This window comes from Taudactylus pleione, unplaced genomic scaffold, assembly GCF_031769625.1.
Source record: "Taudactylus pleione unplaced genomic scaffold, aTauple2 ptg000007l, whole genome shotgun sequence".
NCBI classification, from domain to species: Eukaryota; Metazoa; Chordata; class Amphibia; order Anura; family Myobatrachidae; genus Taudactylus; species Taudactylus pleione.
The window spans coordinates 14,968,653-15,040,741 of NW_028284410.1; the positions used below are offsets into that span (position 1 = coordinate 14,968,653).

At 42.3% G+C, this 72,089-nt stretch overlaps 2 pseudogenes; one reads left to right on the plus strand and one right to left on the minus strand.

Annotated features, from left to right (window-relative positions):
- Positions 1–22,420: 22,420 nt before the first annotated feature.
- Positions 22,421–22,538, minus strand: LOC148542904 (5S ribosomal RNA; annotated as a pseudogene).
- Positions 22,539–23,781: 1,243 nt separating this feature from the next.
- Positions 23,782–23,899, plus strand: LOC148542905 (5S ribosomal RNA; annotated as a pseudogene).
- Positions 23,900–72,089: the final 48,190 nt, after the last annotated feature.

Genomic DNA, 72,089 nt, shown 5'->3' on the forward strand with positions numbered 1-72,089 from the left:
CAATCAACATCGACAGCACGCCCCCTTTGATCAGACACAACGAGCGAAGGAAAGTCCTTCGCTCGTCGCGTCTGGCGCATGCGCACGATGGAGCTCCCTCCGTCGTGCGCATGCTCAGTGCAGAACATCGACCCACTTGCGAGCGGACAGCCGCTCGCGAGTGGGTCTGAATCAGGCCCTATATTTCCAAGAAAGAAATGTAAGTAAAATATTTATACCCATACTAAATTTTTTAAGCAATTTTCTATCTGAAACATTAATAAGCTTGAATTGATTCACCCAAAAAATAGCTATTGGTCCAATTTTGTAAACCAAGCTGTGATTATGATAATCTCAGCACATTTTAAAGTGAGTTTCACCACCTTATTAACCCTATCAGACAATTTAGGGCTTTAGTAAGACTCATATTGTATGCAATGCAATTTTGACTGCAACTTTTTTTTTAGTGTCCATAGGGCCTTATTTAGTAATGATCGCTATTGCAAACGCAATAGCGATTACGCACGCAGTCTGACTGTGAAGATATGCTAATGTTTGCAATCGCAATGCCATATGCAACTTAACATAAGGACACTCATCTCACCTTAAACACATCTGTAATACTTAGCAAAACTGCAAAACCATCGGTAACATCGAGTAACATCGCAGCCTCACGCACACTTGCACAAGGTTTGACCTTACTCAGAAATTGCTAACCTCATCGCATGTTGTGGAGGCCCAAGCTGTGTATGGCATCACAGTGGCTTATTTATGCACGCCCCTGCAACGGCGTTCAAACATACTGGAACACCTTATCGATTCCTGCCTGTCTATACCTTCTAAAATTGTCACTATTTTAGCGTTATGAGTTGCACAAGAAATAAATGCTTTCAGACTTTGAGTGTGGTTCCAAAGCACAAAAAGTTAATATTCAATATAAAAACAGATGGTTACACACTGTGATCTAAATACAATTAACGCAAATAAATTATACAGACCCAAGGTACAGTTGTTACATACGCACGCGCTCTGGACCCAGATACAGGCATCAAAATAGAAGCCTCCGTCAACAGTAAAGCAAGCAGACTGGCATCCAGGTTTAGAGAGCCCACATATAGGGTCTGATTCAGACCTGGTCGCAAGCACCAACAGCCTGGGGTTCACCATGGTTTAGCGCAGTTGATGAATATAGGGTGACCGCTTAGCACCAGTAGAAGAAGTCAGTAAAGGCAGGAAACTCAGGAATAATTTCTATAAACCAACTCAATGTTGTAGAAAATGGCTGTCCTGTCACATAGACATGTCACATCTGTAAACTCCATGTTTCGTGGAGCTGTGACATTCATGTGGTGTTAATTCATCTGCTCCCTGGTGTGGTTGGGGTATTATAAGAAAGAGATCTGACTGAAAAACAAAAAATGAAAAGGCATGATGTGCCACATATACAGTAATACACTGGGCATTTGATAACAAAGATATGTGCTTATTGAAGTGAGAGATGTATCATTTCTACATGTGACCTCTGACTATATTATATCTCCAAATGTGTATCATAAAATAGCTTTATTAGAACTAAAATCAAAATATTGTTCCTGCAACAATGTGCCTTCATAGTACTTAATAACAGATTTGCAATATCTAATTCACTGTTGTTATTATAGAATGATAAGTGTGTCAATTATCTATGCTTCATGTTAATGGGTTAAATCTCCGCACTAATATAACTCTCTGATTTTTGCCATTCTGCACCAATCTAAAGTATGAGTTTCTGCCAAAATCCAAGCTGTTTAAATATCCCTTCTTTTACATTAATGGAACAGAGACATTTTTGTTCTTGAAAGAAAAGACACAACTTAATGGAGTCAATAAATGCTTAAATAGCTTCTTAATTTCACATCACTTGTGGTAATTGTTGGCTCTAAGTGTTGTACAAGCGCCTCTTTTATGCTTCACTGTCAGTGCATTCTGCAATGGATTCTCTTGCTATGCTTTGCCCAGCCACTGACGAACGGGTCTGTATTATTTTTTATACTTGTAATTTCGGATAAAACTATGGCCCTCATTCAGAGCCGTACGCTCTGAGCAGAGCGCACGCTCTGAATGAGGGCCGTCCTCCATAACTATGGAGCGTCCTCCTGGACGCTCGTATAGCTGTGGGTCACCACCCACAGCCTATACAAGCGTGCAGTTTGATGGCCGCGATGGCCGCGATCGAAACTGCGAGCCGGAGCCTGCGGTTGAGGTTTTCAACCGCAAGGCCCGGAGTGATTTTGGCTCTATCAGAGCCAAAATCACTCCCACTGACATCACTAGTGATGTCAGTGGGCCGGCTTCTGACGGGAGGCGTTCCCTTAGGAACGCCCCCGTCAGGGAAGCACGCCCACCAAAGGGGGTGTGCTGTCAATCAACATCGACAGCACGCCCCCTTTGATCAGACACAACGAGCGAAGGAAAGTCCTTCGCTCGTCGCGTCTGGCGCATGCGCACGATGGAGCTCCCTCCGTCGTGCGCATGCTCAGTGCAGAACATCGACCCACTTGCGAGCGGACAGCCGCTCGCGAGTGGGTCTGAATCAGGCCCTATATTTCCAAGAAAGAAATGTAAGTAAAATATTTATACCCATACTACATTTTTTAAGCAATTTTCTATCTGAAACATTAATAAGCTTGAATTGATTCACCCAAAAAATAGCTATTGGTCCAATTTTGTAAACCAAGCTGTGATTATGATAATCTCAGCACATTTTAAAGTGAGTTTCACCACCTTATTAACCCTATCAGACAATTTAGGGCTTTAGTAAGACTCATATTGTATGCAATGCAATTTTGACTGCAACTTTTTTTTTAGTGTCCATAGGGCCTTATTTAGTAATGATCGCTATTGCAAACGCAATAGCGATTACGCACGCAGTCTGACTGTGAAGATATGCTAATGTTTGCAATCGCAATGCCATATGCAACTTAACATAAGGACACTCATCTCACCTTAAACACATCTGTAATACTTAGCAAAACTGCAAAACCATCGGTAACATCGAGTAACATCGCAGCCTCACGCAAACTTGCACAAGGTTTGACCTTACTCAGAAATTGCTAACCTCATCGCATGTTGTGGAGGCCCAAGCTGTGTATGGCATCACAGTGGCTTATTTATGCACGCCCCTGCAACGGCGTTCAAACATACTGGAACACCTTATCGATTCCTGCCTGTCTATACCTTCTAAAATTGTCACTATTTTAGCGTTATGAGTTGCACAAGAAATAAATGCTTTCAGACTTTGAGTGTGGTTCCAAAGCACAAAAAGTTAAAATTCAATATAAAAACAGATGGTTACACACTGTGATCTAAATACAATTAACGCAAATAAATTATACAGACCCAAGGTACAGTTGTTACATACGCACACGCTCTGGACCCAGATACAGGCATCAAAATAGAAGCCTCCGTCAACAGTAAAGCAAGCAGACTGGCATCCAGGTTTAGAGAGCCCACATATAGGGTCTGATTCAGACCTGGTCGCAAGCACCTATGCGCTCGCAACCGGGTCGATGGTTAGCCTTGCGCATGCGCAGCGGCCGCAGTGCACATGTGCAAGCCCCGGAGCGAGAAAGAAACTTTCTCGCTCCAGAGCTCTCTACAAAATGGGCGGCTGTCGATGTTGATCAACAGCTCGCCCCGTTTTGTAGGCAGGCCACAGGGGTGGTTTCAAAAACGGAGGCATTCCTTAAGGTCTCGTCGCAAGCCCCGATGGTCGCAATGGTGTTCACCATCGCGACCATCAACCTGGTTGGTCGCTAAGCTGTGGGTGGTAACCCACAGCTTAGCTAGCGACCAAGAGGCCGCACTAAAAAAAGGAAGCAGCCGCCCTCATTCAGAGAGAGTGATCCCTTCTTGCGACCGCCTCTCAATGAGGGCCATATACGCTTACAGAAATAGGCAATACAATAGAACAGTTTGGCATGATTCCATTGGTTCTTCTTCCTGGTTCTTCTGTTACAGTATAGTTCATAGGTCAATTCGAATGGACACAATCCAGCCTCCAACAGCTCTTTGTTACCTGTTTCCCGCTGCATAATAAATCTAAGCTGGCTACATTACAGAGTACATTTTAATGTTTAACTCTCTATAGTCCATAGTTTGCAGACACATGTTGCGATCTTCTCACCGATGGTACCGGAAATCTGCAAAGACACAGTGGATCAATACAACACCAAACACGGTCTGCTGACTTGCAAATGTAGGATACCCTTGGTTCCACATAAACAAATGGATGTTGCAGTGCAGGAGCCTGCCACTAGATGGAGCTGCAATGCACCAAAAAGAAACAAGCCAGCAAGGGAACAGGGAGTTTAGTTACTTGTTGCACATGTGAGTTGGTGAGATGCTGACGAACAGAGTAGCAGAGCAGTATGAGGTACAATAGGTCTGAAGAGAGAGATTTGGCAAGTGGTACAGAATAACTGTGTAAAAGTATCACTGAATAACTGCTGATGGTGCGCAGGGAGGTTGTGTAGAGCACCAGCAGAGCGAGTCTAAAATCCAGAGACAGTGTGTCTGCACTGGAAGCCGCAGCTAAGATCCATGGAGGCTGTGTGTGAGTAAAAGCTGTAAAAGGGAGACGTCACTACTGAGATAATGAGAACTGGTAAGTGCTGTTGAAAAATACTAAACATTATTTATAGATAATAAGAACCATTGAGAGATGGTTAGAGCCCTACTAAGAGATGCTGAGATTCATTGAGAAATACTGAGAACCATTGGAAACTCTTCCACTGTTCAGCCCCAACATACCCATAGATAGTAGTCAGGTAATCAAGACTGTGGGATTGCCCAAACTCAACTCCACAAGAAATTTCATATAGTGGACAGTGGACTTGATTCAGTGGGCCTGCATGCAGCTGTGCAATTGTGATCTTTGCTGAATCACCCCAAGTGACTTCAAGTAACTCATAGGTCTATCAGATGGTATAACTTTAAGTGCTGAAGCGCATTTTGTCCAAAAGGAGGTTCCAAAAATAAGGAATCTTCAGATTTGTTTGACTAAAATATCATTGGGAAATTAGCAGTGACATGCGTTTAGACAAATCTGCGTCCCTGATGTGTACTTCTTGCCATGAAGGACAAAGTGATAGTAGAATTCAACTGCATGATGGCATTAGTGGTCATTGCATCTGCGATGTAAGCCATTCAATGGGTATTGCCCATTATAGCTGCAGAGAAGAGGGACAGCTCTGTGCATACGGTATCTGCATAGTCCTAGAACATCTAAACAAGGCTCTCATGAAAACATATCACCCTTCCAGTACAGCAAGTAATTGCTGACATGCCCAATGATAAAAAAATTCACAACTTTGAATGCCAAGTGTAGACTCTGAGGAATACATATACTAAGCTGAGAGTTTGGGAGAGTTTACAAACTCTGGAGAGTTTGGTCATATTTTCCCACTCTCAAATTTACTAATGTCAAACTCGGGAGAGAGATCTCTTTTGCTACGGGAAAATACTGGAGAGTTAGCAAACTCTCTTCAATTCACCATCGGCAAAACTCGAGAACCTTTTCACTAGTGATGATAGGATTCTGTAAATTACCAAGCAGAGAGTTTCTAAACTCTCATGAGATGGGAAAACTCTCCTGTAAAAACTTGTGAAAAAAATACACCTGCCTGTGAACTGAGAGTTTGGCAGAAATATACACAGATCGCTGTGATCCATGTATGTTTCTGCCTGTAAATATAGCCCCCCCAAAAAAATCCTAGCCAGCCCCAGGCTTGCCAGCCTGTCCTGGTTCTTAAAATTATGGGGAACAAAACCAGCACCAGATTTTAAATACAGGGTTAAAAAATTTGGCGTGAGGTACTCCCTATATTTTAAATATTGCGAACGGGTCTGAATCAGGTCCTTAATCCCATGGAAGAAGCATAATGTGTCTTTAATATCTATGTGATACCTGGAGCCAAATGATGCAGAGCAATGTTCATATTTTTGAGAGTCAGTGTAGGGACGGACCAGAATGGGAAGACCATGAGGTGGTTGGTCAGCTTGACAAATTATTGCAATACTTTGGAACTAACATTACCTGGATATAAAAGTACAGTTTGGAATATAATGGTGAGTGCTGAGTTTGTATGATTTTTTTTAATTAAATGGCGTGGTCACATACCACTGGCACCGCAGATGTTTGAGTGCCATGGATCAAAGCCAATTGTTTATACAATATATATATATATACATCATTGAGTTATCTGCTCATCTTCCCCAAAGAGTGAGAGAGGTTGTGGACGAAATGTGCCACAATCAACAACACCACCTGCATCTGCACCCTTCACCTCTAGCCACCTGGTAGCAATGGCCAGGCTACCAGGTGTTCTAGGTGGCAGTCAGTCCTTCAACCTCCTCAGCCTGCCCCTTATCGTGGGAGGAGAAAATTACTTCAGTAATAATCTTTTCCCAGATCCTGGGTTTTGCTAAAATCTACAGTTTCCTGTTCTTATTGTGTAGTTTTTAAACTACAATTATAACAAGTATGAACACCTACTTGATGGTGAATTTCTGCTTTTTCTTTTTTCATTGGGCTCTTCTTGGCCCTGTAGTTGCCAAGCGGATTTGTTCTGGAGTCTCCTGGTTCTTTGTGTACACCATACTGTAGTGCCTGGTTTTTATGCATTTTGGTGGTAGTGCTTGATGAGTATTGTGGGCCCCTTTTGTGTTAATCTTTTGAGAAAAAAATATATTGAGAAGAATAAATATTTTTATTGTAATAATTACTCTTTTTGTTGCTTAGAAAAAGTTTACAGTAGGTAAATGAAGCATAGTTAACAACAAATTATATAATTAGTAGTGTCTGTGGTATAAATATCCTAAAGATTGAGAATATATATTTGTAAAATATATACATAAAAAAATTAGTTGTGTATATGTTATATTTATTATGTCCATAAAACTTTTTACAATGTGAACAAAATATTACACAAAATGACATTAAAAAATAATTGTCTTAATAAAATGCAAATAAAAAAACAACATAACAATCACAGCTGAACACCTGAACATGTGAATTTGAAACACAAGTAACAGATGTTTAAAGGGTAACCAACAAAACATTTTCATATTCAAAAGTGTATTCAAGTGGATGGATTGTCACAGAGAGACACCAGACTTCTACAAAAGTCACCCCTTATGTTGTATAAATGGCCTTGCCACTCTATAAAAGGCTTTTTAAGCTTCAAGGGGCCCCACCAGTGTTGGAAGGGCATGTGATGTGTATGATTTATATGAATTAAGTTAAAAAGTCTCCAGGTATTATTGGCAACTTGTCTATTGGAGATAAATCCCAGTTGATCAGGGTGTACAAGAGAAGGTATAACTACCAAAAGTTTGTTTGCCAGAATTTTACCCAAAAGCTTCAGATCTACATTGAGAAGGGATATTGGCCTATAACTACCCATTACTAAGGCCTAATTGAACTTATAACCTTGAAAAAGTGAGTAAAACAGACAAAGTAACATAGGGACCAGGGACCCCATAAATTTCTTATAGTGGAGGGCTGTATAGCCACCAGACAACGAGCATCACAGCTATATGATCACATCATCAAGCTCTTCTATTTGTAATGTATTTATTGAGTAATGCTGCTTGAGCACCTTGCACCCTTCTATGTGGAAGGGTGCCTGGAGAAGAACCCTACAAGATGCAAAAGGTTGGCAGGCTGCATCTCCAGGTTGCAGAAACTGTGCCACCCCTTGGCCCTGTGCCCTGGGCAGCAGAATGAATTGCACACTGTAATTTTTAGCAAACAAGGCTGCATTACTCCAGGAAATCCGCTCAAACTGGTGCGTGTTTCAGTTATTTATCAGAAAGATTGGCATCCAATAATTGTGTCAACTGTAAATGTATTGTGCAACCTGTTTTAGCTCCTCACCTAACTTTCTTGTTAGTAAACCTGCACATGTCCCTGTAATTACCAACTCTATCCTCAGATGTAGGGAAAATGCACCTATATCCCTCAATAGATGAACGAGAATCTAAATTTGGATACACAATTCTTAGGCTAGCAAATGTGCTGGGAATCTTCTGCTACCACAAAATAACATAGAGAAGGTCACAGTAAAGTCTTAAGATGGCCATTTACTGCAACTATCATTCAGTGTATGGTACTAAATTATAATCGTTCACAACCTGAAAACAGCTGAAAGTGATCTGTTTTTTTTGTTTGTTTGTTTTTTTTTTAGATCCATCCAATGGAGATTGCCTCCATCTTGCATCGTATGGAGGCACTCCAACTATCGGAGTGTTTCTCCACCCATTGTTTGTGACGGCTGATCTATGGCCAGTTTAACTTGATCCCTGAGTATATTTACATCACCGAGTCTGTATGTAGCCAACTATGGGGTCTATTTACTAAGCATTGGATGGAGATAAAGTGAACAGAGATAAAGTACATGCCAATCAGCTCCTGACTGCCACATCACAGGCTGTTTGAAAAATAACAGTTAGGAGCTGATTGGCTGGCACTTTATCTACGTCCACTTTATCTCCATCCAAGGCTTAGTAAATAGACCCCTATGTTTGCTCTGATTCTTATAATTCATCACTGAAAACCTTCAGTCTCATTTTCAGTTGACCAGTGTCTCCATTGCAATTTCTCAGGTCTCAGTAGTGAGAAAGAGTCAACATGTTATTATTGAAATCAACTGATTTGTGCTCAAGTAAAAACATTTTAAATATATCCTGTTGAAATGGTGTTACAAGCCCTCTCTTGATCAATATATAAGCTTACCTATCTGCATTCTGTATAATTATTTATGTCTCAATAATCATTCCAATTATACTCCTGATTAAAGGTGTGAATTTATGTAAGAGATGTAATAATGCTAACATTGTCTAGGAATGAACCATACAAGAGTAAGATATCCAAACATTTTTTTTTCTTTTAATATAAAAAGCAGATTTTCACACAGGCATAATTGAAAAGCTGCTGAAAAAATGATGCTATCAATCTTTTTGACAAGTAAGGATTTTAAATTGGTGTTGCTCTCCCATTTATGTACTCATACTTGCTATTGCAAGTATTTTTTTCAGGGTTTTTCTAGTAATATCTACAATAAAAGCTGAAGCCATCACCAAATATTAAATTACTATTTATAATACACTATTTTCTGCAGAAAATACTTAATCATACACATGAAATAGAAAGGAATTTGCCCTTCACAACAACCTCTTTGGGTTGCCAGCCTGATTTCTGTGGTTTTAACATCTAACAGCATTGCTTTAATGTTACATGACTTCTAAAAATGGAAATACTTGCAATTTTCACACAATTTTTATATTACTATTTTGTCAACATTTTGTTCTGGGTAATGGTGTGTAAGCAAGTGTTTTTAAGGATTGTAATTGTGATACTTCACCATTGATATAAGGGCCTCCACCCAAACCTTGACACATGTCTCTCTTGGGATAATGTCCATGACAACAAACACCATGGGTAGGTTTGTGGAACCCCCTAGCCTGCCACTTGCTAAGACCACTAGTGTAACAGGAATAGATTACACGTATATATGTTGAAAAAGTTCCCCTGGCACATTTATTAATGAGGTTTGGATAGGGAAGTACGAATGGTGTTAGGTCACGGGATTGATTCCCACCACGGCCCTAACTGTGTGGAGTTTGTAGATTCTCCTCGTACTTGCGTAAGTTTCCCCCGGGTACTCCGGTTTCCTACCACAAGCCAAAAATATACTGGTAGGTTAATTGGCTCCCAACAACAATTAACCCTAGTGTGTAAGTGTGTGAATGTACATGAGTTTAGGGTAGACGGGATCTGCCAAGTGGTTCTTATTTGCCATCAAATTCTATGTTTCTATGTGTCAAACCATGACAAACCATCCTGGTTTCAATAAACTGAAGAGTACCAACATTTAAAACATCTTCTTTCAAATGATGTGATTACTGTATTTGTGATCACCAGACAATAACACCCTGCACTGCAATAAATATTAGACCACCGTACTATTATTAAACATTGTAAGCATTTAAGTAGGAATAGTGTAAATTAGCTTAACAAAATAAATACATTATAATATTTGTATACATATTTTTATATGAAAACCTATGTGTATAATGTTGCTATTTTGGAAAAGTGGATTAATGCCAAAGCGAGAAACATAGGGCCTGATTCAGAGTTGTATGCTATTCCAATGTTCACGCAATTTAGCAATTATCGGTGGTCTGCGGATACGTCACAGCCACAATGCAAATGCGTAGCAATTGAAATGTAATTACGATTGCAGTGAGTATTCATTTGCATGTGATTGACAGAAGATAAACGTTTTGTGGGAGGTAACGGGAAGTAACGGCTAAGATGGAGGCGTGTTCTAGACGCGGTTTCGGGGCATCTCTGCTATCCAGTACACAGATAACATTACTCCAGTGTCTCATCCATTCTGAGTTAGCATACACTCACTCTGCAAGTTATTGTTTGCATGATCTGAGTCCAATGAGGCATATGTGTACGCAGGTATGGACAGCTGTGATAGCTCCAATGGGTATCTCTGTGCAAGTCTTGGCGACTGTCCCATTAGCATATTTTCGCGAATCGCAGCAGCAGCATTAATGTACATCTATGAATCAGGCCCATAGTTTTTCTTGATGGTCTTTATAAAAAAAATATATATACACATTTGCCTTTAGTTTACTTCTTTGCAAATTCAATTAAAAAAAGAGTATTCAAATTATTCATTTTTGTGGCTACTGCATAACATGTATTACTGATATTGATGTTAGAATGTGACTAGCTCCAAAAAGCTTAGATGTGTAGCCTCGGCACAGGAGCAAGAAACCCATCAGCGGCAAAGGTTTTGGCTTAGATAACACTAATTGTGCGCTGTGGGCTGGATTCTGAGTCAGATACAGCTGGTTCTATGGCCAGCAATAGCGAGTTTTAGCAAACTGTGCAGAAGCAAACTGTCGCATTTTTGCATGTCCAGCCGATTCTGAGTCGGACAGATCTTGGTCAGATGTCCTTTTGTGTGAAATGGCAATTTCCGGGTTGCAATGCTATGGTAGCACACCATAGATCTTTGTCATGGGAGTGTTGTGAGAGCGTAGCTATACTTCAATGTTATTTGGAGTCAAATGTACAGTGAATGGAGACCTGTTCTGATGGATTCTAGCATACCCAGCATAGGGAAGATGCAAGTGCCGATACTAATCATGATGGTTGCGACTGAGAGCACAAAAACAGTGGGTGGTGCAGCTTCCCCACTTGACGCCATACAGAACCTTGCATTAGCCCTGCGGATACTTGAATTAGCATTACGGTAGTAAATTTGGCTTTTAGCAAGTTCAGCCACTTTGTATTTGGCTCAGAATCAGGCCTTATATGATTATAGTGGGGTATGTGTTGGCCGTTACTTGTGTGTGGAGCTCTACCTTAGACTCTGAGGTAGAGGTAATTTTCCAAAGGACATACTCATTCCCTCCTTTCATAAGGGGTTTAACAAATATAAAAATAGAGACAAATAAAGTTTTATCAACCCTCACCAGTTTTTTTTATCAATTCTCACTTTCATCACCTTCCCTAGCTTTGTCCATCATTTGTAGCCTTCTAGTTCATGCAACAGATAAACCAGTCCTACCTATTGCTGCCATATTTTTTTGCCAACAGCTATCAAAACAAAGAGACCCACAGTCAGTTTAAAGATTCACAGCCACAAGGCTTTACCTCACAGAAAGAATGAACATCATGGTCCTCTATGGTTGAATGAGAGTGTCATGCCTGAGGTGAGATTTGGTCAGAAAAGGCGTGGGAGACTGAAGAGAAGACTTGGAAGGCATGGATGAAACTGGGTGGCTTGAGCCATGACTTCCTCTTGTCTGATGTGAAGAGTTATATGAAATGTAGAGGATGATGGGCCCAAAGGCGAGGACAGTAAAGTAAATGTCTTTATTCAACAGCAGGTTGGAATGGGAAATGGATATATGATACTGAAGAGATGGGCAGAATCAGATTGGGACCGATGATGCTGGATTGAGAGCTGGATCAGTTTGAGACCGATATTGATAAATTTGAAGAACTTAATTGATTTGAGACTGATGTTGATTAATTAAAGTACTTGATCAGTTTGAGCCCAATGCTGATGAACTGAAGAACTTGATCAGTTTGAGACCAGTTTATGAATTGAAGAACTTGATCAGTTTTAGACCGATGTTGATGAGTCTGAAGGCTAATTGTACCCCCTAGGATGCAGCTTCCATCAACCGCTGTGGGGTAGATAGGATGAAGCAGACTCTCAGTTGGTAATGCCCACCTCTGGACTAATTTGAATGTGACAAAGTTGCCAGCTGTGCCTGTATCTAACAGTGCAGAGATTTGCTTGAAGTGGTTGCCCACTTGAAGAGAAACTGAAAGAATGCAATCGGTTTGCTTTGGAGAGGAATGAACTACTCCTAACTTAGCCTCTCCTTGCCGAGATAGGAGTGGGAGTTTCCCGGACGCTTGGGACAATTGTTGAGCTGATAGGCAAGAATGGTTGATTTGCATTGGTTCCTCTTTGAGTGGAGAAACTAACTGAGGCAAAACTGTCGACCAAGTCTTGGGATGGATGAATATCCCTCGCTCAATAGCTCATTCTTGAAAATGTAAGTCCACCTTGGTGCACAGGGAGATCAAGTCCTCTAACTTGTCCGGGAGATCACAAGTAACAAGAACATCTTTAATTTTGTCAGATAAGCCATTCCAGAAGGCTGTAAAGAATGATCCATCATTCCATGAGAGTTCTGATGTCAGTATTTTAAACTGCAACAGATACTGGCCTACAGAATTTGAACACTAGTGCAGACGTAGAAGGTCTGAAGATGCAGATAGCACTATCCCAGGCTTGTCAATGATTTGGCAGAATGTCGTGACAAATTCCTTGTAATATGTTAGTATGGGATCTGATTTTTCCAAATGGGTGAAGCCTAGTCTAAGGCAGATCCAGATAATAGGGAGATGATATATGCCACACAGGTATGGTCTGCTGGAAATTTGCTGGGTTGGAGCTCAAACTGTATTTCACATTGATTTAGGAAACCCCTGCAATTTTTGGAGTTTCCATCAAATTGTGCAGGAGTAGGAATGTGTATACAAGGTGCTGCTGAAGAAACTGAAACCAGAGAAATCAAAATGGATGAAGTGGCAGCTTCTGAGCCACCAAAAGTGGATTGGATGTTATCCAGCCAGTTAGTCAGTTCTTGAAGGACCTGGACCACCTGACCTGGTGCCGCCCCTTGGTGTTCTAGGTGAGTAACAAGATCAGATGTAAACCCAGCAGCTTTTACCTGATTCTCAGCTGAATCCAAGTGGCTAGTACAAACTATCATGCTTCAGGTTAGGATTTGGTTGGAAAAGGCGTGGGAGACTGAAGAGGAGACTTGGAAGGCATGGATGAAACTGGGAGGTTTGAGCCAGGACTTTCTCTTGTATGATGTGAGGAGTTTTATGAACTGTAGAGGATGATGGGCCCGGAAGTGAGGACAGTAAAGTAAATGTCTTTATTGAACAGCAGGTTGGAATGGGAACTGGATATATGATACTGAAGAGATGGGTAGAATCAGATTGGGACCGATGATGCTGGATTGAGAGCTGGATCAGTTTGAGACCAATATTGATAAATTTTAAGAACTTAATTGATTTGAGACTGATGTTGAGTAATTAATGTACTTGATCAGTTTGAGACCGATGTTGATGAACTGAAGAACTTGATCAGTTTGAGACCAGTTTATGAATTGAAGAACTTGATCAGTTTTAGACCAAAGTTGATGAATTGAAGAGCTTGATTAGTTTGAGTCAGATGTTGATGAATTGAAGAACTTGATTAGTTTGAGTCAGATGTTGATAAATTGATTACTGGATCAGTTTGAGACTGATGTTAATAAATTGAATACTGGATCAGTTTGAGACTGATAATGATGAATTGCAGTACTGGATAGGGTTGAGACCGATGATGATAAATTGAGTAATGGATCGGTTTGAAACCGATGGTGATGAATTGCAGCACTGAATCGGTTTGAGACTGATGATGATGATGAATTTCAGTATTGGATCAGTTTGAGAATGATGATTATGAACTGCAGTACTGGGTCAGTTTGGGACCAATGTTGAATATATCAGAGCCGATGATTCGAGTATCTGATGGGAACGATGGTTGGAGGTATCAGCTGGGACTGATGTTTGGAGATTTCGGATGAAACTGATGTTTGGCAATATCAGCTAGGACCGATGGAGGCAGATAGAAACAAGTCTCTGTGGTAAAACCAGACTGTAGTGTTAGATGGAATAGAGACTTGTAACCAGACTTGGAACTGGAATCACATGGACTGGAACCATTCAGATATAGAGTACCTGGGAGCTCAGCACAAAGCCTTAACTTCAGCAGAAGTGACGTTGTACTGGCAACAGAGGCCAGTCAGAAAATGGAATTTATAGAGGAGAATTCCCAGGGATTGGATGCTGCGATCAGCTGGTCTGGGAGCAGTGCTCTGAGTAGATGACAGAGTCCAACATGGCTGCGCCCATACTGTTGTTTAGGAAGTAACTCTGGTTTGTAACTTGTGTGCCATCATGCCGGGAATACTCTTTGTGAGCAAGGGACTGCGGAGAGCTATCTCCTTGCTCAGTGACAGAACTCTGGCCCTCATTCAGAGCCACTCGTAAGCGGCAGCTCGTTCGCTCCGAGCGATGTTTGCCAAACTGCGCATGCGTACGGATCGTTATACACATGCGCAAACCAGTCAGTGCGGCCGAAATTCATGTGCTCGCAAAATAGCGAATGCCTGCTAATTTGAGTGACAGGATGAGGCGTATGTGGGTGGTAACAGGAGAAGGTGCTTGAAAACGGGGAGTGGAAATCAGAACGCAGGCATGCTTAAAGGTCAAAACGGGCGTTTTAAGGGTGTGCATATTTAAAACAGCAGCGTCATTGACCACGTCACTGGGTTTTTTTTTAGCCAGAACTGCTCGCAAAATTGTGGTAGCAAAAACCAACCACAAGAATAGCGAGCAGTTCATACCCTGTTCGATGTACTCGATTAATCTAATAAATAGCGGACATGACGTCGGATGCGAGCGGCCAGGGGGTGTAGTTTCCCAAAAAACGACCGCAAGTTTTGTTCGCTCATTCAGACCTAGAGGCGTGAACAGACCGCAAACAGCGAACGGTCCATTTGAATAGCCACCCCTATTTTCTGGACAAGCGAGCGCAAATAGCGACCGGCTCTGAATCAGGGCCTCTGAGCGGACGGGGAAGGAGCAGCACAGACAGACCTCAACACCAGCCAAGAGCAATGTGCAGCATGAGCGGACCACTGTGCTATCCAGAAGTGATGCACAGCATGAGCAGACCTCAGTGCTAGCCTGGACAGACACCGGAGAGGTAAGAAAATGGTTTTTAGGGTCCGGAGTGTGACAGAGAGTAAGTAACCAGGCACTTCATCTTACCTAAACAAGGTGAATATAGCAAAATTCATATGGATAGGTTTGCATTAGCGGAAAAGATACCCAGATAAAATGATATGGCATACATTGGGGTCTAAAGGATAACTCTAAAGCTGGTTACACATTTGTCCTATTCTCATCCAATCTCACCTCTGATCTACCAGTTTGTGCGACATTGGTAGAGCATGCACGCTCATACAACCTTTGGTTTCATCCAATCCTGGTCGTCTGGTCTTGTCAAAAGATTTAAAACCTGCCTAAATATCACTTTGCCAATCACCCCACCAATTCTTTGTGTGTGAGTAGCAGCCAGTTTGCCAAAATTTGGAAGAGTGTGTACACAATCCTTTAAGCAGATGTTTTTAGCAGATGCAGAACGGAGATCTGCAGCAAAATTAGATAGGTATACACGTAGATTGGGTGTTGTATCTGCGACCTAGGGACCTGATTCAGACCTGCTCGCTAAGCTGTGGCCACTCACACTGACCGATAGTCGCCCATCTGTGCATGCGTATAATTTGCAGTGCGTGTGCGCAAGCCAGTCTTAGCGATGGGTACTTATGGGTACATAGTACTTATGCATTCATAGTACACAGACTGCCCACTACTTTGAGTGATAGAATGTGCTGTTTGAGGGTGGGAACAGGGGAAGGTGCATGTGAACGGGGGAGTGGATGTGCGAATGCAGGCGTGTCTGGCCATCAGAACGGAGTTTAATGGGTGTGCATAATTAGCAAAGTAGCGTCATTGAACACGTCACTTGGTTGTTTCTTAGCCTGAACTGCTCGAAGTGCTTGCGGGGGGGTAGAGTCAACCTAAAGCACTGCGATTGTATCCGATGATCTTCGATGTACCAATTTTTAAGATACTTCCTGGAGATGACGTGCGCTAGTGGGTGTGTAAAGACACGCTAATGGGCATCTACATTGACAAAGTCATCGCTCAGCAAGACTTAGTGGGAGTGCTTATGCCTTGCCTAGCGAGTGGCTGCCTTGATGTCACTTTGCCAAATTTAAATACGCTGGGAGTGAGTGGCCGCAATTAGCGAACGAGTCTGAATGAGCTCCTAGGTCTCTAGTAAGATAGTGCCAACACTCTGGTCAGGAGATGGATCCCTGGAGGATTGGACTAGTGTGTATCCAGCTTAAGGTGCAAAAATCACATCTGGCTTTCTATGCCACACTTATTAGTGAGGATGAGTGGGTATTATCTAACTACACAGGGCTTCCAGATGTGTTAGCTCTTTTTGCCCCAGATATTTATCCAGCCTTAGTGTCCTCAGGGCCATCTCTTCCATTGGGCTTGTTGGGCAGTTGCCCAAGGGCCCGAAGCTTGTAGGGGCCCGCCAACCCGCCCCCCTGCAGCCGCGGCCAGTTGGTAAATTTGTGTGGTATTTTTATAAGCCTAAGTATTCGAGTGTTAAAGGCCATCATCCACTCATCTCCAGATCAGATTCTGATTAAATTGTAGGCCCCGCGAAGATCTAGCTTAGTGAAAATCTTAGCTTCTTTAATTCGATCAAAGAGTTCTGAAATCAGAGGTACAGGGAACCGATCCTTGATGGTAATTGCATTCAGGCCCCGGTAATCGATGCAAGGTCTCAAACCCCCATTCTTCTTTTTAACAAAAAAAAGACCAACTCCAGCAGGTGGTTTATACTCTCTGATAAATCCACGTTCCAGGTTCTCTCTAATGTATTCAGTAACTGCCTGGGATTCGGGAAGTGAGAGGGGAAAAATTCTTCCATGAGGTGGGACCTATCCAGGCAATAAATCAATAGCACAATCCCACTCCCGATGGGCGGGAAGCATCTCTGCGGCCTTTTTGCTGGACACATCTCTGATGGACTGGTATGGTGCTGGAATCTGATCTTCTGAAGAGACAACGGAGGTCCGAATGATGCGATGAGGTGGTTTGACAGATAATAAACAAGACCCTTGGCATTGAGAACCCCATGACAGGATTCGAGGCTCTCTCCAGTCCAGAACAGGGGCATGCTTGCGAAGCCAAGGAAGACCTAAGATAACAGGACTTTCGGCTGATGGGAGGATGTAGAATGTTATTGATTCCCTATTTGCTTGGTGATTTCCATCATCCATGAGTGAATGTAACGATACTGCCTTTGAACCTCTATACACCCCTGCCTATACCTTCTGATATCCTGCCTATAAACCTCTAAGGATGACGCTGTTTTGCGTATGCAGTTATACAGTAAATAAAGACTCCAGACCTAGAACCTGTGGTTCCAAAGCACAAAGTATTATTCAAGTAAAAGTACAGTCAGGTACACGCTAGTTATAAGTACAATTTGGTGCAAAGGAATTATACAGACCCAAGTACAGTTATACATACGCAGCACTCTGGACCAGATGTAGGCATCAGCAAAAAACCCCTCGTCAATCAGCATTCAGCACGAAGACCAGGCACCCAGGGTCAGAGCACACATATTTATACCCCCCAGAAATAAACAACACAATAGAGAAGTTTGTTGCTAATACCATTGGTACTAAAGGAGAGGGCATATGTTACAAGGCATTTAACAGGTTGGTTCAAATAGACACAGTCCAGCCTCTAACAACTGGTGGTCTCTGGTTTCCCGCCTCATGCAAATCCTAACAGTTGGTCATATAATGTACATTTTGTTGCTTGAAGTCTCTGCGGTCCATAAGTTGAGAATGCATGTTGCGTTCTCTCCATCGATATTACCGGAATACTGTTGCGAGAGTACGCATCAGTACAATACCAAACATGGCTTACTTATCACGTATAAAACCTTAGTTACGAAATAATCTTATACCTTAAAGCTTATGGAACCTTGTATGTAAATATGTAATGTGTGAGTATGTGGGGTTTGATGTAAAGACGCTAGTTAACTTGGGGCAGATGCGTGTGCATGAAGCTAATATTCAGCTTTTTCATACAGAATCTTATGCATTCGCTAATATGCGAATAGTTAACAGCGCAATTGTGTGTATTAATGTGTGTATGAGAAATGGTGAAAGATGCAATCGCATGATGCTAATAGTAATATCGCCACATGTACTAAAGTGCAAGTTTATCTAAAATGGCGCTTGGGTGGCCATTCACAAAATGGCGTCTTGCGATCTCATTTCAAAGATGGCGTCTTGTGGCCAGTCACAAGATGGCGTCGCTGCGATCCAATTTTAAACTGATCTTGTCTCAGCCAATTATCCAGCTTCGACCAATGATAGCCATGGGAAGTTTATTTCCATCCACGCCAATGATGCCAAGGGGTTTTGCAGCGGAATGCTAGTAATACCTAACTCTTGGACTTTTTTAGCTGTGATGAAATTGCCATCGGCACCTAAATCTAAGAAGGCTTTGACTTCTTCAAAGGAATTTCCCACGACTAGGGTTACATCGATGGAAAACTGGGAAGTAACTTGGTTTTTTGGGGTGTATTTCAATGCACCTAAACTGACCACCCCTCGATCAGGGGTGGTCAGTAACCTTCTCATTTCCCAGATGCTTTGGACAGCCAGAGAGAGTGCTCTCTCTCTCTGTGGCAAAGATCTACTCGGATACACAAAGAGATTAAGTCGTCCAAGGAAGTTGGCAATTCCCTGGATGCGAGGACATCTTTATTTTGATCCAACAGTCCCTGCATAAATGCGGCAACCAAGGCTTCATTGTTCCACCACACCTCTGAAGCAAGGGTTCGGAACTGCACGGCATACTGTCCCGCGGATTGGTTCCCCTGTTTCAGCTGAGATGGCCGACCCTGCGGAGGATACTCGCCCAGGCTCATCAAAGACCTTCCGAAAGGCTATCAGAAACTTGGCACTGTTGTTGGCAAGTGGATCATTCCTTTCCCACAATGGAGAGGCCCAAGCCAACGCCTGACCTGACAATAGCGAGATTATATAAGCCACTTTCATCCTGTCTGAAGGGAAACTTGTTGCCTGGACTTTGAACTGGATCAAGCACTGGTTCAGGAACCCATGACAGCCTGTCAGATCCCCATCATACTTTGTTGGATTCAGAATCCGCATTGGTGCAGAAGCCCCTGCGGCTGGTGCTGTAGTAGTTGGACCTGGTTGTACCGGAGGTGCTTGAGCGACACCGACTTGCTGCATCAGTGTCTGCAAACACTGCATAATCTGAGCCTGGTCTTGCTCTTGATTCTCGACTCTAGCAAGTAAGTTCTCGAGCAGGTCTCATGGTGATGGATTACCAGTGTAGCATCCATGTTTTGGGCCCTGTTATTCTGTCGCAACTCTCGAACAGATTGTGGATGCGGCCCGTATTTAGGGAATTGGCTAGACCTATTCCTGAGGCACGGAGTCTAATGCGCCGGCAGTATTCACCAGGGACCCTTGCAAGAAGGTATGGACTTGCCTGCGTCCGACACACAGGTCGCGGCCCTCAGGTTAGGATCTCCTATACAGGTACTGGTGAACACTGGATGAGGTACAGAAGAATAAATGTAGTCAACAGGCCGGGTCAAAACCAACAGACGAGACGGTACCAGGGAGCAGACATAAATGGGTCACAGGGAGTAGCCGGGGTCAAAACCAGATATCAGGAGCAGTACAAGGGGTCAGACGAATTCGGAGTCACAAACAAGCCAAGATCAAGATCAGGATAACAGGTAAGTACTTTGGAACACTGAAGTATGGTATGGAGCCTATACTCTGGCACCTGTCTGGTGCCAGAGACTTCCCAAATAAAGTAAGTTCAAATTCTTGCGCCAAAAGTGACTTTACATTTTGCGCTCCTGTCACTTTAAATCTCCCTGCAGGTCGGTGCACGCACTCCTAGGAGAGCCGCGGCCGCCCGCACTTCCAGCCAGCATGAGGGGGACCCGGAGCGGACGTCACAGCAGCAGGCACCGGGAACTCCCTGCCCGCTGCCTTCCGCCGACGGAAATTCCAGTGCTGCCGGACCTGGTAAGTGATAGCCAGTGTCTGGCGCACTGTGACACTTTGTGGCAACAAATCACCACAAACAAGAGGTCGCTAAAGGTAATTCAATCCAGGTTAAACCTCCAATTATTTCCGAAGACAGAAATTTTCTTGCTGAAAGGACTGCAGTCAATTGCTAGATGATGTCCTTACACAAGCTCTAGATCAAGGGAAAATAGAATTGTCAAAGTTTTGACTTCTCAGCTTTACCCTATCATATAGCAAGACAGCCCTTTCAGACCAAATAATGTAAAATCCTTGAGTTATTTTTTAAAGCAAAAGAGATATTGAATGGAACATCTTGAAGATACCCCTTACCTACTAATCAGGGACTGATACTTCATAAAAATAGCTAAAACTAGAATCAGTTCTCCTGGACTCTATCTTTTACAAAGGACCCATTTCCACTTGCCGATACTATGGCTGTCTGGACCTTTCAATTACATTATCTGGTTTGCCTAAATCCATCTACCAGTTACAACTCTGGTTCCATCTCTATCTTTCCACTGCCGATCCTGGATGGGACTGCATGGGCTGCAGGTTTCGGTGCATATACCTCTCACAGTTATTTCTTGGACCTATTGCCAATCTACAAAGCACTGCTATATTAATATGACCGGTTACATTATTCTAACATAACATACGCTTTCCCTCAAGAGACTATACAATTTTTTCTATTTGGAGAATTACTTGTGACTCTATATATTTCTAAAAATCCATTCTCATTACATTGCAGCATATTACTATGTTCCTGTATATGATGATCTCTATGTATATTTTGACATTCTAATATATATAATTTATATTTTTATTATGTATTTACCTATAATGTATCACAACATCTATTTTTTATTTTATAGTTTTTAATAAATTATGTTCTAATTTTTTAACTCTGAACCTCTGCTTTCACTTTTAGCAATACCACTGTACATATATACAATATTGATATAATTGTTATTTGTAGAAGATCATCTTTTGTGTTTAGTATTATTTTTCAATAGCATAAATTAGCATTCACATAATTCGTGCTGTCCTTTTTTTCACTTGGTTCAGCCTCTTTGTGGTTGAGATTATATTGATTTTGTGTTTGGATCTCGATTTCTTTAAATACTGATTAAAACAGCTAAAATCATGTAATTTAGATGTGTTTTAGCTCCTATAGTATTATTAACATATTTAACATTTCCAGTCATTTCTGACCACTTCATAGCTAGCAATATTGTTTTCACCAATATTGGCCAAAGGCTGCAGCGAGCTGGTTGGCTAAACTAAGCAACAGAGCAGCGGCACAAACACATGGCAGTTTAAAAGTATATAGCAAATATTTGAAGCAATGGCAGACAGAATGGCAGTTTAATGCACTATTTGACCCTATAGAATGTTTTCATTAATCAAAAACTCATAGCCTAAAAGTAAATGCCTAGTAGAAAATATAATACATTACCAACATACTTCTCAAAACAGCAAATTGCAGGCCTCTGGTCAATACAAGTGATTGCAGGTGGAGTAATAAAATTATTAGAGTTGAGAAGCAGAAGCTGATACTTCAACATTTACTGAAGGGGGAAAAGCTTAAATGATATAGATCATCAAACCCGAGTAATTACAGTAATTTGACAAAAAAACAAACGATTCCGCACAGATCAATTTCTTCTTCATAAATATACCAACACATATATCATTACTGTATAAATTTACATCATTGAGGTTTGTTGGTGGTGCTCCCAAAGCTCAAAAGTACATACATAAAGACAAAAGGAAAAGAAGTAGAGCTAGTCGCTGGGGCACTCTTGTGAATAATTAGATGTTTAATAAAACATAACTTTTAATGTTCATCAATAAAATAGTGGGGCACCATACATTTTATCCACAAAGTATAGATGATACTAAATTGATCATCTATTGTTGTGTAAAGCGGCGAAATATTAATTAAATCTATACATCACATTGGGTACCAAGGTATTGATTATTAAACAATTTAATCAAAACATAAAATAGGTTTTGCTGCTCTGCCTGTGTATAGAAATCCCAATCACCTTCTTTTAACCTACAGCACCTGGTATTCCCAGGAGGTCTCCCATCCAAGTACTAGCCAGGCCTATCACCGGTTAGCTGCCAAGATCAGACGAGATTGGGGAATCATGTGATGTAAGGCTGTAGGTATATTAATAATGGGTTATAACAGCACTAGGTCAGAACAGCAAACCATGAATGTAGGGCTATCTCAGTGCATAGTCCATTTATTGTTTAAATATAGTGTTCAAAGAAAGTGTTGCATAAGCACACCTAATTTGTTACACATATATATATCAATTGAATTATCAGTGTAGGTTATATAATGTGTAACGCAAGATAGAAACAAGTGAATAGTAAACAAAAATTATTTATAACACCTTAATAGTCAATGCATTTGATGTAACAAATATTACTTAAATTGCTAGAAGCTCACAATAAGTTTTTTTAAAAATGTTTCTATGGTGTAGTATAGTGATATAATGTCACATAAGTATAGCATAAACAAGTAGTGCTATGGGACAACACTTTTCATATTTTCAAATGTATCAGTCCTACAAAGACTGATCTAAATAGAAGCATATACACTAGGGTCCCAGACCACACGTATAGCATAAACAAGTAGTGCTATGGGACAACACTTTTCATCATTTCAAGTGTATCTGTCCTACAAAGACTCACCTCATGCATGAGGTGAAAAAGCCCTCATTTGGGCGAAATGCGCGTCCTGTACTACATTATTTCACCAGGAGAATCAATCTATGAACGGAGTAGACTCCTGGCAATCTTAACCTTGGGATTGGTATTGTATGAATATTCCTGTGTGGTCTGGGACCCTAGTGTATATGCTTCTATTTAGATCAGTCTTTGTAGGACTGATACACTTGAAATGATGAAAAGTGTTGTCCCATAGCACTACTTGTTTATGCTATACGTGTGGTCTGGGACCCTAGTGTATATGCTTCTATTTAGATCAGTCTTTGTAGGACTGATACATTTGAAAATATGAAAAGTGTTGTCCCATAGCACTACTTGTTTATGCTATACTTATGTGACATTATATCACTATACTACACCATAGAAACATTTTTAAAAAAAACTTATTGTGAGCTTCTAGCAATTTAAGTAATATTTGTTACATCAAATGCATTGACTATTAAGGTGTTATAAATAATTTTTGTTTACTATTCACTTGTTTCTATCTTGCGTTACACATTATATAACCTACACGGATAATTCAATTGATATATGTATGTGTAACAAATTAGGTGTGCTTATGCAACACTTTCTTTGAACACTATATTTAAACAATAAATGGACTATGCACTGAGATAGCCCTACATTCATGGTTTGCTGTTCTGACCTAGTGCTGTTATAACCCATTATTAATATACCTACAGCCTTACATCACATGATTGCCCAATCTCGTCTGATCTTGGCAGCTAACCGGTGATAGGCCTGGCTAGTACTTGGATGGGAGACCTCCTGGGAATACCAGGTGCTGTAGGGTAAAAGAAGGTGATTGGGATTTCTATACACAGGCAGAGCAGCAAAACCTATTATATGTTTTGATTAAATTGTTTAATAATCAATACCTTTGTACCCAATGTGATGTATAGATTTAATTAATATTTCGCCGCTTTACACAACAATAGATGATCAATTTAGTATCATCTATACTTTGTGGATAAAATGTATGGTGCCCCACTATTTTATTGATGAACATTAAAAGTTATGTTTTATTAAACATCTAATTATTCACAAGAGTGCCCCAGCGACTAGCTCTACTTCTTTTCCTTTTGTCTTTATGTAATTACAGTAATTTACTATGTCTGTCAAACACACACAAAAAAAGTATAATAAGGAGGATGAAAGTACTCTGAATCTGTGGAGAAGATGTCAGAATTGTTGCCTATATGCCTGGAAGAGAAGCTGTTTCGAAATGTCTTGCAAGTTACAGAACATCAATGCCCCAGTATAGTACAGTAATATACAGAGCCGGACCTAGCCAATTTGGTGCCCTAGGCAAAATTTTGACTGGTGAACCCTAACAGATAATCCCACCACCAATCTTAAGGCTGGTAGACACCAGACGATGTCTAGTGTGCCCAACCTCATCAGCGACTGGACAAGGTGGGGGTAGCCGGCATCGGCAAATGCAATACACACATGCAGATACCGGCAGCGACAGAGCGATGGCAGGGGCCATGCTGCATTTGCCACCATGGCCCCCGCTAACGTATCCCCCGTCGGCCCTTCATGATAATGCTGACGGTGCACAGGAGCACACATTGTCAGCGACATAGCGGGTACACACTAGAAGATGTGCCCAATATGTCACCCTGAACCGCCGGATCGGACAACATATCGTTTAGTGTGTACCCAGCATTAGTGTTTATGCATGGATGCCAAAAGTACCACACTTGTTTATAACTTATTTTTTATTGTTAAAGAAATGTGCTAAAGTACAAATTTTATATATATATATATATATATATATATATATATGTATATATAGATATATGTGAATATATATATATACACACATATATACAGTGGCGGGCTGGGCCAGGGGGCAGGGTGCCATGTGCCCCCAGGGCCGCAGACTCATGTGGGCCGCGGGCCGCGGGCAGTCTGTGTCACTGTGACACAGACTGCACCGCATGTGTAGCGCTGACCGGACGGAGTTCGGTCAGCGCTACACAGCATAAACACACAGCCGCCGGAGCCGGCAGCTGTGTGTTTGCTGTAATCAGCAGCCGCTGAGAGTCTGTCAGACTCTCATCGGAAGCTGCTGCTCCCACTGCGGAAGCCATCTTCCGGCTCCCGCAGTGGGTAATGGGAGAGACGTCATGAGTAATGACGTCTCTCCCATGCAAAGCGGCCGGAGGAGCTGTTAGCAGCGGGACCAGGAGCGGGAGTTTCAGGTAAGTGATTTTTTTATTTTTTTATTAAGTCTCTCTCTACTGGGGGGGGTACTGGGGGCACTACCAGGGGGGGATTACTATGGGGGAACTACCAGGGGGGTGGACTACTACTACTGGGGGAACTACAAGGGGGGACTACTACTACTGGGGGAACTACAAGGGGGGGACTACTACTACTGGGGGCACTACAAAGGGGGGACTACTACTACTGGGGGCACTACAAGGTGGGGACTACTACTAATGGGGGCACTACAAGGGGGGGACTACTACTACTGGGGGCACTACAAGGGGGGGACTACTACTACTGGGGGCACTACAAGGGGGGCTACTACTGGGGGCACTACAAGGGGGTACTACTACTACTGGGGGCACTACAAGGGGAGGGGACCACTACTAGGGGCACTGCATAGGGGGGAGGGGACTACTACTAGGGGCACTGTATAGGGGGGGAGGGGACTACTACTAGGGGCACTACATAGGGGGAGGGGACTACCACTGGGGGCAATACTGGGGGTAAAGCGCAATACTGGGGGTACTGCATAGGGGGTTGACTGCAACTGGGGCCACTATTTAAGAGGCATTGCATAAGGGTTACCACTATTGGAGGCACTGCATGGGGGGTGGACTGCTACTGGGGGCACTATATAAGGGGCACTGCATAGGGGGTACCACTATTGGGGGCACTATATAAGGGGCTTACTACTGGGGGCACAAGGGGCACTGCACAGGGGGGACCACTACTGGGGGCACTATATAAGGGGTTAACTACTGGGGGCACAAGGGGCACTGCATAGGGGGGGATCACTACTGGGGGCACTACTGGAGGCCTGCATAAGGGTGTTCTCTCCTGTGGCACACGGGGGCACTGCATATGGGCACTACGACAGGGGGCTGCCCCTAATCTTTATTTTTACCTTACATTAATCCCATATGGACCCGCCTCCTCCCTGAAACACTTGAGGGGGGGCGGCACCGTAGCACGCACATTCTTCGGGCACCCTGGCTACATGCTACTCCTCTGCCAGGGCCGCCTGCATGCATTTGCCCCCAGGCTAAAAGTTGCCAGCCAGCCCCTGCATATATATGCACATAAATCTATATATATATATATATATATATATATATATACACACACATGCACACGTATACATGACCCAAATGTATGGAGCGCATAGGTCCACATAGTATACATATGTATGAATGTATATGTATATATATATATATATACATATTTACACACAAATATGTACATTATATATATATATATATATGCACACACACATGTACATTATATATATTTATATATATATATATATATAAAAAATATATACACACATATTTATACATATATATATATATACACACACACACATGTACATTTTATATATATATATATATATATACATATACACACACATATATATACACATATATATATATATATGTATATACACTAGGGGTGTGCACCGGCCACTTTTCGTGTTTTGGTTTTGGATCTGGATCTTTCTTCGTGTTTTGGATCTGGATTGGTTTTGCCAAAACCACCCTTCCGTGTTTTGGGTTCTGGGTTTTGTGTTTTGGATCTGTATTTTTTTTTTAAAAAGCATAAAAACAGCTGAAATCAAAGAATTTGTAGGTTTTTCTGCTCCTATGCTATTATTAACCTCAATAACCTTAATTTCCACTCATTTCCAGTCTATTCTGAACACCTCACACCTCACAATAGTGTTTTTATGTCCAAAAGGTTGCACCGAGGTAGCTGGATGACTATGCTAAGCGACACGAGTGGGCGGCACAAACACGTGACCCATCTAGGCGTGATACTGCAGTGGCAGACAGGATGGCAGTTTGAAAAACTAGGCCCCAAACAGTACATAATGCAAAGAAAAAAAAGAGGTGCAAGATGGAATTGTCCTTGGGCCCTCCCACCCACCCTTATGTTGTATAAACAGGACATGCACACTTTAACAAACCAATCATTTCAGCGCCAGGGTCTGCCACACAACTGTGGCTGAAATGATTGGTTCATTTGGGCGCCCACAAAACAAGCTGGCAATTAATCTGTCCCTGCACAAACTGGCTCTACGGAGGCAAGATGTCATCCTCATCCTCCTCATCCACCGATTCCTCACCCTCTTCAGTGTGTACATCCTCATCCTCACAAAGTATTAACTCGTCCCCACTTGAATCCACCACCACAGGTCCCTCTGTACGTTCTGGAGGCTGGTCTCCCTGGAAGAGCTGATAATTCATTTTGATGAACATCATCTTCTCCACATTCTGTGGAAGCAACCTCCTACACCTTTCGCTGACAAGGTTCCCGGCTGCACTAAACACTCTTTCGGAGTACACACTGGAGGGGGGACAACTCAGGTAAAATAGAGCCAGTTTGTACAGGGGCGTCCAAATTGCCTCTTTTTCCTGCCAGTACGGGTATGGACTGTCTGACATGCCTACTTGGATGCTGTCACCGATGTAATCCTCCACCATTCTGTCAATGGTGACAGTATCATATGCAGTGACAGTAGACATGTCAGAAATTGTTGCCAGGTCCTTCAGTCCAGACCAGATGTTCAAACTTGGTCCTGCCTGCCCTGCATCACCGCCAGCGGGTTGCTTAGGATACCTAAGTTTTTTCCTGGCAGCCCCAGTTGTGGGAGAAAATGAAGAAGGAGCTGTTGACGTGTCACGTTCCGCTTCAGCTGACAGTGTGTTCACCAGCAGGTCTTTGCACCTCTGCAGGCTTGTGTCGGCTGGAAAGAGAGACACCACATAGGCTTTAAACCTAGGATCGAGCACGGTGGCCAAAATGTAGTGGTCTGATTTCAACAGATTGACCACCCTGGAATCCTGGCAAAGCGAATGAAGGGCTTCATCCACAAGTCCCACATGCCGAGCGGAATCGCTCCATCTTAGCTCCTCCTTCACTTTCTCCAGCTGCTTCTGCAAAAGCCTGATGAGGGGAATGACCTGACTCAATCTGGCAGTGTCTGAACTGACTTCACGTGTGGCAAGTTCGAAGGGCTGGAGAACCTTGCACAACACGGAAATCATTCTCCACTGCGCTTGAGTCAGGTGCATACCCCCTCCTTTGCCTATGTCATAGGTGGATGCATAGGCTTGAATGGCCTTTTGCTGCTCCTCCATCCTCTGAAGCATATAGAGGGTTGAGTTCCACCGCGTCACAACCTCTTGCTTCAGGTGATGGCGGGGCAGGTTCAAGAGTGTTTGCTGGTGCTCCAGTCTTCGGCACGCAGTCGCTGAATGGCGAAAGTGGCCAGAAATTTTTCGGGCCACCCAAAGCGTCTCCTGCACGCCCCTGTCGCTTTTCAGAAAATTCTGCACCACCAAGTTTATTGTGTGAGCAAAACATGGGACATGCTGGAATTTGCCCAGATGTAATGCCCGCACAATATTGGTGGCGTTGTCAGATATCACAAATCCTCAGGAGAGTCTAAGTGGGGTAAGCCACTGGGCGATGATTTCCCTCAGTTTCTCTAAGAGGTTGTCGGCGGTGTGCCTCTTACTGAAACCGGTGATACACAGTGTAGCCTGCCTTGGAACGAGCTGGCGTTTCTGAGATGCTGCGACTGGTGACGCTGCTGCTGTTGCTGCGTAAGGTGATACATCTACCCAGTGGGCTGTCACAGTCATATAGTCCTTAGTCTGCCCTGTTCCACTTGTCCACATGTCCGTGGTTAAGTGGACATTGGGTACAACGGCATTTTTCAGGACACTGAGGACACTTTTTCTGACGTTTCTGTACAGTCTCGGTATCGCCTGCCTAGTGAAGTGGAATCTAGACGGGATTTGGAACCGGGGACACACTACCTCCATCAATTTTCTAAATCCCACTGCACTAATGGCGGATACCGGATGCACGTCTAACACCAACATAGCAGTCAAGGCCTCAGTTATACGTTTTGCTTCAGGATGACTGCTGTCGTACTTCATCCTCCTCGCTAAGGACTGTTGGAGGGTCAATTGTTTAGTAAAAGTAGTGGTGTTCCTACTTCCTCTCTGGGATGATGAATGACTCCCAGCAGCAGCAACAGCAGCAGCGGCAGCAGGAGGTGTAGCAATGCAGGATCCTCCGGAGGAATCCCCGATAGGAGAGTCAGTCATGCCAGTGACATGGCCTGCAGGACTACTTCCGATCCTGACTAAGGAGGAAATTGACGAGGAGGGAGTTGACGGTGTGGTTTGCAGGCGCTTGGATACAACAGGACAACGGGATTTAGGTGTCCCTGGACTGCTTACGGTCTTAGCCAAAGTTTCTGAACTTGACAGTAACTTATTATGAACGCGCTGCAGGTGCCGTATAAGGGAGGATGTTCCTAGGTGGTTAACGTCCCTACCCCTACTTATTCCACCTTTACATATGGTACATATGGCAAGACAGTTGTTGTCCGGATTTGGATAGAAATATTGCCAGACCAAAGAGGTGGAATGTTTGGTCTTCTGCCCAGGCATGACCGTGATGGGCTTTTTCATCCCACGGACAACAACTGTCTCCCCCGGAGCCTGATTTAAACAAACCACATCACCATCAGAATGCTCCTCGCCAACTTCCTCCTCAGCGCCAGCTACACCAGTATCCTCATCCTGTTGTACTTCAACAGTGACATCTTCAATTTGCATATCAGCAAGTGGACTGTGGGTGCTCCTTTCAGCACTTGCAGGGGGCGTGCAAATGGTGGAAAGAGCCACCTCTTCCCAGGTCAGGCATCGCAACCACCACCACACTTGGACTCTCCTTGGGGATTTGTGATATCTTCTTAGAAAGCACAGTTCTTCGCTGTGCTTTTGCCAGCTTAACTATTTTAATTTTTTTAGTGGGAGGAGGGCTTCCATCGTCATGTGAAGCTGAACCACTAGTCATGAACATACTAGGGATCGACCTTAGCCGTTCCTTGCCACTCTGTGTCGTAAATGGCATATTGGCAAGTTTACGATTCTCTTCAGATGATTTAAATGTTTTTTTCAAGGTCATTTTCCTGAACTTTGTCATTTGGGATTGTATGTGCCCTCTATTATGACATTGGGCATCGGCCTTGGCAGACGACGTTGATGGCATGTTATCGTCTATGTCATGACTAGTGGCAGCAGCTTCAGCACTAGGAGGAAGTGGTTCTTGATCTTTCTCTATTTTATTTTTATCGGAGAAACTTTGGTCCTCCATTTATGTTATATCGATTTGATATATACGTGCGGCTAAACACAGAAAATATTTTTTTATTTTTGCTGGAGAGTAGTGCTCTTTGTGGGTTACACCAGCCTTTAAGAAATGAGCCAGCCGGCTCTTTACTTATGGGACACAGGCACACGCTTGGCGCTGCTCCTTTGTTGATGCACGTGCGGCTACTGCGCACACAATTCACAAACACAGAAAAAAAATTTTTTTTTGGTTTGGACTGGAGTGTACTTTGGGAGTTACAGCACCCTTTAACGGTCAAGCCAGCCGGCCCTTTACTTATGACACAGGCGCACGCTTGGCACTACTTTGTTGATGCACGTGCGGCTACTGCGCACACAATTCACAAACACAGAAAATATTTTTTTTTTGGTTTGGAGTGTACTTTGGGGGTTACAGCACCCTTTAACGGTCAAGCCAGCCGGCCCTTTACTTATGACACGGGCGCACACTTGGCACTACTTTGTTGATGCACGTGCGGCTACTGCGCACACAATTCACAAACACAGAAAAAAAATTTTTTTGGGTTTGGAGTGTACTTTGGGGGTTACAGCACCATTTAACGGTCAAGCCAGCCGGCCCTTTACTTATGACACAGGCGCACGCTTGGCACTACTTTGTTGATGCACGTGCGGCTACTGCGCACACAATTCACAAACACAGAAAATAATTTTTTTTTTGGTTTGGACTGGAGTGTACTTTGGATGTTACAGCACCCTTTAACGGTCAAGCCAGCCGGCCCTTTACTTATGACACAGGCGCACGCTTGGCACTACTTTGTTGATGCACGTGCGGCTACTGCGCACACAATTCACAAACACAGAAAATAATTTTTTTTTGGTTTGGAGTGTACTTTGGGGATTACAGCACCCTTTAACGGTCAAGCCAGCCGGCCCTTTACTTATGACACAGGCGCACGCTTGGCACTACTTTGTTGATGCACGTGCGGCTACTGCGCACACAATTCACAAACACAGATAATAATTTTTTTTTTGGTTTGGACTGGAGTGTACTTTGGGGGTTACAGCACCCTTTAACGGTCAAGCCAGCCGGCCCTTTACTTATGACACAGGCGCACGCTTGGCACTACTTTGTTGATGCACATGCGGCTACTGCGCACACAATTCACAAACACACAAAAAATATTATTTTTTTAGCACTTGGGGGGAGCACCCCTGATGGACAGAGCACCCCCTGGACAACACTACAGCACCCCTTTAGGACTGGGACACTGCACAGGACTTTGGAGTGGACACAGCCCCTATGGAGAACTGACTGCACAACACAGTCCAGCCAGCCCCTATGGACTTTGAAGTAGTGGACACAGCCCCTATTAACAACAGCAGCCAGCCCCTATGGACTTTGAAGTAGTGGACAACAGCAGCACAGCGCAGCACAGCACAGCACAACACTACTCTGCACTACACTACACTACACAGCCCAGCCAGCCCTAATTCCCACCCTCCCTCTTCACTGTCCACAGCTGAGTGAGAAAATGGCGCCGACGCGGGTACCTTATATAGGATCCAAAACCCGCGAGACTCGGAAGGCGGGATGATGACGTTTTGCCTCGATTTCAGATCCGAGTCAGGCGGGAAAAGTCGAGCCTGACTCGGATCTGCCTCGGATCGGGGGGGCTCGGGGGGGTTCGGATTTCAGAAATCCGAACCCGCTCACCCTAATATACACACATATATATATATACACACACAAATATATGTATACATGTATGTATATATATATATATGTGTGTGTGTATATATAGACATATATATATATATATATATACACACACATATATTAGGGATGAGCGGGTTCAGATATCTGAAATCCGAACCCCCCGAGCCCCCCGATCCGAGTCATATGCGAGTCAGGCTCAACTTTTCCCGCCTGACTCGGATCTGCAATAGAGGCAAAACGTCATCATCCCGCCTTCCGGATCCCGCGGGTTTTGGATTCTATAAAAGGACCCCGCGTCGGCGCCATTTCTCACTCCGGCTGTGGACAGTGAAGATGGAGGGTGGGAGCTAGGGCTGGCTGGGCTGTGTTGTGCTGCTGTTGTCCATAGGGGCTGTGACCACTCAGTCCATAGGGGCTGACTGGGCTGTGTTGTGCTGCTGTCATAGGGGCTGGCTGGACTGTGTTGTGCAGTCAGTTGCAGTCATAGGGGCTGGGTCCACTCCAAAGTCTATAGGGGCTGGCTGGACTGTGTTGTGCAGTGTCCCATAAAGGTTGTAGTCCTAGAGGGGTGCTGTAGTGTTGTCCAGGGGGTGATCAGTGCATCAAGGGTGCTCCCCCAAAATGCACTCCAAAAAAAATTTATTTTTTTCTGTGTTTGTGAATTGTGTGCGCAGTAGCCGTACGTGCATCAACAAAGTAACGCCAACTGTGCGCCTGTGTCATAAGTAAAGGGCCAGCTGGCTTGACCGTTAAAGGGTGCTGTAACCCCCAAAGTGCACTCCAAACAAAATAAAAAATTATTTTCTGTGTTTGTGAATTGTGTGCACTGTGGCTGCACGTGCATCAACAAAGGAGCAGCGCCAAGCGTGCGCCTGTGTCCCATAAGTAAAGGGCCAGCTGGCTTGTCCGTTAAAGGGTGCTGTAACCCCGAAAGTGCACTCCAAAAAAAATAAAAAAAGATATTTTTTTGTGTTTGTAAATTGTGTGCACACTAGCCACACGTGCATCAACAAAGTAGCGTCAAGCGTGCGCCTGTGTCATAAGTAAAGGGCCGGCTGCCTTGACCATTAAAGGGTGCTGTAACCCCCAAAGTGCACTCCAAACAAAATAAAAAAATTATTTTCTGTGTTTGTGAATTGTGTGCACTGTGGCTGCATGTGCATCAACAAACGAGCAGCGCTTTTAAAATCTATTAAAGGGTGGTGTAACCCCCAAAGTGCACTCCACAAAAAATAAACAATTCTTTTTTTTCTGTATTTGTGTGCAAAATGTATGCGCAGTAGCGCACGTGCATCAACACAGCAGCAGCGCCAAGCGTGCGCCTGTGTCATAAGTCAAGGGCCGGTTTGGACATCTGGTACGGACTGAAGGACCTGCCAACAATGTCAATTTCTGACAAGTCTACTGCCACTGCATATGATACTGTCACCACTGACAGAATGGTGGAGGAATTATTTTCTGTGTTTGTGAATTGTGTGCACTGTGGCTGCACATGCATCAACAAAGGAGCAGCGCCAAGCGTGCACCTGTGTCATAAGTAAAGGGCTGGATGGCTTGTCTGTTAAAGAGTGCTGTAACCCCCAAAGTGCACTCCACAAAAAATAAAAAAATCCTTTTTTTTCTGTCTTTGTTAATTGTGTGGGCTGTAGCCGCACCTGCATCCTCAAAGCAGCAGCGACAAGCGTGCATCTCTCTGTTAAAGGGTGGTGTAACCCCCAAAGTGCGCTCCAACCAAAATGAAATAATCGTCTTTTTTTCTGTGTTTGTGTGTGAAATGTATGCGCAGTAGCCGCACCTGCATCCTCAAAGCAGCAGCGACAAGCGTGCGTCTGTCTGTTAAAGGGCGATGTAACCCTCAAAGTGCGCTCCACAAAAAATAAAAAATTATTTTTTTTCTGTCTTTGTGAATTGTGTGTGCTTTAGCCGCACCTGCATCCTCAAAGCAGCAGTGACAAGATTGTGTCTGTTAAAGGATTACATCGGTGACAGCATTCAAGTAGGCATGTCAGACAGTCATACCTGTACTGGCAGGAAAAAGAGGCAATTTGGAGGCCCCTGTACAAACTGGCTCTATTTTACTTGAGTTGCCCCCACTCCAGTGTGTACTCCGAAAGAGTGTTTAGTGCAGTCGGGAACCTTGTCAGCGAAAGGCGTAGGAGGTTGCTTCCACAAAATGTGGAGAACATGATGTGCATAAAAATTAATTATCAACTCTTCCAGGGAGACCAGCCTCCAGAACGTACAGTGGGACCTGTGGTGGATTCCAGCGGGGATGAATTAATACTCTGTGAGGATGAGGATGTACACAACACTGAAAAGGGTGAGGAATCAGTGGATGAGGAGGATGAGGACGACATCTTGCCTCCGTAGAGCCAGTTTGTGCAGGGACAGATTAATTGCCAGCTTGTTTTGTGGGCACCCAAACGAACCAATCATTTCAGCCACAGTCGTGTGGCAGACCCTGGCGCTGAAATGATAGGTTTGCTAAAGTGTGCATGTCCTATTTATACAACATAAGGGTGGGTGGGAGGGCCCAAGGACAATTCCATCTTGCACCTCTTTTTTTTCTTTGCATTATGTACTGTTTGGGGCCTAGTTTTTCAAACTGCCATCCTATCTACCACTGCAGTGTCACTCCTGGATGGGCCACGTGTTTGTGCTGCCCACTCGTGTCGCTTAGCATAGTCATCCAGCTACCTCGGTGCAACCTTTTGGACATAAAAACACTATTGTGAGGTGTCAGGTGTTCAGAATAGACTGGAAATGAGTGGAAATTAAGGTTATTGATGTTAATAATAGCATAGAAACAGAAAAACCCACAAATTCTGTGACTTTAGTTGTTTTTATGCTTTTTTTAAAAAAAATACAGATCCAAAACACAAAACCCAGAACCCAAAACACGGAAGGGTGTTTTGGCTAAACCAATCCAGATCCAAAACACGAAGAAAGATCCAGATGCAAAACCAAAACACAAAAAGTGGCCGGTGCACACCCCTAACATATATATGTATACATATATATATGTATATACATGTATGCACATGTCCAAGCCCCTCTCAGTCAGCCACAGCACAGACCAACACCCTCTCTCTGCCCCCAGTCAGTGCCCAGTGGGTGCCCGCAACACCTCCCAATTCCAGTTAGTACTAAATACCTCCTTCTGCACAGGGACTCTTCTATCTTTCTAGATGCAGCTAAAGCTGCTACCAAAGATGCCGCTTAGTCCGATGGCTGTGCGGCGCGCTGGGCAGCTAATGGAGGCGGAGCAGAGTCGTGTGCTGTCACTTGTGCCTCTGCTCCGCAAAGGGCCCTGGGAAGCGTGGCAGTGGCTAGGCATGCGCAGCATGCCCTGCCGTGGCCATCTTGCCTCCTCCTGTAGCATAGCCAGAATGAGCTTCTGTGCAGAAGCTCATTCTGACCAGGGTCGCTGCATGATCGGAGCAGTGCTCCAACCGCGGCAGTGGAGGGTGCAGCTGCAGAGCCCTGGAATGCCCTTTAGGCATTCCAGTCACCCCTAGGCATTTGCTTATAATGCCTATGCCTAGGGCTGGCTCTGGTAATATACCCTGTCTATTAAACACACATAATCTTGGCAAAGTCCAAAATTAAAAGGGGTGCATTCTGTTGTATACTTAAAAGGACGTCCAAAGTTTAACAAACCAAGCACTTTGTCACTTTTGTCGCTGAAGTGCTTGGTTTGTTTGGGCCCCACAAAAGAAAACATCTTGGTGGTTTGGTTAAACTAAGCTAGCAATGGCCTTAAGGCTAACAGTGTTGTTAATCATCATCATAGTTGGAAGATATCATTATCACCCTCATTACTTTTGTTAATATTGTCACATAATATTAGCTCATCTCCACTGGAATCCACCATTACAGAAGTCTCTGTGGTAAATGATGGCAAAGGTCTTCATCAATTTGTAGATCATTTTAATGAACATCAGTTTTTTTCACTTTTTTGGAAGTAGCCAATGCCGATCACTTGTCCACTGGAGGGTGAGCAGCTTAAGTAAACTAAAGTTAGTTTGTACAAGGGCCTCTAAATTGCCATTTTTTTTTGCCCAGTATTCAAAGGGACTGCTTGACATGCTAATTTGTGCATTATCATTAAAGTAATCCTCTACCATTCTGTAGATGATTACAGCAGATGTGTCAATATATGTTGGCAATTATTTAAGCCTGTCCAGATATCATAATGTTTCTCTCTGGTGCACTGAGTTGACTCAAAATCATCACCAGTGGGTCTTTGGGAGAAGGTCATTTTTTTCTTGGCAGCAACATTTGCAGGAGTAACTGAAGCAAGAGACATTATAGTGTCATGAGCAAGTTGTGCTGACAACTTGTTCTCAAAGAGCTCATTGCATATTTTAAGATCTGTGCCAGGACTTAAACCTAGTATCAAGCATGGTTGTAGTGATCCAATTGCAAGATGTTGCAAACCCTTAAGTCCTGGCAAAGAAAATAAAAAACTTGATCTACAAGTCCAGCATACTTAGTGGAACCGCTAAGTTTCATCTCCTCATTCAGCTCCTCATTCTGCTTTTCCAGTATTTTTGATTAATGGTATGACCTGACTCCAGCTGACAGTGTCTCATCTCACTTAATTTCTTAGAATTTCAAATGCTTTCAGTAGCTTGCATAAAACTGAGAGCATGCTACCGTGTACTGCAATCATGTAGTAACTTGTCTCCACTCCTCCTATGTCATGGTTTGATATGTATGTTTGGATGGCTTGTGCTGTTCTTCCAGTCGCTGAAGCATATAAAGAGTGGAATTCCACCAGGTTACTACCTTTTGCTTCAGTTGGTGGCATGGCAAATGGAACTGTTGTTACAGCCACTGCTAACTTCAACATGAAGTTGCTGATTGCTGAAAATGTCCCAAAATTTTATGGGCTATACAGAGAATATTTTACATGCACCTAGCATTTTTAAAAAAGTTTTGTGTTCATAAAACAAGGTATGTGTTGAAATTGAATCATTTTAGTGGGTTAAGTCATTTTGCTAGCACATCCCTGAGTTTTTCTAACAGGTGTACACTGATATGCCTCTTGGTAAGCCAGTATCCTGCCTGTGAAAGATCTGGCATTGTGTGTTAGATAATGCTGCTGCTGAAGGTGATATACCCACCCAATCGACTGTTAAGGTCATGTAATCTTTAGTTTGACCAGTACCACTTATTCACATATCTTAGTTAAGTGTATAGTCAGTATAATGGCATTTCTAGGCAAAGTATAACTTTTTTTAACGTCCTGATACAGGTGAGTAATTGCAGTTGTGGTAAACAGAATTGAAATGGAATTTGGTAGCATGGATACATGACCTCAACTAGTTGGCTAAAACCAGATGCATTGATGGCAGATATCAGATGCAGATCTAATGTTAACAGTGGCTTTAGTGATCTACTGTGCAACAGGATGGCGACTGTCATACTTGGTTCCTCTTGCAAATGATCGTTTCACAGTCAATTGTTGAAACTAATAGTCTTATTAAGCTGCAGTGGCTTTGCCTGTTCAAAAATATTGGGGTCTATTCATTATCCCTTAATTTCTACAAAAGATGAAAATGGTAATTTTCACCTACTTTTGTAGTAATTAAGTATTGAAGCCATTCATTATAATGGTAATGTGCTATCTCCTTCTTTTCCATTCAGTCCCAATCTGTCCCGTTGTCCACAATTCATAAAGCTCTGAAAATGCTCAATTTTTGGAAGCTTGACAGCAGAACCTTTGCCATCATCAGTTGGCTCTGATTCTTGGACCCCCACTCCTGCCTATGAGAAGAAGGGACCAGGGTATCAATTTGGTATCCGAATGGATCCCTCAACCTCTATTCAGCTCCTTCTGCTGGACACGGGGTTCTTTGTGTGCATGAGTGATCCCAAGTTCACACTTGCACACTAACACTGTCAAGTCAGACTCGGCAGTGCTCATTTTAACTGCTACAGAAGTAGCAGTGATATAGATCATTCTGATCAGCTGTCCCAGCACCAGAGCAATGTTGAATTGCTCCAGTGTTTTAGTATACACAAATGCCACTTACAGCAAGTTGGATACTTAATTATCAGGGGCCACCAGGTCCCTGATAATGAAAAGTTCCCATTGTGTGAAATTTTCCACAAAACCAGTATTCCACATTTCTCTGGTGTATTTGCCATTGGTTTTGACCTTTCCATTAAAAATTGATGGCAAATTCAAGTAGCACCAACTGTAAATCTAAGGCAAACCCGGCCCAACAATATACCTGCCTATGGCAGGCGAGTTTGGGAGAAGCATTGCATAGATCAGTTTGATCTGTTCAGGCTTCATTCGGTTTAAAAAGATAGAAAAAGTTTAATAAAATGTAAAAAAAACGCATAGGTTCCCTTGCACTCAAATCCATAACCAGTCCTGGAGCTCTGTGTCTGGTCTGGTATTGGAAAATAGGGGGAAAATGGAGTGAGGTCCCCAATATTTTCCAATAACCAGCACCTGAATGAACCAGCCGAGGGATAATGCAATAGAAGGGAGAATACAGTGTGTGATCCACCTGTTATAATGTTAGCCAGTGCCAAACTGGTCAGCCAAGAGCTGCAGTCCCTTGAAAATTTGAGACCCCCAAAAATGGGGTTCCCCCTCACCAGGGACAGCTAACCCTGGGATATTCTCTCCACCCCTATTGGTGATGGGTGCTATTAATGGTTAATAAATATTTAATAATATTGTTTTTTACAGGTGGCCTGCAAGTCTCAGCAGCCAACCACCTGTGTGATGGACACTTGTAGTACCACAAGTGCAGGTCTTCTGGCACTTGTAGTCCACCTGTAAAAAAAATTAAAGTAAAGACAAGAGACACAATGCCCTCATTTTCCAATTGAGAAGTTGTTACAATTCAAAACAATGTACATATTTGGTGAATGACTGTAACTGTTTATTCACCATTATAAAAAAAAAGTTATGGTTATGTAATAACTAACTAATATTGTTTTAACATAGAGATATTATATTGTAATTAAAAGGTTAGTTTTGAGTAATAATTACTCAACACCACTTTCATTAAATGACTAAGAAAGCTACAGGCTATGATTTAGGTATCTTTGTAATTAGTGTGTGTGTTAGAACTCATCATTGGTTATGTTTAATCTACTGGAAGGTAGTTTCTAAGGTTACTGTATGTTATTTCATCTTTAGATATAAACTGTATGTGAATTGTTGTTTCCTTATACGAATCTCTTTGCCAGTTCTCAATTATTCAAAACCAATAAAATTGGTTCCACTCTTTCACTTAACTTGACAATTATTGTGTTGGGAAAAGGAGGGTTCTGCCTCTCTGTCATGGTGTAATCACAATGGAAAAGAAAAGTGACAGCAAGCAGGAAGACATCAGTTAACCCACCTAATTACGAGACTAAGCTGCAAGAAACATCTCAGGTGAGAAAAAAAGGAAATAAACTTAAAAAAGGGTTTTTGCAATATGTACAGTACACTCTAGAATATCATGCTAATCACTTTCTCCAAAAATTCTATATGTCCTGAGGCCCATCTCAAGTGACTGTGATTCTCCTGTAATCACTTATATTATTATTATTATTATTATTATTATTATTAATTTATGTTTAAGGCCATATAGTGTTCGCAATGCCCTACTAGAAATTTCCAAAATTAGAGTGACATATCTCAGGAATAAGAAGCAGGAAAAAAAATAAAACGCTTTCCGCATGTTTTGCAGATATTTTAAGTATCAAGCATGTGTAACTCAGGAGATATCACATTAAACTGTGCTATGACATTTATGCCAAAATATTGAAATTATTTTGCAGCTCTGCTGTCCCAACTGGCACCCAGTAGTTTCGGTATGTATCACGTTCTGAAAAAAAAAAATGTTTGCGTAGGAGACCACTCTCTCCTATGTCTGCAGCTCCTCCTCTCCTTACCACTCGTTCAAATTACAGCAAAATGAGCATTGAGATCTGGATATTGGATTCAAGAACCAGCTGACCTCTGGACCACGGTACCAATGGAATTATTTATAGAACTCCCCGCTGCCTGAATCGTAGCGTAGCGTATCCTGTAAAAGATGCAGTATTATTTTGAGGGTTGCACAATACTACTTCATATTGCTCAATACTAAAATGACAAAAGGCAAATGACACACAAGACACACTGCAGCACATATGCAAAAGACTGCTGAGATGGTAATTACTGTGATCAGAATACCAAGGGACATCTTCATCTGGACAGCAGAATTTCTGAAGTGCTGCCCCAGCTCTACAACTGATATATCAATTATCAGTTATCTGCATATGACATTTTCATATGTGAGTGACCTGCAATTGTGGACATGATAGGGCACAAAATGCCATATATGGAAAATGTCTGTTTTCGGTAAAGCAGGGAAATATTGTCAGAAAATAGCTACTAGTGGGCAACATAATTTGAAGGTGGGGACTCCCCCCTTTCAAATACAGGTGTCCACTCAGTTGCCACTGTCATTATGAGGATGATAGGGCACGTCTTGCCCATGTATGGAAAACACATTTTCTGTAGTTAGGGGCAACATTACCTGGCGATCACAAGATAATAAGTACTGAGGAGCCCAACATTTGAAAGAGGCGATGTCACTCTTTCTAAAATGGGTGCTCCTTAATTATTTGTGGCCAGTTTGGGGGAGATCTTCCCCTATGCTTGGACGACATTATTTTTCTGTAGTGCAAGGGACACACCATTTGAATAGGGGACTCCCTTCTGTCAAACAAGGGTATTTCTACACTGGCAGAAGTTCTGGATTCACTGGTGGCTGCTGCAGGGACATTCCATCGGTCGCCTGGACCGGTGAGGACAAGGTCATTTATTTTGGTGGGCAATATGCCCACTGCTGAGGATGAGTATGGCTCATCTTCTGCAACTTAGCTGTATATCCAGAGGATGAGTCCCCTTTGTCCTTCATAGCAAAGGAGTTAAAAAAGCTTTCTAGTTAACCAGGCATCCCAAGGCTGTATTGAAAGGAAAGTTCTTAAACTGACTACCAGATTGCATTGCATATGTGACCATGTAACTTACTGCTAAAATCATTCTGTTACAGAGCCATCTGGGTAGCCTGAAGAGCTTCAAGCGATTATCTTTAGAGTCTTCCTCGCATTCCACAGAAGACATTACACTCTGCAAATATGATTAGATGCCAATATCAAACATGTCATTTGCATAACGTTCGTTACCTGAACAAATGCAGAATGACTGGAGATTTCCTGAGAATTCATACTGTACACACTGTGCTCTGTGTTTAGCAGCATTACAGGGGGCGCTACAAGTGTATAAGCCTAGGACATCTGGAACCCTTAATAAGGCCCTGGAGATTAGTACAAGATTGCAGTTACAAAGTACTAGTCTGTATCAATAAAATAAGCTGTAGGGATATGGAAAGGGAAAATGATAACCCTTTAAATATCACAAGTTCTCTAGGGAAACACTTAAATATATATTTGTGAGAGTACAAGATGTGTTTTCATCTGACTCCCATGTGCTTAAGGTTTACAGGCAAAAAGTCTTAAATTGAAATGTGGTACGGATCTTACAAGGATAAATCTAGTATAAATGTCACTATTCAAAAATATTTTTATCTACGACTTTCGCTTATATGATAAATATATTTCTCTTATATGATATCATACGATACATATATTTTTCATGACTACAGTTGAACGTGTGTCCATACTTTAACTAAACATTAACTAAAGCAAATCCTTAATTATCCATGCAAATTTAAGGGAGCATGTGGCTTGGTAATTGACAAGCATAATTAATCAAATTAAATGTATGATGGAGTAAAATGATTAAATTAAATTATAGTAACTAAAGCATTTAATTTCTCTGAATTTCTGGGAAAAAGAATGCTGTTTCTAAAAGTAATACTTACATTGAATTTAGATTTGGAATTTATTTTGCTGTTTTGGCTGTTTTAAGTTTGGTCTTTTTAAAAGTTGTAGCCCCCATAATGCATGTAAATATTGTACTTGTTATTTACCTCTTATACAGTAAAATTTACCAATATGTTTTTGTTCAATTAAGGGAAAACAAGTAAAAAAATTGCGGAGTTCTTTCCCCACCAAATAAAAATAAAAAATAAAACATAGTTACAATAAAATAAATGCATAAACATACGTGAAATATTGGACTTATGCTTTACCTGCAATGGGGGGAATTCAATTCTCTTTACAGTGATATATCTCACAGGTTAATGCATGGAGCTGTTACTAGCCTAGAGGCACTAGTTGTGAGCAGAAATCCGCTAGTCACGGGTTTACTGTGTGGGCAATTGAATAGCTCTGGGCACTTAACTTGGGAGCTAAATCTCCATGAAGAGAATACCCCCCAAATAGCAGCGCTTGTGTAATAACATTACAAGCACTTCAAAGCGCAATGAAAAATTGCTAAGAGTTGTTTGTTTAAATATAACATTTTACTCTGTTTTTAAAACCTCTTTATTCAGCATTTCCTTTCCTATTAGCAATATTCTGACAAAATATTATGCACTACCTGGCATACCCTCAAATTTATCAGGATCAGAGCTGCATATGATGGATGGTGATCCTTCAAGACATTTTGTGGTATGAGGGCTGCCACCAGAAATTTTGGCAAACATCACGAAGCGGAGGATCACAGTTTCGTCCTGCTCACCCAGCACCTGGGCCACCATCAAGGGGGGACTACCAGGCCCATAGGCCCAGATGGCAGCAGTGCAGAACTGCAGATATATGCATTGGCAGTCAGCTAGAAACAGCGCTGGCGCATTTCAAATATGGCACTGGCCCTGAGCCAATCATAGCTTGCAGTTCTGATTGGCTGCCGATCCATGAGTTGTGATTGGCTCGTGGCCGGTGCCATATTTGAAGTGTCGGCGGCGGCGCTGTTTTTCCCTGGCTGCCGGTGCAACTTCATATATCTGCAGTTTTGCACCGCTGCCACCAGGGCTCCCGCTTTCTCCGGGACTACGGGCCTGGCCGCCCCCCTGATGGTGGCCCAGTGTGGTACTCACCATCTCTAACAACTTCTGGACACTGTGGGGATGATTCTGAGTCAGTCGGGTCCTTTGCATGGATGCTAATGGTCAGTTTTAGCATACAGCACATGTGTAGATGCGAATTTACACATTTCTGTGTATCTCAGTCCTAATCAGTCAGATCTTGGGCAGATCGGTCTTTCTGTGAAATAGGTGTTTTATGGCTAAAACCGGACGGCAACAATGCAAACACACGGAACTGTTCTATCATGTGGGAGTGTCGTGGATCTGTAGCTTGCATTCCATGCTATTCTGAGTAGAGTGTATGGAGAAGCCTGTTTCTGAAGGATCTCTTGCCCCTAATACAGGGCTGGTGCTTGTGCCAATACTAACGATGGCGGCTTTGTATAAAAAAGACAGTGGGCTTCCCACTTGAAGCCACACAAATCCTCTAATTAGCCCTTTCTAAACTGGCATTAGCATACCCGCAAATACTGCCAACTTGTGCCCTACTCAGAATTAGCCCATGTGGGTGAAAGTCCAAAAGCAGACACATCCTACAGGCAGCAGTTATAGTATTTCAGAAACCTAGAAATTAATATCCATAATCCATGGGAGAGACAGTAAAGCTAGCCACTGTGCCAACAGTGCTGACTGTGCTACTCTACTAATACATTATATATACAGTATGCATAAAACTGCTTGGACAAAGCTGATCTACTGTAGGTAATTAAAATATGGGCTTATAGAACAAGGAAATTAACTGTAACTTTAGTTTTTGAACAATATATAATTTATAAATACAATAATTAATTTAGTTGTCAAGTATTGAATACAACAAATGTCCTCATAAAATGTGAACAAGGAGACTGGCCTTTGAGGTTATCTAGGACAGGTGATATGCTGCATCGGAGTTGGGGTGAGTGTAAGTGATCAGTGTACAACTCGTGCCTTCTTAACCAGCTCACCAAGGGACTGTTTACTACATTACTTTGTAACAAGGAGCTGGTACAATTACAGCATCTCAAGCTAGAAAACAGAACCACTTCTGAAATGTATTCTCCCTTTAGATCAGTTATCATTTAATGAGATCCTATACCTCTTACTCGATTTGACAGATTATTATTACTTCTATATTACTCACTAAAAATGTCTCTCCCAAGACTCCTCTGGTGAAAATAGAAAACTGTGTTCTTCTGAAATGACTGCATGAGGTGTCATGAATTCAGTTTTAGTCCCAGTTCTTTAAAAGGGCTGAGAAATACACAGGAACACAGTCAGTCTTTGCAAAAGAGCTTACATTCAAATGGTGGTTTACGCAGAATTGAGGGGCTTAATGGAGCGTACACACGGTCAGATTTGTCAGATTTGTCAGATGAACGACTGAACGACTGAACGATTTGAACGATTTTACCAAAGTTTTGAACGATTTGAACGATTGAACAATTTTTGACTGCATTAAAATGAATGGAATCGTCCAAGTCTGACTGCAAACCCATCAGATGTCAGATATCGTTATCTGACAAACGGGAACGCGCATCGTTGATCGTCCATCGTTCAGGCATGTCAGATATGAACGATTTTCCTTCAGATATGAACGACTGAACGATTTTTAAATCGTTATCGTTCATATCTGAAGGAAAAATCTGATCGTGTGTATGCACCATAAGGGTAAAATGATTTGTGTGGTTGTATTATTATTTATGTCATATTTTATAAATGTGCTACATGTAACATACTTTCATCTAGGAGGAATTAAAAAGGTTAACAAAGTATGATATACTATTGCCTGTTACTTAATGGCATGGTATGTTTTAAATCATTTTATTTGAGGCTACTTCATTTTGCTGCCTTCCTTTGTGGTCAAAGCTAAATACAAGGAGAGGTTCCACTGTAAAAAGTCAATAGAACCATTTAAAGCAAATCTTTTGTGCCTGTAATGGATTCATGCTGTGAACCCATCTGCTCATCCCAGCCACCTCATCTGTCCCATCCATAATTTATATACAAGATATGTGTCTTAATTTATCAGGATCTGAGTAAGATGTATTTCAGTTTCTATGAAGTCTCCATTGAATGGAAAAGAAAAAGATTACATTCTGAAATATTCAGTTTCTGGCATTTAAAGTAGCTCACAGAGATTACATAGTATTAGCCTAGCTGTAAAATGGATATTTTGGGGTCATAAACACAAGGGCTTTATCTGAGCCTGTGGTGTGTTTATTCTAAGCTGCATTCACCATTTGGTGAAAACAACTCAACTGATACTGCAAATAGGAACAAAGTGAAATACGTGGATCCTAAACACCAATATCATAACTAGTATGCATGTCTGGATTAAAATAAATACAGATTTATGCATTATTGTTATAGTGCTCATCCCAAATTCATTTCCAACAGTCTCTCCTATAATATTCTACAGGGGGTTAGTCAATGCTTAGCGATATTGTGCACAATCTATTTTCAAAAAGGCCATTTAATATTATTCACAGTGGGTGTCACCAACAATACTTTATTCCAACCAGAGAACATTTGGTACAATATATATATATACTGTACAATATACAGTATATTTCAATGACACAGAGCCATTTATAAAGAGATTTATAAGCAAGGATGCTTCTAATGATGGTAAGTCTCCTTTGGATAATGGTGTATCTATTATGGGTGCAGGTTGTGCAGTGTACATGAGCCTCTGAGCCCAGGGAAGCCCACTCTGCACACCTGCACCCAATGTATTACTTACCTCGTGCCCTTCTTGCCAGCCGGCCGTGTCTTGTTTCCGGCATTATCTTAGAAAATATAGCGCTGGTGCCATATTTCTGTAGAAAATCACAGATTATTTCTGGTAGTGGACACATGCATTGGCACAATTTTTCAGGGGGAAGGTGTTCACAGACAGTGCATTGTGCACGGCATCCATACACTGTGGAGTGGGACATTTTTATCTTGATTATGTTTAACATTTGGGCATGCTTTTTCTGCCTAAAAGACAATTTCTTTATATCAATTTAGCTCAAAATTGATTATTCTGTATAGTAGTGATTGCCATTTTGCCATTTAGAATTGATCCACCATAAAAACTTTTTGTTAATTAGTTTTTTTGAAACAGGTTATATTTTGATTTTATGTTGAACCCCAATTTTTATTTATTTTTACTACAACATTAATCCTTCACAGACTAAAGCTGGGTAAACATTATACAATATATTATATATACACAATATATTGTGCAATCTTGTGACCTGCGATCAATCTGCAAGACCATCGTAGTGTGTACACCCAATCTATCATTTATACACATCATACATTGCATCGTCCCATCTGATGTTCTGCATGTCAGATGGGACGATGTGTTGCACATCATGTAGTGTGAATGCAGGACTCTATGACCAAACAATATGTTGGACAATCATTCCTCTGTAGATGCCTCCTGTACTGCCACTCCCTGTTAAGCACTTAGGGCCTCATTCAGAGGCGGTCGGAGGATGCAAGCGGTCGCTGAGAAACAGCGCTGGCGGCGATGCGTGTGTTAAACAGCAGCCAATGAGAGTCAGATAGACTCTCATTGACTGCAGCAGCACCCACTGCAAGAGCCGGACTTCCATCTGGCTCCTGCAGTGGGTAATGGGACTGACGTCATGACATCATGACGTCTGTCCCATAATGCTGAGCGCGCCAGCCCGGGAGGACTGGCGGGCGGCGGCGGGAGCGGCGGTGCGGACCGGAGCAGCAGGTAAGTATGTTTTTTTATATATATATATATATATATATATATATACATATTTTTTTTAACCTATCTGCAGAACGGGGGAGGGGGGTGGCTACTACTGGGAGGACCTCTACTGGGGGTGGGGGCACCATTATTGGGAGGACCTCTACTGGGGGGGGCTACTACTGGGGGCACTTAATCAGGAGGGGGAACCTCTACTGGGGACTACTACTTGGGGGGGAACTACCACTGGGGGCATTATATAAGGGGCCTACTAGTACAGGCACTGCAATCGGGGGACCACTACTGGGGGCAATAATAGGAAGGGCCACTACAGGGGGCACTGGATAGGGGGGATCACTACTGGGTGCCTGCATAAGGGGACCACTACTGGGAAAACTGCATGGGGGGGACTACTGCTGGGGGCACTATATAAAGGGCATTGCATAGGGGGGGACTACTACTGTGGGCACCATATAAAGGGCACTGCATAAGGGGATACCGCTACTGGGCACATTGCATTGTGGGGAATGCTACTGGAGGCACTGCATAAGGGGGAACACTACATGGGGCACTGCATTTGGGGGGACCACTACTGGGGATACTGTATAAGGGGCACTTCTATGGGCCTGCATAAGAGGGACCACAACTCCATACTGGGGGTACTGTATAAAGGGTACTACTGGGGTTAAGGTGCATATGGATAGGAATGTCCAGTGTGAAAATAAAGGGGTGTGTCATGTCGACACGCCCCATTTTTAAGTGACCACGGCTATTTTTTCGAAGGAGCGCGCACATCAGGGGGGGGCTCCCTTTTCAAATTTGCCCTGGGCTCCAAATACCCTAGTTACACCACTGGGCCCTGGAAGCCGTCAGCAGATTGCACCACCGTGCGACCGATGCGGAGTAACTGAAGAAGATACAAAATTCCTCATGAATGAGTATAGGAAGTGAAGGCAGGAGATCTGGTGTGCAAGCTGATGAGGTCTGTGTACCAACTCTTTGCTACTATGACTGCACGCTGGGCCAGGAGTCACAGAGATCATCCTTGAGCTCAATGGATGAAGGAGTAGGAGGAGATCCAGCTGATGAGGGGAAAGATTGTAGCCTCAGTGAGATGGTATGCAAAAAATACACTACAGTATGCAGTGGCAAACGTAGGATTTCTAGAAGGGGGTTTCCAAATGCTTGATTTTAGAGTGAGTGTGGCCAGTCCATGAATAGAACATAATTACCACTTATCCAGCTTTAATATGCATCAAACAAATTGATGTGTCATAATTTCAGCATATACAGGACCAGAGATCACAGTAGCTATTAAATGCAGCAGTAGGGCCATCTTGCCTCAGCTGAATGTTTTTATGTTAGATGTAGGCACCATTCCAGGGCATGGGAGCAAGTCCGGGAGTCTGGGAGAGCAGCAGAAGAACCTAGCACTGCCCTGGACATATATGTAAATATTGGGCTCTATAGCAGTGCATACCTAACAGTGCATGTTTTCCACATCCCCTAATTGGTGCATAGGTTATTTATTACAGGCTGATACATTTTAAAAGATCCACAAGTGGTACTATTTATTTAATTTATGATACTGAAAAGAACATGCAGCGCTAGTAAAATTCCATTATATTACTATTTCTCTTGTGGTCATGGTGTGGGCTGGGGAGGGGGGTTTCCAGGCAGACGGAAACCCCCCCTGCGTGTGCCTATGGTATGCAATAAGCAATGTAGCTATGAACCAAGCCTCAGCAGACACAAAGCAATACTGCAAAGACATTGAATAGCGTATATACTATTCCCCTTCCTCTGTGCTCCGACCGTTCAGCCCATTGTTTAAAATTTAAGCATGTGCCAAACATGCTGTACACAATGATCACGTAATATATATACAGGAGTAACAATTAATTGATTACAATCCCCAACACGATATATTGTGTCATCGGAAGATTGCATAGTGTGTATGCGCAAAATCGTGTGTTCTGAAATTGTGTGATTGAAAGTGAAATTGGAAGGACTGTCACATCGCTTGTTACATCGATCAGGTACCCAGATCAAGACAACCTTTGAACAAAACTAACTTTGCTTCTTCTAAAATGTATCATGTTAAATATAAACATGTTTACCAGAACATTTTCTATTCAGTGGAAAAAAAAAACATTTACAATTATTTAGCACAAACCACCTTCACATAAGTTTAATATTTTGTAAAAATAATTTAAATTAGCAACATTAACACACACTCACAAGGTTTGCTTATTAATTCGTTTTTATTATGCTTACAAACATTATTTTATTCTGCAAAAATGGAAATTAAAATATCATAAGGCAACAAAAACTTCAGGCAACATTACATCATGTCTATTTAATTCATAGTTAATTACTGTTTTCAGTTACCATATTTGTAAACATTTGCAAAACAATTTGGTTTATAAAGAGCAGTATTTTCTCAACATCTAACATTTTTATGGCTTTTTCCATTTCAAGCTTCAGATTCTTTATTTCTTGCTCACATTCATTTAATCTGCATGGCAAAACAAGAACAAATAAAACACATTAACAAATGTCATACTTTTTAAAAGATGGAATGTGTTTTCATGGTTGTGATGTTTGATAGATTTACCCGACAAGAGACAGTTGAGCGTCAGCTTGTTCAGCCATTGTAGACAGTTTGTGTAACCCAGCATCTGTTGTCTAGATCTACTTGAATGCCACAGCATGCAACAATAATGGGTTTATATTCCACTGCCTCCAGGTGTGGCGTATGTACAAACAAATGCATTGGTGTACGTCAGCACTATTCAGGGATGTGGACAGAGCTAAAGACCTTCATAGTATACAATGTGGCATAACGATCAGATTGTAACATACATCATAATGTCAGTGATTATTTATCAACCTCTGAATGTACAAATTATATCATTTCTGAGCGCACACACAAATATATATATATATATATATATATATATACATACACAGTTCAATAAAGCCAGCAACACACACTTATATAGCAATATTCAGAGTGCACAGCACATAGAGAGTTAATTCAGAAAATAAGGAGCCAGCACAACCATTTAAACAATTGAATATTGTCTTTACTTTTTTTTCTCTCTATATATATATATATTATAGTAAAAGTATATATATATATATATATATATATAAAAGTGATTGGATACCCTGCAAAATAGATACCATGCATACCATAGCACATAAGTTACAAATGGCCACTAATGTGGAAGTATCGACAAGAACACTTGGTAGGGAGGCCCGCATACTGGCAGGTCTATGGAAACAACAAGTTTTTATCAGGATGACAATGCCACTTGTCATGGTCCCAGGGCGACACTGGACTAATATACAGAAAATTCAGTAACCCAGATGGACTGGCCAGCTCAGAGTCCCGATCTTAACCCCACTGGGAACCTCTGGGACAAATTTTAGTGACGGGTGCATTCTAGGCCGACTCAATCTTTTTCAATGTCACAGTTGGTTACTTTACTTAAAGCGGAATGGCAAAACATACCACCCGCTGTTATCCAGGAACTTGTGGACAGTTTGCCAAGAAGGGTGCCTGCAGTAATCACTGCATGTGGTGGACCTACAAAGTACTGACGTCAATAAAATCTTGTTGATCTATTTGATGTCAGTGTCCATTGCCTTTGTCTACATAGTGTGTATATAGTTTCTTCTATCGTTTGTACTACATCTGTGCGCTGTCCCCCAGTGTATTTTTTGTTCATGTACACATAAGCATTGTGTCTCCACGCAGTGTGAGCTGAGGGCCTGATTCAGGTTGGTTCGCAAGGCTGCGTTCGCACGCACCCCGCTAATGAATGCAATATGCTAATCAATGCAATCGCACGGCTACCGCAGCACTATACCAAGGCGCCCATCACCGTATAAAGCCGCCCACTTCCCATGACATGCATCCTCAAGTCAGCAAAAACATTGGTACAATCGAGTAACATCGGAACCATCCGCACAGTTGTGGTTGACCTGACCCTACCGCAGAAACTGCTAAACTTCCTGTTGCCATCTAGACTTCTGTCAGCGTATGTTATCGCAGGGGCTTAATTATGCACGCCCCTGTAACGGCATTTAAATGCCCAGGTACGCCTGCGTTTCTCTGACGAACCCCCGTCACCACCCTCAAATGCTCACTTCCTGTCAATCACTGTGTGAAAACTCTGCGTGCTCACTGCAATCGCTTCCCGATTGCTGAGGCCGTTTCGCGCACGTGCACTGTGTCTTATATGCATGTGCAGAATGCAAACATCGGCTGGCTGCATGCGAACGCAGCCTTGTAAACCAACCTGAATCAGGCCCTGAGTGTGTTGCAGTTGTTGGCCAGTTTTTTTTTATTTGTCTTTATCAAAATCAAAATTTTATTGTGTGTATTATCCCTCATGCTCAGACTCTCTGGTGCTCATAAATGTACTACAGGGGTGTGTTACCCAATTGGGAGGGGTGTAGTATGGTCAGCAGGTCAGTCTCTTCTTATTTATTTTTAGCATACAATAGGCTGATTTGAAGTTAGCTGCAACTATTACATTTCTTGGCTTCTCTTTCAACCCTTGTTAGGAATCCTTGGCTACTGACAATGTAATTTTTTATGTTCTTAAATGTAATTTTCTTAATCAATAAATAAATTATTAATTAATCTGTCAATCAATTATTTAATGCACCACTTGCATAGATTTTGGGTGCTTGTTTTTTAATAGCATTTTCCACTTCTCTGCTTTTTTTTCTACAGAATTAGTAATAAAATAATGATTAATCAATCAATCTCACTTCCACTACACATTCTACCTCCATTTCCCTGTACTGCTCTCGGGCCTCTGATCTAGTTCTTGATTAATTAAACATTCTATAGCATTCTATAGTTTATTTTAAACTGCTTTCCTGTCTGCCACTGCAGTGCCACTCTGTTTTCTAGATGTGCCATGTTTGAATTTGAACTTCCATGTGTTTGTGCCTCCCACTGCTGTCACTTAGCTTAGTCAGCCAGCACGCTCAGTAAAACCTTTTGGATGAAAACAATATTGTGAGCTGTGAGGTGACTGGAAATTAGTGTTTTTGAGGCTAATAATACTGTAGGAACAAAAACAGGCACGAATTATGTAATGTTAGCAGATCCAAGATCAAAACCAAAAGCCCTAAGGGCAGTTTTGCCAAAACCAAAACACAAAGTTAATGCAGATCCAAAACCAAAACCAGAACATGAGGGTTGGCACACATCTCTAATATATACAGTTGTGCCCTTCTATTAAGGCTGAATAAAAAAAATGGAATTCTCCATAGAGAATTCTGGAGGGGGGTCATGGTGTTTAAGGGGCTACACCTCAGAAGTTAGAAGAAGTACCAAGCTGAAATTTGGTATGGACATGTAGAACTGTTGCTCAGTGCTGCATGCCAAATTTCAGGGCACGAAAATAAAAAATGAGGATTTGGTAATAATCTAAAGTTTGAACTGTCAGTTTTTTCTGACACTCGGGACTACTATTTTTGCTGGAATTTTTGGGAAGGCATAACTCAGGGTAGGGGGCGAAATTAGACTTGGTGTTTGATTTATTAGGTAGTTGTACCAGGGTAGGGCCTTTTGGAGTTAAGGTAATTGAGAAAGATACAGTTTTTAAACTATTACCTCACAATTGCGCCATTATATAGGAAGCTCTGATTCATTGTGCAGCCTCAGTAGGAGCAGGTGTACTCACTGTGGCTTCACTTGGGTGCACCAAGATGGCTGCCTTTGCAGGCATTAGCAGCAGAGCAACCCGGCAATGGCAGTGGGCAGAAGTGGTGGCAGGGACTTAGCAGCGGTAGAGCGGGAGCCAGTGGCGGTGGTGGAGCAGGCAGCAGCGTGGGCTACATCGGCGGTGGTGTGGCCTGTAGGACCTGGCAGTGGCAGGACCTGGAGTCTGTGCGGGTGTTGGCGTCAGGCCGAGCCAGTCCCTGCCAGCCATTCTGCCAAGTTTGGTAGTGGAGCCCTCAGCGCCATTTTTGAAAATTCAAAGATAACCACTGCAAGCCAATCACAGCTCACGACATCATTGTCCCGCCCCCTCAGCTGGCTTATATAAGCCAGTGCGAGGAGGCAGCATGGCAGTGTGATGGCGGGAGTCAGCAATGAAGAGCTGCCGAAGAAGGAAGATGCCGAGAAATCCTAGTGGGTGGCGGCCATGCAAAAGAGCTGACACAGGCTGCCGCCCACTAGGTGAAGAGGACACCGGGAAGCCCTAGGGAGGTGACAGCTGCGCAAAAGAGCTAATTGGATGCCTTCTCCTAGGTGAAGACACCAAAGCCCTGGCAGTTTGGTGCCCACCAGATGAAGATGCCGAAGCCCTGGCAGGTTGGCGCTTACCAGGTGAAGATGCCAAAGCCCTGGTGCCCACCAGTCAAAGACGCCAAAGTCCTGAGGTGGCGGCAGCCACTAAAAAGAGCATAAAGGCCGCCGCTCCCCAGTCAAAGACTCCAAACCCCTGGTGGGTTGGCAGCCGCCAGTTGAAGACACTGATGCCCTGGCAGGTTTGCACCCACTAGGTGAACACGCCAAAGTTCTGGGGTGGTGGCTGCTGCCCCCCAGGTGAAGGTGCAGCTAAATAAATTATTTTAAAAAATCAGTGTACTGTGTTTATTTTAATATTTATTTTACAGGTGTACTACAGGTACCAGTGGGTCCTATATGCCCTGCTTGCTGATACTTGTGGTTCTCCAAGTACTAGCATGTGGGGGAGGCTTGCTGGGACCTATAGTTTACTATTCTTTCAAACGCACCACATTTCACAATCAACCCGGCACCCACTGCCCAGGGGTGCCGAAGATAGTCCGGGCTATCAGCCTAGGCCTGGGGTGCCCTGAAGAGGGGGACCCCTTTATTGGGAGGCTCCCCAGCTCCCCAGAGAGCCCTGGCCTGGGCTGACTAGTGGTCAGGGTTGATGCTTCAGCTGGGGGACCCGGTGAAAGGGCTGCCCTGGCTGTGGCAGTAGCCCCCCGCTAGAAAAAGTCCAGTGCTGGTTCTGGACAATACAGGGAGACCCTATGCATTTCTACCTCTGTATTTCCAGAACCAGAACTGGCTCAGTGCCCAGTGCTGGTTGCACTGTATACAGAGGACCCCTTATGGTTTCACATGTCCCATTAAGGCTTCTTAGACATGATCTGAAATTTCACAAAACCTATTGAATTTCTGCCACTCAAACTTAAAAAAACAATGAAATTCCAGTCATTAAGGCTGATGCCTTAATGGACATGTTCCTTGCGCAATACAGATAAGGAATGCCATCACACTCTGTTAACTGCAGATTCAGCACTCTCAGAGAGTGAGATTGTTGTCACTCACAAAATGGTGGAGTTGCTAATTCACAGTACTGTGTGCTCATTGCAGCGTCAGCTATATATATATATATATATATATATATATAGTGACAAGAATCACATAGACTGGGGTAAGATCCATCAGTAGCTTTTATTGCTCACCACAGCCAAGTACACAGAATATGGCAGTTTCACAGGCAAGATGTCAGACAAAGTCTTCCAATACAGCAATATTACTTCAATGGACTTGCAGGTCCCAAAACCTTAACACTAGTCACCCCCAGGCCTATAAGCTGGGTGACTATTTCACCGTCAGCCTCAGTTTCAGTGTCTGCAGTTCTTAAACCAGATTCTCACAGGTGTCTGTAATCAGCTGCCTTTCCAGGCTCTGATTGAGGCAATACCTGAACTTGACATTTACACAATCCTAATGCCTTTGCTCTGCTAAACCTGGGAGATCTGGATATTCCACATACACTTCATGTAGAATTATGCTGACCCCGTCACACACACACTATATATATATATATATATATATATATATATATATATACATATATATATATATATAAATCTAAATATATATATATATATATATCACATACAGGCTCTGCCTGCCAGCTTAGCCTGCATCTTAAGCATGCCATCTGAAGCATGGAATTAGAACCGGAGAAGAGTTTTACTACCATCTCTCATCTTTTTACAGGTAAATGTATGCCACCTTCTATACCTGATGGTTTCAATGCAATAATAGTCTGTATTGAAAGTTTGTTCTTCAAATGTGAGGCTGCAACTTCCCTCACCATTTTATCAGCTAGTTCGACAAACGGCTCAAACACTCCCTCCTCCTGTACCAGATGACCCAGCATGTCCTACAAAAGGGAATTTTTTGAAAGCATGCACACACAGACCATGCCTGCCATCTTAGCCTGCATCTTAAGCATGTTATCTGGAGCATGGAGTTAGAATAAGAGTGTGAACTGGATTTGGACCTCTTTCTAACCCCATACAAAACAATTTCTCAAACACCGCAGCTCAGCAATGATGCTGGATGCGGCAAGACTGCACACTCAAGCGAGGGAGATGCTAGGCACAGGCCGAGTCATGTGGCTAGTTGTAGTTTACTCCATTATTTCTGACTAACTTTATTTCTTATAATACTGTTACCATTCTTTTAATACAGCCTTTTATACCTCTGTATTCAGCCTCTCATTCAAATTATTTTTTTTCTCCACCTGGATGTTATACTTCCGCTACTTGCACACCCTGCCAGATGTAACCTATGCAGTGCACCACAGATGACTGTCTTGGATGGTTCTTTCTTGGGCAGGATGAACAAACATGTGGATCTATTTACTCAGTGCGTATCATATTACATACGTTTCAGTCACCCATATATGTAATGCCCGAGCTGCATCACTGTTACTGTATTTACTATTCCCTGTTTTGTACCATGTACTTCTGCCTCACTGTATACTATACTGGTGTGCTATACCTCCATTGAAGTGCATCCTCCTACGCAGGATGTACTTTACGTAGATCTATTCATACAGGGTATATCATACTGCCACACATGTGTCAGTCTTCCCATATATGCCTTGGGTCCTTGTACGGCTTATCTCCCGGAGTGTAACCTTCGAAGTGCACCCAACATGGCTGCCTCAACTGGTACACTCGGGAATGGGATGAAAAATACATGGACCTGACGATTATGGTGGGTCCCTACATTAGGATGCTGCAACCACCCATTTTTTGTCATCTTTTCTAGTCATAACCTATCCCACCCAGGGTTATCCTATGTAGCGCGCCCAAGATGGCTGCCTCATCTGGTACCTTTCGTGGATGGAATATATAACTATTGGAAGTTATTTCCCAATATGTCTGCACCAACCCTGCAATATATGGTGCTCTCTAGGTTTCAGTTGTTTTTAATTATCTCTGTGAATTTTTCTATTTTCTGCAATACCAAATCCCTGTACAATGTACCATGTTTTCTGATGTCTGTAGTGACTTTGAGTCCTACGGGAGTAAAGTGCTATATAAAGAAAATTATTATTATTATTAGTATTATTATTATTATTATTATTAATAATAATAATAATAATAATATTATATATAGTAAAAAATTTACAAACATTTTAAAAATAAAGAACAAAATGAAACAGGTATACAGGCTGCAGGCCTGTTACAATGCTGCATTGGTTTTTCATTTCAAATTGTTTGTTTTTCTAAGTGGTATTAGTTATACAGCAGAATTTAAAGAGCTAAGGAACATACACACTAGACAATATGCTCCCTGAGCGATATCGTCTAGTGTGTCCCTGGCAGGGTGTGCTCAATGTCGTTCATGACATTGAGCACACCGCTGAACGATATAATTAATGATATAGTTCAGCGCCCGGCTCTCTCCCCCATTCCCCAACATGCAGCAACCTGATGATATCGTCAGGTTGGACTGCATGTTTGCCCGATGAACGACAATGACGAACAACCCACGGGAATGCACATCATCGTTATCGTTCATCGTTTTGGTGTAAAAAATGTACGATATAGTGAACGACTGAACGATAACGATATCGTTATCGTTCAGTCGTCCACTTTATCGCCCCGTGTGTACGCACCTTTAGACAGAAGAGCTTACTAGCTTTATCCTCTGCGATCAGCGAGGGATGATGATCTGACTGATTTTCCCTTCTCATCCTGCAGGTAATCTATTGGCACCAGTCATCTGACATAGAAATACCATTGCTGTATGAAAATACTGATTTTATAGGTAATCTATTGGCACCAGTCATCTGACATAGAAATACCATTGCTGTATGAATATACTGATTTTATAGGTAATCTTTGGCACCAGTCATCTGACATAGAAATACCATTGCTGTATGAATATACTGATTTTATAGGTAATCTTTGGCACCAGTCATCTGACATAGAAATACCATTGCTGTATGAATATACTATTTTATAGGTAATCTATTGGCACCAGTCATTTGACATAGAAATACCATTGCTGTATGAATATACTGATTTTATAGGTATTTTGTCATTAATTATTATTTGCAAAACCAGAGTAACCTAAGGTCTGGCAATATAACTATATATTAAATCCTAGATACATGGGATGCTGCTTAGGGTCTGTTTGTTTGTATTAGAACTTTATTACTTGTATCTGGTGTGGGTGAGGTTATTGGGGGGTGGGGTGCAATCAGTGACTACACATGTATGCTTCACTATATACTCAGTAGGTTTACAGGTTGCAGGCCTGTTACAAGGCTGCATTGGTTTTTTATATCAAAGTGTTTTTTTTTCTAACTGGCATTAGATATAGAGCAGAATTTAAAGCGTTAGACAGAAAACCTTTCCAGCTTTATCCTCTGCGATCAGCGAGGGATTATGATATTGAACGTTTTTGTGTGTGTTTTAGCGTTCAAAAACCCTATTTCTCTTGTGATGGGAAAGCTGCAGGTACAAGAGGTAACCACCCTCAAAATTATATAGTATTGGAAGTATTGTTGTATTTCAGCGCTCTACCTGTACTTTGTGACTTCCTACAAATAAAATCTGCTTGCAGTCAATGTATTGTTATGTAGTTCTAATTTATTACAATTAAAATGTGACATATAGGTAATATCTTTGCTTTGCAGTATGTTGATATACAATATTAAAACATGCGCTCTTTGTTGCTAGCCGGCATTAGATTGTTGGGATGGGACACCGAATAAAATGACAGGACAAGTACGTGTACAACAGAGGGAAGGAGTGTGTATTTGGGTATGTGAGATTGACAATGACAGTTGTGAATCATAGTGAGGGACGAAGGGATTGGGGAAGATGCAGATGGTTGCAAAAATTGGCCTGTTATTGATAGGAAAAAGTGTTATGTGGGTTGATGAGTTGGTCCGGTCTCTTTGCGTTTAGTGACCTTTTAAAAGGACACACTTATCCTGTCAGTAATTAGGTGGAGATAGGAGCTCCATGTTTGTGGTTTCTTTAGTGATTTTTTGGCTATTCAGCGATGATGCGATAGTAAGTAATGCTGCCTCAGGCCGTCTGGACCCGTCGGCACTTACTCTTCCACGCCGGGCTGGATGTTCAGTCTTTCTGTGCCAGAGTCTCTGGCGTCTCCTCGTTGACACTGTGTGTGTGGTCTTTCATGGCAGTTTTCTCCATACTGCCTCAGTGTGCAGGGTTCACGGGCAGTGTCTTCAGTCTGCGGCAGCTCCCGGCTGATGATCAGCTCGCGGCTTTCCTCAGCTTCTGGATCCTGAGCCGCCTCCGTGCACTCACGTCCTCTGTGTGTCCGAGTTCACAGATAGTCACTCTGGAGCTCTGGTGCTGGTTGTATGTGTGTGGTGTACACCAACGCGTTTCGGCTTTGTAGAGCCTTTTTCAAGGTGTGTGGTCTGTTGCTTTAGTGATCACTTCTAAATACTTTCTGGGTTTGATGATATGACTGATTTTCCCTTCTCATCCTGCAGGTAATCTATTGGCACCAGTCATCTGACATAGAAATACCATTGCTGTATGAATATACTGATTTTATAGGTAATCTATTGGCACCAGTCATCTGACATAGAAATACCATTGCTGTATGAATATACTGATTTTATAGGTAATCTATTGGCACCAGTCATCTGACATAGAAATACCATTGCTGTATGAATATACTGATTTTATAGGTAATCTATTGGCACCAGTCATCTGACATAGAAATACCATTGCTGTATGAATATACTGATTTTATAGGTATTTTGTCATTAATTATTATTTGCAAAACCAGAGTAACCTAAGGTCTGGCAATATAACTATATATTAAGTTAACTCCTAGATGCATGGGATGCTGCTTAGGGTCTGTTTGTTTGTATTAGAATTGTATTACTTGTATCTGGTGTGGGTGAGGTTATTGGGGGGTGGGGTGCAATCAGTGACTACATGTGTATGCTTGAGTATATACTCAGAATGTTTACAGGCTGCTGGCCTGTTACAAGGCTGCATTGGTTTTTTATTTCAAAGTGGGTTTTTTTTCCAAGCGGTATTAGATATACAGCAGAATTTAAAGAGTTAAGGTGCATACACACGTAATGATTTTTTGAATGATTTAATGATAACGACGTCGTTATGATTCAATCGTTCAAAAAATCGTTCAGTTTCTGAATTATAACAATGAACGATAATCTTTCATGCATGTTCCTGTTTGTAGTTTGCAGTTCATCGTCCATTTCAGACTGACCAACTTAACGATTTTCATTAAGGGAAGGAACATTTTTCATTCATCGTTGAAACAATAGTTCACAAAATCGTTCATTACACTTCAAAAAATCTTTCCCTTTTTCAAAGGAAAAACTGAACGAAAATCGGTCACTAACAAAATTGTTACATGCGCATGCAGCAATTAGACAGGAGGAACACAGTATAACAACATTTAAAAAGAATTCTTTACAATTTGGAAACAATTGAAAAGGATCTTCTGAGCTTCTGGATATCCTGCAACTCAGCCACCAGATTTTATTATAACCTGGACACACCTTTTGCCAACACCCTGCCTCAGCATTGCAAACAATTACCAGTTAGTTTGCTCCATTTTAATTTTGTATGTGTCTTTTTTTTTTTCTTTACACTGTTTATATTATTCCTATACCACTGTCACTTTCTCTCTATACCACTGTAGTATCTACCATTGTTTAATACCTGTACATGTTTAAGAATACTTTATCCTTAATTTAAAGTCCTTCAACTTTAACAGTTCCAATCTAATTTTGTTTATTATATACTATTCTTGTTGTGCCTTTGCATCTACCAGCACTGTTCTTCCTTTTCAGATTTTTTTAACATCTTAACTGTACTGTTCCTCACTCTCATCACTACTACTGCTATTTCTCTCCCAATACCCTCATCTACACTGTCTTTCTTTTTGTCGGCTCCCCACATCACTCAGAAGCTACACAATACTTTCCTCTACCACCAGTTCCCATCTCTTTCCTCCCTCCATAGTCTCCTCCACCTTCCCCTCTCCCTTCTTCCTCTCCTCTGTCTCCCTTCATCCCATCTAGTACTCTCCACAGCATCTCCCATAACTCCTAAGCACTGCACCATCCCTTTCTTCAAGTTACACCTTCTCTTCTTAACCCACGCCACACTAAACTTCCACCTTGCCCACCACTTGCTGTCACGCTTCCTCATTCAGAAGCCCATCACATACACACACTCTCCTTATCCCCCTGCACTAAATCAATCTCAACCCCACACTACAACAACCCTAACAGTCTCCTTCTCTCTCCTCCCAACCCTGTCCCTCTCTCCTGTCTCCTCTGGAAAGCCAATTCTGTCTATAATCAACTGGTCCCCATCCATGACGGTTTCATCTCCAACTCCTTGAATCTCCTAGCCATCACCAAATCCTGGATTTACCCATCTGACACCACCTCTCCTGCAGCTATCTCCTTTGGGGGCCTCACAGTCTTTCACACTCCCTGGACTGGAGGTTGCCACAGTGTTGGGGTGCTTCTATTGTTTGGTCACTCCCACCTACTCTTACCTTCTAAACTTTCCATTTCATTATTTCCATTCAATACACATACAGTATCTGTCGCTTCTTCCAACTTCCTCAAGTAGCTGCCTTTTTCGTCCCCCTGGACTTGGGTCAAAATTCCCTTATAGCTTCCTAAACTTCAAATGGACTCTCAAGATGCCTTTCTTCCTCAAAGCTTTCCAGCGCTCATCCTAACTCACTACTCCATGTTCCTTCCTTACAGCATATCTATGTCACCCTGTTTGTCTGCCCCCTCCCCTTTAGAATGTAAGCTCTCACGAGCAGGGCCCTCTTAACTCATGTGCTTCTCCTTTCCTTACTTCTATTTTAATTTACAACAGCACCTAACCCTGTTGCTTATTTAAGTGTTATGCTGCAATGTTTATAAATCATGTATTTGTCTTGTATTGTTTGTACTGTTAATAACTATTTTCTGTGTGCTCCTTTGTTTATGTACTTTGTAAGGCGCTGCGGGACCCTTGTGGCACCATATAAATAAATAATAATAATAATAATAAACATTGGAGAACATATCACTACATAAACTACAGCAAAACAGTCCACAATTATTAGTGGTTTCATTGACATATCAATGGAATTGATAGTTTCCAGTATCTCAGTGGGACTTACACATTTGTAAGTACAAATATTTCACTATAATATTTAAGGCTTATATCCAACATTGTGATTAAATTATGTGGATGGTTGAGTTTGTGCTCACTGTGGGTCGGCAGCAAATGACCTTTGGAAACAGGACCACTACCCACGGCTGACTATTACTGCTATGGCTGCTGTTCTCAGGAGTTGTGGGACGCCCACCTCCGATTGTCACAATTCTCAAAAAAAAAACTTTTTTGTTTGCACTTGTGTAAACTACCTTATTCACTTCGCCTCCCCTCTTTTTTAAGTTTTGCTCTCTTTTATTTATCTGCCTCCCCCACTGTTACAATTACCAGTAGCCTGATCCTGCAGGCACAACATTCTCCAACATACCAATATCCCATGTTTACCCAAACAATAAATCCGTAGAGCAGTGTGACTCTACAATAAAAGGATTTCCTTTACACATTATATAAGCTCCATTTGTTTTTTGTATCCATAGAACAACAACACCGACAGCTTTAATATTATTTATGTAGAAACTGATCAATAAACACTGAGTATATTATTAACCCATTCAGGCGCGGACCCTTTATGAGCATAAACATTGTAATTAAGACAGTTCTAAAATCTATGCTAGCATGGGGGCGCTCTCATCACAACCAGCCAAAGTGTACATATTTGCTTATCTCATGTGAACCGATAGCCACTAGGTTCAGCCATTAGGAGCTGTTGACCCTCACTAGAGGGCTAGAAGGCTGGGGCTGGTCGTGGTCTCTGTTACTAATGCCATGAAATTCGCATAGACAAGAGATGGGATACTGATGGACAATTAAACAGCTTCAAAGGAGATGGAATGTCTATGGCACAGACAGCTCATCCAAAGCATCTGCCACAAGATTATATTAGTAAGTATGTTGAAATAACATTACAATAAATTGTGATTTATTCAATACAATTAAAAAGTTTTTTGTTTTTTTTATGTTTAGTACTGCAGTTTGTGCAGAAGCCACACCTAAACAACTGCAGACATGGCCTTCTAATTCTATACTCATAAACCACACTGTAAATGAGTCAAGCCATTACATTGGTCAGGGCATACAGTAGTTCTAACATCTAAACATGCATTTTAACATGGAAGATATTTATTAAAACCACTGCTATGTGTATTTTGTTTTAGTGATGTTGGCTCAATTGTATTTTGTTATGTTGCTTCTTCACAGAGAACAGACGTGAACCGGCAGAGGATGGTCAACAGTCTGAGGAGGAACAAGAGGCAGGGGAAATATAGCGATGTGAGGAGGCTGTGGAGGCCAAAGAGGAAGAGAGGTCAGAAATAGCCACCCACGCACCTTCCCCGCCCAGGCCCCTTCCCCTGTCCAGGCCCCTTCCCTGCCAATGCCTGTTCCCCTTGCCAGGCCCCTTCCCCGTCCAGGCTCAATCACCATTCAGGCTCCTCTGTTGCCCATTTCTCCATTCCTCACCCAGTCCTGATTCCCTGCTCAGTTTTCCTCCCCTATGAATTCCTTCTTGCCAATACCTCCCCCACCCAATGCTTATTCCCTTACCTGTCCTTCACCTAGTCAACTGACTCTAGCCAACTTTTTCTCCCATGTCCAGTCTCCAGAGCAATCAAAAAGCCCTTCTCCCCAACTGTCCCCCTACACTGGAAACTCCTGTCCCTTATACCTTCTACAGGACTATCAGAGCCCACGGGGAAAGATGCACATGTGGGTAAATATACTTGATAACTAAGCTTCTATTGTGTTTTGCATGTTGAGCTGCTCTGGGAAAAAACAAGCAGCACAATTAAAAAGGTTGCCAAGATACAGTAATAGGGGGTGGTTAATAAAATGCAAGCGTGTTGGGATTGTTTCTGGGTGTGGCCTAGTGCTCTTAGGTGAGCTGCTCATACTGAGAGAGCATAGGCTTGCTCAGAGGCTTGATGTGTGACTGATGTTTATGATGTTTTCACAGATGTGCATAAGCAGTAGATGTGAAGTGTCAGTGGGCGTCTCAGTGCACAAGATGGCGGCTGAGCCATTAGTATATTTTTGCATGTCTGCTGCATATGGGATTGCAGCAGTGATAGGCATTGGGCGTGATTCAGAGATGCACTCAATGTCCCTTAAACATGGCACCATAATAGAGGAGGCCTATCAGACAGCATTGGAGTTAGTTTCCATCACTTGTTCTAAGTGACCAATAGATCCCCTGATTTCCATAATGGTTTTTTATTGTGAAGTGAATCTTCCTTCAATTCTTGAAGAAACACTTGTGATGGAATGAAAAGGGCTCCTCTTTCACAGTGGTCCTGTTGTTGGGTTTGTTTATATACAGCTTGGACAGCTGTGTTGTCATTATCTACATCCAAAAGAAGGTTAAAAATTTAATTCTCAGTACATATCTGTTTAAAAGTACAATGGGCCTTATTCAGAGATGTACACAACCCCGATGGTTTACGTACATCTCCGATGTTTGTCAATCTGGGGCGGTGAAGGGGCGGCACTGAGCAGTGTTCCTGAAAATGGGGGTGCGTCATATGCATTTTCTATGAATGCCAATGTTCACGCAGATGATCCAAAGCTGCATCTTCAGACGCACCAGCGGATCAAAAAAGTATGCAGTGGACAGAAGATGGAGGGCTTCCAAGGATGCAGCTGGTGTGTGAACTGCGTCCATCTCTGAATCAGGGCCAATGTTATAAGTCAGTGTTAAAGACTTATAACAACATTTTGGCTGGTATGCAGCAATCTGGGATTGCCAACTACCTGGATGCTTTCTTGCTGTCATGTCCGGCTGGCACCAATGTATGTAAAGAATTGTTGTTTTTGGGTCAGGCTATTTTTTCAGTTATGAAGGTGTCTGTTGATAAGAGGGGGTGCACAAAATTTAAGATAGAATGCAACTTTTATTAAATTACTTCAAATATATATGTATTTTAAAATAGAAAAGTATAAAAGATGTTAGAAGTAAAGAGTGTTTTTAGAAATGTGTAAAACAAATACTGTATGCCTGTGTTTGGGCTTCTTCTTTTAATATAGTGTATATTTTGTCTGTATTTTGTAGTTATTCATGCAGGAAAATTGCACATGAGTTAAGAATGCTTTTTATCAATGTAAAAAAAAAAAATATATATATATATATATTAATAGGTAAAGAGGGATAGTGTGCACTATAATAATTTGGACACACTAAAGATGCTCCGTCGTGTGCATGCGCTGTGGGCCACCATCGACCCGGTTGCGAGGACTCAGCACTTGCGACCGGGTCTAAATCAGGCCCTCCATTTCCATTTCAAAAACATCAGTTAATATATATATATATATAAGAACACATATAATAAGGGTAACAGTGTGTGCTAAAATTTGGGAAATGCCCTCTATGAGGTAATGTTTGTTCGTATCCCCTATGTTTGTTGTGAACACACTTTGTTATTAAGCTATGGCCATTTATGCAGTAAATGGCATTTCACTGGTCAATGCATCTAATAATTTTACATATGTCATAAAATGTGATTTTCCCACATTTACTTAGTATTCTCATATAAATTCATGTGTTTCCTGTTCTCTACTTATTTCTTATGAACAGTGGATATTTCCTATATTATTATTCTCTCAATGTATTTTTATACAAATGTTGCAACATGTAAGTTCTATTGCAACAAATGTAACAGTTGATCTCAGTTTTCAGTCTGTTTATACCCAACTATACTGTATATTCCTGTTTGCTGTGTTCTAATAGGACATGTAATTCTCTTTGTTTCTCATACATAAAATGCAATGTTAGTTTGATCACTCATTTGCCATTGTGACGATATACAGTAGTACAATTATACCTTTATATATAGATATAAACCACGTGTAAATCAATTGTATTAGTAGTTGGTAAGCCATCCAGCTTCTATTTTTATTTAGTGACCAATAACTAATTATGTATAGGAAATATCTCCACTTTGACCATCCAGAATTTTTTTATTATATATAACATTGGAGATTCCTATAACAAGCATTTCTTATAGTTAACTATATGCTGAGTTGTGATTTCTTGTATTAATTATTCAAGCATTTTATATTTCACTATTCAGACAACAGATTGTATCGGCTAGGTTGCATACAGGCTGCAGTCTTAACATCCACTGCAGTTAGCTGCATATCAGTCAGCAATAGCTCTTCTCAGATGCCATTCTGACATCAATTTCTGCTGGCTAGACTACCAGCCGATTTGGATCCAATACATCAGTTGCAGTCAGCGTGATATTACAGAGCAGCACCAGTGTCATTAGTGGGGTTTACAGTTTCATTAGTTGACAAACAGGAAAAAATGTTTTTGAGACCAGGCATACAGGGAAACCACCGACACGCATCTTGCTATGTCGCTTTTACAAGGCTAACCAGAGCCAGGAAGCCGGGTATTCTTTAAAGGTGCGGTAGTCAATCACTGTTTGCCGCATCAGGATGTGGATGTGTTCCCATTGCTGGACTTCATCTGATGGACTTCACTGTCCATTATTCTCTATTGGGTCATGATTCATTAGATCTAACATCCTATCAGTCAGATCTATAATCCTTGTACTTGGATCTGTGGGCCTGATTCAGACCCGTTCGCTAGGATGCGTTCGCACGCAGCCATCAGCAGCCAAAGTATACAAATCCCGCGATTGCTAGCAAGACATTAGCACGCCCACTATGTCTTGCCGTGCGATCGTGGTATATTTTTAGACGCCCACCAGTCTGACACAAGATGAGCACTTTATTAACATATATAATCTCCAGGAAGTGTATTAAACAATCAGTAACATTGAGTAACATCAGACCCATATGCAGCACTTGTGGCTTACCATACCCTACCGCAAGCACTGTGAGTGCTGCAGTGTGTAATTCAGCCATGTGACATGTACGCTGACTATGCATCTTAATTATGCAAACTCCTGAAACGGCGTACAGATGCACAGACACGCCTGCGTTCACACCACCACACTCCCGTTACCATCAACCAACCCCTGTCACCACCCACAAACTGCTCATGCTGTCACTCATGCTTGCGGTGCGTCTGTGTACAGGCTGCGAATGCTTCCCGATTGCATGGAATAGTTTACGCATGCACACTGCGTCTTGTACGCATGCGCAGATTGCAAACATCGGCAGGCTAAGTGTGAATGCAGCCTAGCAAACGGGTCTGAATCAGGCCCTGTGATTCTTGTACTTGCAATTAGAAGAAATAATAATTTTTATATTCGTCAAAGGTCATTGTTTGTGCTTTGTAAAATCCTTGAACTCCTATTGTTATATACATGAGATGATAAGTATATAACTTCTAACATAGTATCTAATATTTATTAGGTTAGATCAATTAAAACTTAGAAATTCCCAATATATATTGAATGGAGTTTTATAATATAAAAATTATCATTTATGCAATATTCATACATGAATATCTACAAATACAAACAGAATATACACTATATTAAAAGAAGACAACCATGGCATACTGTGATTTTTATTATACATTTCGTATCTACAAACACTCTTTACTTCTACTGTCAGTTATACTGTATTTTCGCTATTTTAAAATACATATATATATTTCAAAGTACTTTAATGAACGTTACATTTTATCTTAAATTTTGTGCACCAAAACAGATCCTCTCTTTCGTCTCACCATTTTACACTGGAGTGGGGAACTGCCCCCATTGCTTAAAATATTTAGTATTGGGCTGTGGCCGAGGTAGCACTGCGTCTTTCTGCCAGCATAACAATTTCTGATTCGATTAATAAATTTGGCTCCGAGTCTTTATTTTAGTTAAGGTTCAGTTAGCAAAATGAAATAATAAAACCAATGGGTGACTTATGGCATTTTTATGTGGAAAAAAACAGCATATTTTTCCAGAACCAAACTAAAATTACACAAATCTAAGAACAATCGTTGGCTTACTCTAAATTGTGGTGGTTGCTCAAATCAATTTATTGGTCCACTACAGGTACAAGAAAAATCACACAATTCCCCCATCACACTATGGCCCGTATTCAATTTGAAGCGAAAAGTCCAGACTTTTCGCCTGCTGGACTGTTCGCCTCCGTCGCCTGTTTGCCAGGTGGAAAAGTATCGCGTGCGGCCCGCTATTCCCCATATTCAATTTCAAAGTAGGTGAAATCGGTTACCGGCGAAACTTTGATCCACGAAAAAAACAGGAATTTTTGGGAAATAATCCTAGGACCCCCCTAAAGATGTCCAGACATGGGGGATCCCTATGGGTACCCCCTTTTTTGCCTGCAGAAGAAAGTTGGCCGCGGCAGGTGCATTTTTGCAGCTTGGAAGAAGGTGAAGCAGAAGAGCATTTAGAAGGCTTTTTTGGGAAAAATAACTATGCCCATCAAATTTGGGGTACTTGAAAATGGGTGCAAGCATATTTTTAAGTCCCTTAAATTATTTTTAAAAATTCTGCAAAAATTAACCCGCCGCTACTCTCGCAATGAAGAAAATACCTGCCGCATATAAGGGAACCCCTCTGGACTCCATTCCGCTAATTTAGAAGTGTGTTCCCTATTTATTTTTTTAAACCCCCAAAATTTAAATTCATTTTTTGCAGTGTCCCTATTTTTTAAAAAAAAAATTTTTTTAACACAGATCATTTTTAGGGACCATTCCCAGGGGTTCAGGCTATTTTTTTGAAGCCTGTATTCCTAAACCCCAATTCTGCACTTTTTTTCACCTCCTAAAGGCAGGCAAAAAATTATCCCCATTTTTTTACATTGAGTTTTCGCACCGGCAAAAAGATATTGGATATAGGCGAAAATTATCGCTGATAACTGACTTTTCGCCCCATATTGAATATGGCCCTATAATGTACCAGTAAATTAGATTTACATCCTATATGATAGTAGTAATGCAGAAATCTGTTTGCCTATATTTGCAAGCATATGGAAAGCCACAAGCCACTTCATCTCTGATATGGTGGTACTAACATTACATGATAATAGCACCCACTCTGATTCATACATTTGTGTATTTTCTTATTACTGTACTACATTATAATAGCACATACCGTTATATATTTCTAAATTGAGAAATATTTTAATTCCCTCTATAATGTAAACAGTGTGAGTATGAAGTGAAAAAAAGGTTTTATAAAGTTTGGCCTATGCCAGCTCAATCGCAAAACACAGTTTTGTGATCCAAAAAGAACCACAATGAGCATAGCATTCTAAGTTTGTATGCAGTTTGTTCCCAGAGTTTGCTGGTAGCTTGGTCCCAGATTTTGTTCCCTCAGTGAGCTGGTTGCTGGGGTGGGTGATTAAGGAGTGGGTGATGGAGGTGTTGGTGCTAGAGCAATATTATCAGCAGCAGTATCTTGTCTTTTAATGTTCTGAAATATTTCTGTAATGCTTACCTGTTGTGAAATGTCCCAGGGATTACCTGGCAGAGTCCTCACACATCTCGCCACTTCCTAGTGATGTGGGCAGGACAGGGAGTAGGGCCGTAAAGAGCCAGCCCAGGCCCAGGGAAGGGGGGCGTCAGTGGCAAACGCAGGATTTCCAGAGGGGGTTTCCAAATGCTTAATTTTAGAGCGAATATGGCCTGTCAATGAAGAGGGCAGAATTAGTACTTAACCAGCTTTAATACGCATCATACAAAGTGTATTGTGTGTAATAATTCCAGCATATACTGGACCAGCGATCACAGTAAGCCATTAGATGCGTCAGTAGGCCATCCTGCCTGAGCTGGATGTATTTATTTTAGATGTGGGATCCATTCCAGACTATTGGAGCAAGTCCGGGAGCCTGGAGAAGCAGCAGAAGGACCTAGCACTGCCCTGGACATATATGTACATATTGGGCTCTATAGCAGTGCATCTCTAACAGTGCATGGTTTCCAGATCTTCTAGTTGGTGCACAGGTTATTTATTACTGGCTGATACATGTTAAAAGATCCAAAGGTGGTGCTAATTATTTCATTTGTGATGCTGGGTAGAACATGCAGCACTAGTAACAATCTATTATATTACTATTTCTATTGTGGTCATGGTGTGGGCTAGGGAGGGGGGTTTCCAGGCAGATGGAAACCCCCCCTGCATTTGCCTATGGGCGTGATCTAATCACGGGAGGCTCAGCCACACACCCTTAGAAAAAAAGAAGGGAAAACAAACTTTTTGTGGTGCTGCACCCTGGGGAGGGGAGAGCTGTGAGCCCCTCAGCCCGGCGCAAATCCAGGGGGCGCGATAAGTGTGATCGCTTCCCCCAACAGGCAGAGGAGACTGCTGCTGCAGTGAGTAGTCTCCCACTGCAGCCCAGCCCACAGCAGCATGTGCTGGGCTGCAGACCTGTAGAAGGGGGAGGAGGGGGGGCAGTGTCAGACCCAGGCCCCCTCTGGGCAGCTCAAGCAAGCCCGTGCCTGGGTAATTAGTACCCGCTGCCCCCCTCTCAGCAAGTATGACAGGAAGTATAATGCCACTTTTCGCAGGAGTATGGGAAGGGGGTGGGACCAATATTATGCAATTATAAGGGCCTAAAGATGAAAGACTCCTGGTCCCATTCTCATCACCAGTCAGCATCTCCCATTCGAACTTCTCCCATAGGGGAAAAAAAGAAGGCAATTATAGAGCAGGATATATAATAAACACTGATGGTTACAATATTTATCAGATCTGGCGTCTTCAGATGCAGGCATCGGATCTGAAATGCCTGCAGGAGGCATATTTTTGCTTCAGAAGCCTCCTGCAGGCATTAGCATATTTTTGCACAGCAGCTGCATCCAAAGACACATCTGCTGTGCAAAGGCATCCATCTCTGAATCAGGCCCTAGGTTCAATAGTCAGGGGTGGATTGGGACAGAAAACCGGCCCAGGAAATTTATGGAAGCAGCCCTAATGGGTGCAGGGTCTGTTGAGGAGGTGCGGTCTATAGACAGGGCTGGGATCCCTTCTCATAGGGCCTAATTCTGAGTTGGACACAGTTGCAGCTGTCCTGCAATCTTTTGCTGCAGTTGCATCTGTGACTTTAGGCTAATGAGCCTACAACGCCCTTCCCTGGTGTACAGCCCTACGTCTGAATATGAAAGGACTGAGACTCCCACTGTCAGTGTGTATAGACGCTGCAATCATGCTTTGTGCGCCTTTGGACGCCACCATCGGCTGCGCCATTGGAACTTTCACCAGCCATATGCTAGGTGCAGATCATCCATCTGAGTATGGCCTCCAATGTGAGCGATTCAGTGTCTCTATAGCCAGCTCCCTGTAACCATCTAGGAACACCCAACACATTTCTAATACACTTCTTGGTGCATGCGACTGTATCCGTACTGTAACTCAGACACATGTGGAGATGAAAAAAGTAAAACACATTGGTCCTCACAGGAAAACACACACGCTTTGGCCGCTACAGAAAACAATCAAACACATTGAACCTCGACAGGAAAAAAATGAAACACATTAGGCCCCACAAAAACAAAAAAAATTAAACACATTTCCCCTTCACAAGTAAAAATATAAAAACACATTAGCCTCAACAAGAAAAAAATAAAACACGCACTGGCCCCCACTGAAAAAAACAAACACATTGGCCCCTTCAGAAAACAATAAAGCACTTTGGGGGAGATGTATTATAGCGGGTACTTAATGTGCCGCTATAATGCTTCCTGCTTCGCCTCTTTACCGAGGCGAAGCAGGAAGCACTAACGATGAGATGTATGAACATCTCATCGGCCGGAGCAGGGGGGGTGATAATTCCCTCCTCCGATGATCCCTGACTGACACCTAGTGCTGATGCGCTGTGTCTCAGTCCCGGCCGGCTCCACTGAGCATGTGCGAGATCTCACGAGTATCGCGAGATCCCGCATGCAGACACGGACCCGACGGCCCCCGCAGCAGGGACAGCGCTGTCCCTGCTGTGTGGATAGGACATTGCCAGGCTGTAGCTGTTGATAGCGACAGCTGCAGCGGGAGGAATGGTCAGGCGAACTGACCGTTCATACATTACCCAGGCTATCAGCGCTGCTATATCATAAATAACAGCGCTGATAATAACAGGGGTGCATAACCCCCCAATCATACATCGGGGAGAAGCGGTATCCGCGCACATAACGTGCGCTGATACCGCTTCAATGCTTCATACATTTCCCACATTGGACCTTAGTGGAAATAAAATACAAACACATCGGCCCTCACATGAAATACACTGGTCCCCACTGAAAAAAAAACACACATTGACACCGACAGGAAAAAAAACACATTAGCCTCCATAGAAAAAAACAAACACATTGGCCCCCACCAAAAAAAAATAAAACATATTGGCCCCTACAGAAAATGATAAAACACATTGGCCCTTACAGGAAAAAAAATACAAACACATCGGTCCGCACAGAAAAAAATTAAACACACTAGTACCCACTGGAAAAACAAACACAGAAATACAGAAATCAATCAAACACAATGGCCCTTGCAGGAACAAAAATAAAACACATTGACCTCCACAAGGAAAAAATCAAATGGGGATGCGATTTATATACCTACAGCAGGGATGCCGGCTGCCAAAATCCTGATCGGCATTTGAAGACCGGCGCCGGAATCCTGACATGGCTGTAGATGCCTGCGCTGGAATCCCAACAGCCGGCATCCCGATCATAAGTATAGCGAGGCCGGGTAGGTGTTAGCCGTTTAGGTTTAGGCGCCACCGGGGAGAGGTTAGAGTTAGGCACTAAGGGGCAAGGGTTAGGCACTAAGAGGAGAGGGTTAGGTTTAGGCACTTACCGGGAGGGTTAGGGTGCAGGGTAG